Source organism: Lissotriton vulgaris, chromosome 4_1, assembly GCF_964263255.1.
Source record: "Lissotriton vulgaris chromosome 4_1, aLisVul1.2, whole genome shotgun sequence".
Classification (NCBI taxonomy): Eukaryota; Metazoa; Chordata; class Amphibia; order Caudata; family Salamandridae; genus Lissotriton; species Lissotriton vulgaris.
The window spans coordinates 261,445,074-261,517,162 of NC_141691.1; positions in this window are offsets into that span (position 1 = coordinate 261,445,074).

Consider the following 72,089-nt stretch of genomic DNA (forward strand, 5'->3'; position numbering starts at 1 on the left):
AGAGGAAAAACATTCCCAGGGATAGTACTATTGGTAAATCAGGCAATGTATCAAAATCAATGGGTGTATGTGTGGGAACAGTCATTCTCCACCCAATTGAAATGCCTCCCTGGAGTCACGCAAGGCCATGCAGGGCCTCATGGCGCAAAGGCAACTCACCTCAATGACAAATATGCAATACTTGGGTATGGGCAAAAGAATATCCTCTCCAATATTGTCCAAAATGTGATTGACATCTTTGTGTCACTGAATATGGGTATTTGTTTCATGCTTGGTCTGACGAAAAACTACAAAGTGATGGACTTCAGATCTTAGGGTGATGACCATGACATTTTTGCTCTGTCTCTGATTGCAAGGGCTAAACAATACCTCAGGCCAAGTGTGTTGAACAAGATGAAATGTGTGCCACACGCTCAGAGTGCCCCTGGCAACCGTGCCGCTTATCTGACACGCTGTAATGTCGTAGATGCACCGCCTTGAGGTACCGGAGCCTGAGGCTGCAGAAAAGAATCGCTTGGTGGGGGGCTATTCAGCGCAGACAATGGCTCGGCCATGCGCGGATGCGGGCATAGCTACCCTCGCGCACTTGAACGGAAGGAACCTCCCCGTAGAGTCTATTGTGGTTGCACAGTTCCAAGCACGCCGTGGCAGTGAGCAAACACACATCTTAACCATGTATATTTGAAAAGAAGAATAGGAACACGCTTACTCTGCCCTCATAATGAAATACCGTCGCCCAGCAGAATTTCTCATTTAATGATTCAGATGAGCTGAAGAAAATATATATGAGGCAAATCGGTTCAACACCCAGCAACTTCCATAACCTAAAGCGGAATGCGCAGGCTTGAAAGCTTGTCTGTGGTAATGTGCTGCTCAGCGACCTTTTGTAGTTTTTCCTCTGGTAAGCATGCTTTAAACGGAATAATCAGCCTTCGCATTATCATTTCTTCTGGCCTAAAGGCAGAATTCGCAGTCTGGGAAGGAAACGCTTCCTGCTAATTAGTTCAATTTGGTCAGAGTCCAATTGAAATTGCAATTTTCACCTTGTTCGAGAATCCTCTGTGCGATTATTGAGCCACTTCGGGGGGAGTAGGGGGGCTTATATAAACTTCAACAACTGCATCGCTTCCCCGGAGCTGCTGACACACATATGCCCACTCATTGATGATAATTAAACGTGGGAGCAAAAGGGAAACTGCTGACAAACGAACGTGGAAATAAATGCACCATCTTCTTTTGAAGAAAATAAACAATAAGATAGACATATGTAAAAGAAATACGATAGGTGGAGCTCGAATCCTCTTGATGTCACTGACATGATCCATTCTGAACCCTCTTGTTGTCACAACTGCATGTGCTTTGTCAACCCACATTTTAAATCACATCAGACATCGCCAGAGTTCCTGCCATGGACCTGACGTCAGCACTTCAGAACAGTACCAGTGACCTGTTCTGCGTGTCTTCACATGTGCACCCTACTCAAATTAAACTACTTACAGAAAACCACCTCACCTTCAAGTAGATTCAATGCTCTACTAGATAAGACATTAATCCTAAAGCGAGAGTTTGTCAGAGATTGCATTTAAGACCTACAGCTTTAGCTAACATAAGAATGTATCATGTAAACACAACGAGTTACATAACTATATTTCATCTCGACTAACACATTTGCCAAATTATAGTAAGAATTATTATTAAACACATTTAGTACATGAGTAATGTCAGACTTTACAATGCGATTCATCCACATTAGCGTTTACTGCTAGTTACATTTATTTCCTACGTTAACATACTACTTGTCAATAACTAAAATATGTCACATAAATATATTAACAAGGGGGCATATTATCAACAACTAGCCATATTTATCCCTCAATAGGCGTAGCCATTTTTTTTAACGGCTGCGCATCGCCGGATTTTATCGCAGAGATAACATGCTATTAGCAACGTTTATCTCCAAAGTGATAAAATATCCGGCGATAGCGGCAAAATGCGTGAATATCGCTGGTAATTCAGCGATATTCAGGCATTATCGCTAATAGGGACTTAACCTGAATATCCACATCCCATTGGATATACAGGCTAAGAATTGGTCTGAGCAGGCGTTAGGATTTGGCGATATTCGAGCTTAGCGCGAATATTTTAATCGCTACGCCTGTGTTGATAATAGGCGATAACGATGTTAGCGACGGTCCCCAGGGCCTCTACAAGGCTCCAAGAGGGTGGCCGCGTGGCCTCCCTCCAACATTTGCAAAAAGCCCCAGTGGTGTTGGTCCCCAAGGCTGAGGGGGCCTGAGAGCCCTCCGCCCATTTTGAAATAGCCCCGGGGAGTGGTGGTCCCCGGGGCTGGAGGGGCCTGAGAGCCCCCCCCACCCTATTTAAATAAGCCCTGGGGCATGGCGGTGCCCGGGGCTGGGGGGGACTCAGAACCCCGCCCATAATTTAGTAAAGCCCCAGGGGGTGGCGGTCCCTGGGGCTGGGGGGCCCCTCTGAGCATCCCTTTACAAAGAGTCAATTGCCCCTGGGATTTGGCCCCCCGGGGGCTAAAAAAAAATGTTTTTTTATCGGCAGGGTACGCGTACCATACGAGCATCACGCGACCCCCTAAGCAGGCCTAGGGGGTCAGGGTGTTTCTACCCAGCCCCTTTTTTGCGTTTTTCGTGTTTCTTTTTTGGATCTACCGAGGCACAAGATGGCTGCCAACACTGACTGGTTTGTAGTGTTGACAGCCAATTAGCATAACGCTTGTGCTCGGGAAGGTACGCCTACTGTACGCGTGCCTTACTTTGTCTATAGATATAACTATGATTTTACTTTTAATTTTCTCAGGAACTACCGAACGGATTTACACCATTTAACAAAAAGCAGAAGATCTGCGAACCAAACTCTACCTTTTTGCCAAATTTTGTGTAATTCCGTTCAGCAGTTCGGGCTGTAGCCGTGTCTAAACGTCCCTATGGAAAAATGCATAGGGAAACACATTTTGGGACCCCTAATTTTTCTCGGCCCCCACTTCACGAATCACCCCGAATCTTTCAGGGAAGGAGCGGAGCGGAAAGCACCATCTTCTTTAAGAATTTCGCAAAGATTCGTCAATCGGCGCCAAAGTTATTCCAAATAGAATGTTGCGGATGGAAACTAGGTCCTAACTATAACTATAACTACCTACAGGCGATCGCCAGTAGGTAATATATATATATATATATATATATATATATATATATGAATACAGATATATATTCACTGAAAAAAACAAGGGTTTCAGGGATGTTATAGTTAGCAATTAGCATTTAAAAAGCCATAGAAATTCACTAAAAAACCCATAGGTTTCAGGGATGTTATAGTTAGTTGGACATTTCACTCGTACAAAACCAGAGAAATTCGGCTGTTACAGTTAGTTGGGCTAACTATAACTCGTAGCCCCTCAATGCACTGCTTATGATGTCACATATTACATCATTTGTGACATGGTCAGTGACATCACTGATGACATTACTGATGACATCTCAAATGACCACTGATGACATCATCTAGTGACTGTGTGTTTCTGTAAAGTTTTAATTATATATATATATAGGCCAAGATGTATTAAAGAATGAGTAGGTGTATGAGTGTCTGTATGGATAATTTAGTAGGCGCGTGACTGACTGTATAAGTGAGTGATTAAACGTGTCTTACTGAATGCATGGGTTAGTGACTAACCTGTGAGAATATCTGTATCTGTCTATTAGTTGGTGTGTAAGCGGCTGCATTGGTTGGTGAGTAGCTACGTGAGTGTCTATATGGGTTATTGATTGGTTGTCTGAGTATCTCTATGGGTGCCTGAGTGTCTGTGTGGGTGGGTGGAGAATGTCTGACTCTGTACATAGATGTATGAGTGGGTGATTCACGTATGGGTTCAAGAGATCATCTGCTTAGGGCTTTATGGGTGGGTGACTATGTGTATGGGTGTATTGGTGTGTGAATGGATGTCTCAGTGGTACATGTGTGAGTAACTACATATGTGAAAGATAGTATATGTGAGTGTTTGAGTATATAAATCACTATTGGTGAAAGTGAGTGATTGTGAGAGTGGCTGTATGGATGAGTGTGTGCTTGTATCAGTGATTGTATACAAGAGTAAGTATGTGTTAGTATCTGTATGAATAAGTGAGGTGGTGTGTGTATAACTGTATAGGTGAGTAAAGGAGAGTGTGAATGATTCTTTGCATGATTAATTAGTTGTGTGAGTTACTCTGGATGAGTGGTGATGTAAGAGTGACTGTATGGGTGAATGGGTGAACGTGTGTGTAGACCTAAGAATCATCTGTGAGTGGGTATATAGTAACTGGTATTGGTGTCTCTATGGTTTCGAAAATGGTGTTCTGCATTTCAGAGTGGGTGTATCAAAGGTTATATTAGGATGTGAGGAGGTGCATCAGATTATCATGTGGATGATGTCATCAGTGATGTCATTTGAGATGTCATCAGTGATGACCTTAGTGATTTCACTGCCCATGTCATGAACGATGCATATATGTGACGTCATCAACAGTGCATGGCGGGGGCGCGAGTTATTATTAGCTCAACAAGCTATAACGGCTGAATTTCTCTGGTTTTGTCTGAGTGAAATGTCCAACTTACAATAATATCTCTGAAACCTATGTTTTTTTTTCAGTGAATTTCAAAGGCTGTTTTTAAATGATAATTTCTAACTATAACATCCCTGAAACTTATGTTTTTTTCCCGTGACTTTCAAGGTTTTTTTAAATGATAATTTCTAACTATGCCTATAGAGGTAGGACATGTGCAGAAAGAGAAAGAAAGGCACAGAAAGAAGCAAGAGAAAGGCAGAAAGAGGCAACAGAAGCCCAGAAGGAAAAGTGCAGCTAGAAGTAAGAGATACGCAGAAAGAGCCAACAGAGGTGCAGAAAGAGACCCTGTTTCAAAGTCATCCTGTGCCCCCAAATTTCTACTGACAAGTTTTAGTGGTAACTGACTCTGACTAACCAGTTCCGGAGCCATGTTTGTGGAAAAAGGTAGGGCTAGGACCTTTCTCAAGATTTGCCCGGCGCTAACCGCCCTTGTACCATTCAAGTTTACCAAGCAATGAGGCAGGCGCCGGAGACCAGAAGGCAGGAAACAGAAGTTTTATTCCGACGGAGCAGAACACATCAGATCAGACAACAAGGTATCGTCTCGAGGTGCTCTAACAGCCTCTCGGAGGCCTGGCCTCTTATACACTGGTTTATGGCATGTGACCTTTCTTTATTACAATCAGAACTTTGTAAAGCAAGGAAAAGACATCCCCGTAATCCTCGTGTCAATCCCACCCCCCATATACCTTCACAATAGAGGTCCTCAACCTGCTGATAAGAGGAGGGGGTCATCACGCAGCTGAGTGTTCCGTCGAGTCTTAGGATGTGTGCGCCTGATCATATCACAGGGGGTGGGGAGGCCTGGATCAATAGAGGGTCCTTTGAAGGAGAGCGACCTCATACAATAAGGGGCAGTAAATGATATCTCCCGGCTTAGGCAATGGCCTCGGACCTGTGTGGACAGTCGGACACGGGTGAGGGGCCATCAATGGAGTGGTATTCATGCTGCGTGGACAATCCAGTGCAGAGGGGAGGTTTATCAACAGAGGGGCATTCATGGGAGGAGAGGAGGTGTTGGTCAGGCGCTGGCGTGACTCCCAAGGACAGGGTCATGCAGAAGGGTCATGCTCATAAGGAGGAGGGAGGGGGAGCCAGGGTGCGCGGAGGATGCTTGCTGGGTCAGAGGGGCGCGCTGGCGATCGATCGTGGACAGGGAGACCATGATATCTAAAATGGCTGCCGTGCACGTAGTACATAGGTGACAAGCTGGCGCAGATAATGTTCAGATCGCAAACTAAAATTCCACAGTCCTCCCTTTTAACATGTCTCGCCAACTTGTCAGTTTGGATTTATTCCCATAAGGCCACGTATTTCTACTTCATAGAGGGGGCTCATGTGCTCATTTCGGAAGTCCAAAGTCTTTGGGCACATACAGTTAGAAACAAGGCCGCACAAAGGTGGCAGACATTGGATACCTAAGCAACACCCACATAATATCACAACAGGTATCAGCACGAAGGAGAACAACTTCCAACCCCAATTCTTCAAAGTGTCCCAAAACCAGTTCCCGAGCGACCATCCTTCTTGTTCTTGGTGAACCTCCGAAGAAAGTCTGTGGAGGTGTTCGATGGCTTTGTAGACTGAAGGCGAGTTGTCTGGCACGTAGGTGCAGCAGCTGGATCCGATGATGCGGCATGCTCCTCCTCGGTCGGCTAGGACCACGTCTAGGACAAGACGATTTTGGAGGGTCACAAGGCGGACCGCCTGAAGCTCCGCAGTGTTGTTGGCGAGGATGCCAGCCGTGATGTTGATCGTTGTTTCTACTGCCTGGGTCAGGTGTCGGATAGCACGGCTGTTTGCCATTGGGCCCCACAGAGGAACAAGTCCCTTTGCTGCATCCAGGAACTGTGCTCCGGTGGAGTCGGCTTGTCCGATGTCGTCTGCACGCCTCTGCCGGTGGTGGTTGGCAGGGGCTACATATGTGGGTGGAAGAACGAAGGCAATGTAACAGACGCCTTTCCAGCCTCTCGGGAGCCAGGTGTAAGCTTTGGTGCCACACACAAAGTACATGTTCGGAGAAGCAACAAAGGAAGGGGGGTCAACTGAGTCCAATGTTCTGGTGATTCGGCAGGAGCTGTGGCCCACCAGCTGCGTTCCCTGGCCTTCTAGGCACACAAGGCCAGTGACATTGATTACGGACAGAGCCACAGTCAGGGTGGCGGTAGTTTGTTTTTGCAGATGAGAGAAGGTGGTTCTGGCTGGATTGTGGAGCACCTGTACTTCGACTCGTTCTTTGGCTGGGATGTCTTTGAGGAAGGTGGCGCCTGCGAGCGCAGGACACAGAGCAGCAGGGGTCTTTCCGGTTCTATTCAGCCAGAACCCAGAGTAGAAGTGTGACACTGTCCGGCTGGAGGTGGCGTTGTCCTTGTGGCTCTCTTGCATGAGGATCAACCAGGCGAGGCAGGAGCCGTGAACTGAGAAAGGTGAAGGGATGAAGGGGATGGAGTGTCCTGTGGCATGCGGGAGCAACCCGCAGATCCAGCAGTTCGTAGCATTTGCAGCAAGGTTGTGTTGGTGCAAAAGTTGCACGAAGGAATTGTTCCAGAATTCCCTGCGCCTTTCTCGGAGCTGAGGCGACAGGGAGATTAGGTGATGCTCTTTCAGGGGTGTTGGCTGTGCAGTAGGTAGCAATGTCTCATGAGCCGGTGTGCTTTCCTCCAGAATCCAGAAGGAGGTCATGAGGAGGAGGCAGAAGAGGAAGACAATGAAGAGTGCGATTGTCTTTGATTTGTGCAGGTTGTCAGTCTTTGGATTTCTATACTGGGTATTTCCTGTTGCTTCCATCATCTTCTTATCTGGCGCTTCCATCATCTTCCTATCTGGCGCTTCCATCACCTTCAAGGGGCTCGGTAGTGGGCAGAACCACAGACTTCGTTTAGCTTCTCTCCCGGCAACCCTTGATTGTGTTTAGGTCACCGTTCTGAGATTTAACTTAGTCCGTGGCCTACTTAGCCGAAACTCCCTCCTTTCGACGCAGGAAATACCCTTCTCTGGATGGCACAGTGGGATCAGAGAATTTTGCAAGTTCGAGTGCCTCAGTATCGGGATAACAGTCCAATATCGGTCGGTCTTTGCTCAGGAGCTCTTCTTGGGTGCTGACGTTTTCTGTCGTGGCCAGGTTTTCAGAGACCTTCCGGCAATGATGCGCGTGCAGCCAGTGCTTCTTCCCCTCCACTCGGAGTGCCGTTCGGGTGGTGATCAGCACTTGCCAGGGGCCCGTCCACCGAGGTTCCAGACTCTTGGTTCGCTGGAAATTTCGTATCAATACGAAATCTCCCGGTTGGATGTCATGGCCGGGGCCCCTGGAAGCATCGGGGATGGCCTGCTGCACCTGTTGATGAATGACAGACAACGTTTTAGTTAACTTGCACAAATAATCAGACAGTAGGACGTCCGGGACGTCATGAATGGAGGTCGGTTTGGGAGCAGTCCAGAGATTCATCGGTCGCCCAAACACGACCTCGTAGGGGGTCAAATGGTGCTTGGTGGGAGTGGAGCGCATCGATAACAAAGCCAGTGGGAGGGCATCCGGCCAGTTAAGTCCAGTGGTGGCCACTATTTTTGCCAGTTTCAGCTTCAGTGTGGCATTATGGCGTTCCACTAGACCGGCGGATTGGGGGTGGAAGACCGCATGAAACCGTTGCTTCACCCCCAACCCCTTTAGGATTAGTTGGATAACCTCAGCTATGAAGTGGGGGCCATTGTCGCTCCATAAAATTCGACAAAGGCCATAGCGAGGGAAGAATTCCTTCAGTAGTACTTTGGCAGTAGTCATGGCAGTGTTGTCACGGGTTGGATAGGCCTCCACCCATTTGCTGAAGGCACATACGATGACTAGTACATACTTCAGGTTTTGACATCTTTCTAGTTGGATGTAGTCCATCTGAAGGACCTCAAAGGGATGATTGGGGGTCCCAAACCCTCCCCGGGGTACTACAGTTCCTTTCCCGGGGTTGTGTTGCAGACAGATAAGGCACTGCTGAACTAGGCGTCTGGCTGAGTCAGGGATTTTGTCGTTGTGCCAGACTTTGGAAATGAGTTCGATCATGGGTGCAGATCCTATGTGTGCGGGGGAGTGAGCCATTGTCAGTATGGGAATCAGATATGAGTCGGGCAGCAACCATTGGCTTGCATCCTTCGTTCGCCAACAGCCCTCCTCATCCTTCAAACCCACCCTTGCCCACTTAGTCAGCTCGTGAGGGGTGCTGGCCGACTGTATGTCTCTGATCATTATCCTTGTGTCACTCCATGTTTCTGCTTGTGACCTGGTCATGTATATGCGTGTCACCGTCCTATTCTCAGCTGTGGTTCGTGCAGTGATGTCGGCCAATGCATTCCCTTGTCCGACTAAGTCTGTCACCCTTTTGTGTGCTTGACATTTGATTACCGCTAATCGTTTGGGGAGGAGAACTGCTTCAATCAGAGCGGAGACTAGATCTCCGTGGAGGATCGGGGTGCCGTGGGACGTCAGGAATCCCCTCTCCCTCCACAGGAGCCCAAAATGGTGGACCACTCCGAAGGCATACTGGCTGTCCGTATATACATTCGTGGTGGTCCCTGCGGCTATGATGCATGCTCGGGTGAGGGCTATCAGCTCTGCTGCCTGGGCAGATCGTTGTGTGATGCAGGCCGTCTCAACTACTGTTCGGGCTGTCGTTACTGCATAGGCAGCTGAAGTGGTGCCATCTGGGAGTTTGATGCAAGAGCCGTCTACCCATAGCTCTCCATCGGGGTCAGGAAAAGCAGTGTCTCGGAGGTCAACCCTACTCCTAGTCTGTTCGTCCGTGAGGGTCACACAGTCGTGGATGGGAGGAACGTCAGGGTCATTCTCAGGCAGGGGAAGTAATGTGGCAGGATTCAAAGTCGTGCATCTCTTTAGTGTGATGTGGGGTGCAAGCAGAGTCAACTCGTACCCTGTCAGTCGTGCGCTAGTCAGGTGTTGGGTCTTTGTCTGATTCAAGAGGGTGTCGACTGCATGGGGTACTAGCACTGTGAGGGAGTTGGAAAGTACGATTCCCTCGCTCTGACGGATAGAGACAGCAGCGGCAGCTACTGCTCGAAGGCAGGCAGGCAAAGCTCTGGCTACAGGATCAAGAGTGGCGGAGAAGTAGGCACAAGGGCGCTGCTTAGGACCAATTGATTGCGTTAGGACAGACAATGCACACCCCTCCCTTTCATGAGTGAAGAGGGAGAAGGGTTTGGAGTAATCCGGCGTTCCGAGGACGGGTGCTGAGCAGAGTGCATCCCGTAATTCCTTAAAGGAGGCTTGACACTCAGTGGTCCAAGGAAGCGGGGAGGGGACATCTTTGGTCAGCAGGGCAAGTAATGGTTTCACAATGAGGCTGTAATTAGGCAACCACTGTCTGCAAAAAGAGGTTAGGCCCACCAAGGAGCGGACCTGCTTTTGTGTTTTTGGGATGGGGGTGTCTAGGATGGTTTGGATTCGGTCGGGTGTAAGTTTCCTCCCTTCTTTGGACAGAAGATGGCCTAGGTAAGTCACCTGTGGCTGACAGAACTGTAACTTCTTTTTGGAGACTTTATGGCCATTTTCTGCAAGAAAGTGTAGGAGTTGGACGGTGGCTGTCGTTGCAAGCGGGGTGGTGTCGGCCGCCAAAAGGATATCATCGACATATTGGATCAACACCACTCCCTCTGGTAGCTGGAAGGCATCCAGCTGTCTTTTGAGGGCCTGGCTGTAAATGCTGGGACTTTCAGTGTACCCCTGGGGAGCTCTACAAAATCGGTACGAGCGGGATTTTAAAGTGAAGCCGAAGAGATAACGGCTGTCTGGATGGATGGGGATAGAGAAAAACGCGTTTTTAAGGTCGATAACAGTGAAGGTGGTGGCAGTGGACGGGATGAGGGTCAAAATGGTGGTGATATCAGAGACTACAGGATATTGGGGTACAACCACTTTGTTAATCTCTCGTAAGTCGATGATGAAGCGGTACGCTTTCTCATCTCCTTCACCTTGCTTCTTAACAATAGGTAGGATTGGGCTGTTGCAGACGTTGCTAACCACCTCTTCAACCACTCCTGCATCTACCAGAGACTGAATGATCACTACCAGTGCCTTCTCACCCTCTGGCGATATCCGATATTGTGGGAGTTTCGGGAGCATAGCGTCCTGTCGTACAGTTATGTGAATAGGATCAATCATCATTCGCCCCACATCAGAGTCATTTTTGGCCCATAGGTACGGAGGCAGGGTGTCAAGCAAGGACATGTCAGCGTCAGTTATGGAGCACATGTGTCGTGGGGGACGGGACCTGGGCATGTCTGGGTTGTCGTACTGGATGACTCGTATTCCATCTGGGGAACACCTAATGGTAGCTCGAAAATGTTTCAGTAAGTCAATGCCCATAATGGCGTCAGGGGAGTTGGAGGAGAGCAGAAATGTCGCGTCAGTGGTGTTGTTTTCTAGGTCAAAGGTAATAGGTACGGACAGGGGGTTAGTGGAGGGCGTTCCATCGAAACCTATCGACGTTATGTGTGAGCCAGACAAGGGTGCCCTTGGAATCAGTCGTTTTGATAACACACTACGTGTCGCCCCAGTGTCTACCAAGAATGGAGACTCTGTACCCAGGACCTTAGCGGTGACATAAGGACCTTGCTGGTCAACACAGAGCTCGACTGGATCCCTCCCTTGCCCCTGGCAGTCCTATGCAAAGTCGGGGGCATTTTCACCTTCGGACAGCTGATATTGGTTCTGTCGGGGACGGTCAAATGTGTTCAGTCTCCCTGATCTGTCATTGTTGGTGTCGTTGGGGTGCCCTCGTCCCTGTACTCTATTCCTCGGACCACCTGCCACATCCCTGGAATCCCTATTTCTATTCATTTCTAGCAGAACCGGACACTGGAATTTTCCAATGGCCGAGCCCTTTGCAGAAGGCGCATTGGTCATTGCTAACGTCTCTACGTCCAGTGTGGGGTGCTGGGGTGTGATCTTTAGGAGGTAGATCTCTGGGGGTGGTTGATTGGTAGTTCCCCCTTTGGTGTTCCCGTCCTACCGCTATACCCTGTATCTGGGCTATCATTACCCTTTCCTTTAAATCTTTCTTCTTTTTCTCGGACGCCCTATCATTCTCGTTCTTTTGGTGCTCGTAATACTGAGCCATCTGAAGGATAGCTGCGGGTTTGGAGGCCCCCCAACTACTCTCACTCGTCTGCAGTTTTTGGGAGACTTCTTGTGTTAGTCCCTTTACATAATTTTGCACAAACAGGTGCTGTCCGGTTGCGGTGGTCATGTCTTGGCCACTGTAGTCGGAGAACACTGTCTCGAATCGGGAGAAGTATTCTGACACATCTTCCTGGGGTTTCTGTCGACAGGCCGTGACTATCGACCAGTCTACTTTTCTTTCCGGGACCAGTGTCTTTAATTTCTGGACTAGTTTGTCTGGGAGTTCCAGTATGTCCTTTACTGGTTTGCTCCCCGGCTCTCGCTGTCCATCTAGTTTACCGAGTTGGTCCCAGGTATGTCCAAACAGATCCGTGTGGTCAGCCTTCCGGATTTGCTTCCACACGTCAGCTGGCAGACATAACCCAAAGAACAAGTCAATGTCTGCTAAAGTCATTATTGTCGAACCCAAGGTTGTGCCTAATTCGGTATAAAATGCTGTCGGGTTCTTTCTTAAATCGGGCAGGGTTTGTTTGAAGGTTAGGATATCCTGCCGGTCCCATGGTTGGTAAACCCAATTGTACACAACCCTCCCCTTTGCATTTTCATTATTAATATCATCGCTCGTTCCCTGGCCCCGTGGCGGGATCCAGTAAGGAGCCGCTTCTCTGATAGGCATCATAGTATTGGCTACTTCTGTCGAGGTTGTTTCAGGGACTGTAACCTTGGCTTCTGGTTTCTGTTCCGTGAGGTGGCGGAAGACCTCAAGCATCTGCATGAAGAGCTCCGTCGCCTCACGTTCAGTCCCATCTCCAACATCAATTTTCCTATACAGTGTTGTTAGTTTAGCGGGACCCTTACTCTGGTACCTATCTTCATATGCGTTTAGGGTGTAGTAGCTGAATCGTAAGATGAAATGCCGTCTGTGGCTGTCGGCATGTGAATTATATACACTCATTGTATACTCTTCGCTCTCCCTTCGTTCTACTAATGTCTTTGCTATTTTGTCGATTCCATCCCGCTCATCTTTGCTCAACCTATTTAGTCTGGCCGGTGATTGTTTGCTAGCCTCGGGATCGTCTGACGAAGTTGTTAATGTGGCTGGTGCAGAGGCCGTGAGGGCTGGTGCACTAGCGCTAGGATCACTTTCACTCATACTTGGGGCTTGCAGGCTTTGTTGGCTGGGAGCATATGGAGGGGGCATGTAGATGATTGGGGGACCTAGCAGTAACTCATCGTTTGCCCGTTGTTTGGAGGGCAATTCAGGGTAGAGTGCAGAGGGGGTCCTAACAGGGCATTGGCCTGTTGACCCCGATTCTTGGTTTTGTGTAGCTTCTTTTCTTTCTTTTATTTCCTCTTCTAGTTGCTTTGCGGCCAGGTGGGCTGCCTTTCGTAATTCTTTCCCTATTTTTGCTTCTTCTCTTTTCTTTCGTTGTTCCGTTTCTTTGCGCCACATGCCGATACTGTCGATCATAGTGGGCGTGGTCTTATTCTTCTGGAGCGCTATTTCTAATGTTCTTATTTTATTTTCATTAAAGGAACCTATCAGTGGCCACTGACTTTCAGGGTCCTTTTTCGTATATTTATGCCATAGTTTAGTGTAAGCTATAGCGACTAGTCCATACTTAGTGAACATGTCCTTATTAGGGGTGCCCTCCAGTGGAGCTGGATGGTTCATCTCTAATAAGCGGTCCGGGCTAAACAGGCTACCAACCAGTGGGGAGAAGACAGGCATGACGGATTACAACGGGGACAAAAGTCTGCACTACCTATCTTATCACAGCGGGCAAAGACTAGACAGAATATTTCTATTCTCCGTTGTTTGCCGGCGGTGAATACCTCAAACGAACCAATACCGAACAATCGGCCAATCAAAACAATTCAGTGGGGAGAATAAGTGGGCACGAAAAGTTATCGTTACCTACTCTTTCTCTCCCTGCAAAGAGAGACCTTGTTCTTCCCTGTTTGCAGAAAAAGAATCTCCAGACAATAATCCACGAACGACAGTTCGGGAAACAGTGGGGGAGGAAGATAGGCACGACGGATTACAACGGGGACAAAAGTCCGCGTTACCTATCCTTCACTGTTTGCAAAGAGAGAGCCTGTTGTTTTTCTCCGTTTGCAGACAGCGAATCTCCAGAGGTTTCAACAAAGCGTAATACTAGTATTATCCAAACAAAACAATTTTCCTCAATTCGTCGTGTTTACACGACCTTACCCGGACCGCATGGACGGTTTCCTGTCCTCTGGATCCAGCGCCCGATCGTCCTCTCTCCTTCGTGATGTTCGTGGCACTCCTGATGGTTCCCAGTCAGGACCGTAGATCACTCGAGAGAGGTCTGTTCAGAACTAGTGAAGGTCGGATGATCGGCTGTCAGACGAGGGTCTATCGGACACGAGCTCTTCCCGATCGTTGCAGTCGTTCACTCTGTCGTCGGGACCTCTCCCACTGGATCCACGTGTCGCTGATGGGCCCCACGCTTTGGGACGCCAATTGTGGAAAAAGGTAGGGCTAGGACCTTTCTCAAGATTTGCCCGGCGCTAACCGCCCTTGTACCATTCAAGTTTACCAAGCAATGAGGCAGGCGCCGGAGACCAGAAGGCAGGAAACAGAAGTTTTATTCCGACGGAGCAGAACACATCAGATCAGACAACAAGGTATCGTCTCGAGGTGCTCTAACAGCCTCTCGGAGGCCTGGCCTCTTATACACTGGTTTATGGCATGTGACCTTTCTTTATTACAATCAGAACTTTGTAAAGCAAGGAAAAGACATCCCCGTAATCCTCGTGTCAATCCCACCCCATATACCTTCACAATAGAGGTCCTCAACCTGCTGATAAGAGGAGGGGGTCATCACGCAGCTGAGTGTTCCGTCGAGTCTTAGGATGTGTGCGCCTGATCATATCACAGGGGGTGGGGAGGCCTGGATCAATAGAGGGTCCTTTGAAGGAGAGCGACCTCATACAATAAGGGGCAGTAAATGATATCTCCCGGCTTAGGCAATGGCCTCGGACCTGTGTGGACAGTCGGACACGGGGTGAGGGGCCATCAATGGAGTGGTATTCATGCTGCGTGGACAATCCAGTGCAGAGGGGAGGTTTATCAACAGAGGGGCATTCATGGGAGGAGAGGAGGTGTTGGTCAGGCGCTGGCGTGACTCCCAAGGACAGGGTCATGCAGAAGGGTCATGCTCATAAGGAGGAGGGAGGGGGAGCCAGGGTGCGCGGAGGATGCTTGCTGGGTCAGAGGGGCGCGCTGGCGATCGATCGTGGACAGGGAGACCATGATATCTAAAATGGCTGCCGTGCACGTAGTACATAGGTGACAAGCTGGCGCAGATAATGTTCAGATCGCAAACTAAAATTCCACATGTTGGAAGACACATAGAATACACTGAAAACACTTACATACACTAGGGTACAATATGTTTTGGGGTATTCATGTGATTGGCATGACCTCATAAACACTACCAGAAGTCCACGGGTCTACAAGGTCCACGTAACCTTACAAATTATTTTTTTCTTTCTATTGTTTCGGAGTTGCAATAATCTCATATACAAAGGGTTGGAGAGGGAGAAAAATACTTTTGCTCTACAAGAACAAAGAAACATAGGAAAAATCTTAAAAGGAGGACGGATTCCCATCACTCACCAAGGTGAAATGCTTCATCATCTGGGATCTCCTCCTGGTTACACACTAAGGTAACCAAGGGCTACAACCTTCTGTCTGTCAGTAGGTGGCTCATAGAGGTTTTCAAATATACTATGATAGATGGAGCTCTACAGTATCTATCCAGAATGATGAACTAGAGTTTCATAGTGAAGGGTGTAGTGGAAAAAAAGAAGATAGTGAAATGTGAAATTTAAAATTGAATACCAAGAGACAAAATATTTTAATGGGTATCTCTTGCTATCCAAACTAAAAACAGTGCAAGAGCAGTTTTACAAAATAACTGCCGAAAAATCAGGTCTAAATGTTTCAGCCAACCGGACATTAAATAGTCCAAGGCCTTCCTCAGGACCACTGCATATACTTTTGCTACTGCATATGTGAAAAAAGAAAATTCAGTGTATCAAAAACAAATGATTACATTTTGAAAAAGGGTTGGAATGAATACAACCAAATAACCTGAATTCCAGGTGTAATAATCCTCCACAAATCACTGGATGCTGATGGCACCTGTAAAAAAAGTTGTCTATTAGAAACAGTGCTACTCAAAACATAAACAAACTTCAAGAACACATGTTTTCATCGTTCTTAATTTATAACATGTAATGCTCACCCATCATTCACAAGGACCGGACCTTACCTCAACTGGCAACAGCTCAGGAAAAGAGGCCACCTCTATGGGTAAAGAGGGAGAAAGACCTACAATCAAAGGCAGGCAGTGATCCTATTCTTTTGTGTGATCCTTCTAATCCTCCATTATCCACATACCCATGTCTGTGCATTGTCTGCTAAAAACTAAAAATGCCCAAGACATCTAAGTAATAAAAACCGTAATACAAAGAGAGAACATACGTGACAGGAATAGTTCTATGACATCAATCTGTTCATAGCGGCATCTATGGAATGGGTGCTGTCACATTTACTGTCAAAAGTGACATTTCAGTATCTTATGAAGAGTATTAGTGTCGATAGTATTGGTATAGCAAGGACTACTCATTAAACAGAGCCCAAATGTCTCCGTGTATAATAATGAGCTGGACAAGGCAGCAATCTACAACATGAGATAGTGAAAATTGTGTCTTAATTATTAAACAACGAGTTCATTTGTTAAACTACCGGCCAAGATGTTATATGCCAGAAAGAGGCAAAAGAAGTACATAAAGAAGCAACAGAGGTACAGATAGAGGCACGAGTGGTGCAGTAAGAGGGAAGAGCTGTGTATAAAGAGGGAAGAGAGTTGCACAAATAGGCAAGTGAGGTACAGAAAGAAGCAGGAGGTGGACAAAAAGAAGGAAGAGAAGTGCAGAAAGAGGCAAGAGAATTGCAAAAAGAGGCACATGAGGTGCAGAAAGAAGCAAGAGAAGTGCAGAAAGAGGAAAGTGAGGTGCAGAAAGAAGCAAGAGCAGTGCAGAAAGAACCAACAGAGGTGCTGAAAGAGGCAACAGAGGTGCAGAAAGAGGCACAAGGGGTGCAGAAAGAAGCAATAAGGGTGCAGAAAGAAGCAACGGAGGTACTGAAGGAGGCCCAAGGGGTTGCAGAAAGAAGGAAGAGAAGTACAGAAAGAGGTAACAGAGATGAGGTGTCAAAACCACGTTTGTAACACGAACATGTGATATGTTAAAATTGCAGGGCGAACATTAGCCACTCTCATGTATACTACGCTAAAAACATGCTTCTTCCAGGGCCGCATGATAACTAATTAGAACACGCGCGTCAATCACGCATAGTTATGCTCACACTATTTACGAAGTATCTCGAAAGCCTAGTGACTCTGAGTCTCCAAAATCTTAGCAGTCTATATGAGCAGGCAACGAACATGATTATTTCCAAACTAGTTTAGATTGTCGAGAAAACTACTCATACAGGCATAAACCTATATTGTGGGCAACCAACATCATATTATCTTGTTTATGTTGTCAACAAATCAACTCATATGGGTATTAACCAACAATCTTTGGCAAATATATTAGTTAAAGTGCACACGCACATGCTAGCGTTAAGAGGGACAGAAGGCTCCCATTCCTATTACGAATCCTTACCTGTAAGGTCCTAGTACATATTAGGGCAGGGGAATTAAAACTACCTCTAATTCAGAGGTGCATGAACTGGCAGGAAAGGTGCACAAACAGGGGTACAGAAAGAGGCAACTGAAGTGCAGAAAGAAGTAAGAGCAACACAGAAAGAACAAACAGAGGTGTAAATAGAGGTAAGAGGGTTGCAGAAAAAGATAGGAGGGGTGCATAAAGAGGCAAGAGAGTTACAGAAAGAGGCAGGAGGGGTACAGAAAAAAGGAAGTGTAGTGTAGAAAGAGGCAAGAGAATTGCTGAAAGAAGCAACTGAGGTGCAGGAAGAACCAAGAGAAGTGCAGAAAGAAGCAACAGAGGTGCTGAAGAGGCTAAAAGTGTCCAGAAAGAGTTAAAAGAAGTACAGAAAGAAGCAACAGAAGTACAGATAGAGGCACGAGTGGTGCAGAAAGAGGGAAGAGCGGTGTATAAAGAGGAAAGAGAGTTGCACAAATAGGCAAGTGAGGTGCAGAAAGAAACAGGAGGTGTACAAAAAGAAGGAAGAGAAGTGCAGAAAGAGGCAAGAGAATTGCAGAAAGAGGCACGTGAGGTGCAGAAAGAAGCAAGAGAAGTGCAGAAAGTGGAAAGTGAGGTGCAGAAAGAAGCAAGAGCAGTGCAGAAATAACCAACAGAGGTGCTGAAAGAGGCAACAGAGGTGCAGAAGGAGGTACGAGGGGTGCAGAAGAAGCTATAAGGGTGCAGAAAGAAGCAACAGAGGTACTGAAAGAGGCCCAAGGGGTGCAGAAAGAAGGAAGAGAAGTACAGAAAGAGGTAACAGAGATACTGAAAGAGGCAGAGTGGTGCAGAGAGAAGGAAGGGAGGTGTAGAAAGAGGCAAGAGAGTTGTTCAAATAGGGAAGAGGGGTGCAGAAAGAGGCAGGAGTGTGCAGAAAGAAGCAACAGATGTGCCAGAAGAGGCAAGAGAGGTACAGAAAGAAGCACCTGAAGTGCAGAAAGAGGCAAGAGAGGTACAGAAAAATGCATGAGAAGTACAGAAACAAGCAGGAGAAGTGCATAAAGAGGCAAGAAAATTGCTGAAAGAAGCAACAAAGGTTTAGAGAGAAGCAAGAGAAGTGCAGAAAGGGCCAAGTAAGGTGCAGAAGGAAGCAAGAGAAGTGCAGAAGAACCAACAGAGGTCAAAAAGAGGCAAGAGGGGTGCAGAAAGAGGTAGGAGAGGTGCACAAAGCAGCAAGAGATGAACTGAAAGAGGCAGGAGGGATGCAGTCTATGAACGTTGCCACTGTCTTGACACTGTAATCAACACAGACCTACCGAAGTATGGATAAACTGGAAATCATCATACGTACATCGATAAACCTACAATTATAATTGGCAAAAGGAATCCACAATAATACACACCCACTCTTAAATGGCCTGACAGGAATTAACACATTGAAAAACTTCTACCACAAGGGTTTGCCAGAAGAGTTGACTAACTCCAAATCCCTTGTCTACCATGGTAATCATGTAGCAAAATACCTATCTACAGTGTGATAATCTGCTACTAAAGACATGTTGGCTTTAACAGATGCTTTTCACTAGAAATAAGCCAGAAGTATTGCCTTTGTCATACTTTTTCATAATAAACAGATCTGACCGATCGTGTAAGACATAACCTTTCCACCTGTGAACCAATGAGGCCTACAGCCTTTATCATTGGTTTGTTACCATAACACACTCATGTCTACTGTACCGAGTGTATGCTTTCCCATATTTTTCCCATATAGCAATCAACAGGTATACATACAGTCAAAACTACAAATGTATACAAAATACAGTTGAAAAAGGAAAAAAAAATCTCTCCTAAAAAGGCCTAACAAGGATTATCATAGTTAAAAGCTTCTATCCTAAAAATCTATATCACATTATGCCTCACTACAAACTTTAATACAGAGTATTAACACGCTTTATTACCAACTGACAAACTATCCTTTTACAATAAATATGTACGGCCTACTGCTTTTATTGTAAGTATACCTACTAAACTGATCAGGCTTATATTATACCCTAGTGCAGTGACTTGCCACCGTACCCAACTCAGCCCCTCTGTATTGCGCATAAGCTGTCCAAGAAGGCAAAAAGTGTAAAACAGGCACTCTTTTTCAAAAGAAGCAAACAACTTCTGGCAAATTAAATGCTGTACTCGAGTCAACCAACATGTGGGCATTACATAAGCCCCTATAAGTACTGCTTCTAAAAGCTATTTTTCTGTTGGTCACTTAAGGTCAAGTGATAGCTGCGCTATCAGGCCAGAACTAAAGTTGGTGCTCTTTAGTTGCTATGGCTCTGCATGTATGTTAACTCGAAGTGGATGCTGGGGTAAAGTGCTGCTACCAACCTTTACAGTCGAAGACAACTGTAAACAGAATCCGTCAGAAATGCCATTCAAGCGTGTGACTGCAAGGAGGACCATGCGCACCTGATAACACGTGCAGCCGCTAGTTCAAGACTGCAGGCTGAACTCTCAAAGGACACTCATGAAGGTTGCTGTGGGTCAATGGAAGGTGCAGGAGTCGGCAAGTGCTTGTCAAAAGACTCTCATGACAACGCTGATGCATGTAGAGCAAGGATGGAGCTTCTAGCAAATTGTTTCTGTATTTGTTGGATAAATGGCAGCTACATCAAAAATGTAACTGAATATTTGATTAAATAAAGTCTACCTGTTGTCATTAGTCATAAAGGAGTAATTCGTCGGAGTATTTAATGGCCAATGCCAGGGTGGACCAAATGGCACAGAGGAATCTGATATGCCACATAAAATAGCATCAAATACTTAGCCCTGTACAATGTTGACACAGACTTTTTTCGACAGCGTAATCTGCACTCTAACTAGGCAAGCAATCAGTTCGCTCTCAATGCTTAGAAACATTTTGGTACTATATGGAAAGCATTTCCTCAGGTTAATTCTGACTGCTCACATCCTAAGGTACAGGTAGTCATGTGTTCCAAGGGACGGCATGGTGTGTCTCCCATCCACGGAATACCCTGCATTCTGAGTGATGGCCTGCTTCATGTTTTAAGGTACAACCACCCTCAAACTCTGAAGTATACTCAGAGTCATGTTACGCAGTACGGAACAGCCTGCCATGTGTTCCTATGCACGACCAGCCTCGTGTTCTGAGGTACGTCTACCCGGCCTGCCAATGTCTCCCAGGAATGACCAGCCTCATGTTTTGAGGTATGTCTATGGGACCTGTCATTGTCTCCCAGACACAGCCTCGTGTTTTGAGGTACGTCTACCCACCCTGCCAATGTCTCCTAGGCACGACCAGCCTCGTGTTCAGACTGAGGTATGTCTACCCGGCCTGCCAATGTCTCCAAGATACGACCTGATCTGCAGTCTTCTGGCCATGTGCTGTGAATAATCTTGCAATTCCTTATTCTATATCAGTAGAAGCACTCATTTACAAACTTAAGGCGAAAGTCCTGCTGTAATATCTTAATATTGTGGTTTATGTTTATTTTTTATGCTACTGCCATGGCTTATTTTAATCTGTCCTGACAGCCCGGATTAAAAAGCTGCAGTCCAGCGTGGACCTCCCCTCGTGCCTGTCGGCTTCGATTCCCTGAATGATCTATGATGTCGGGAGAAGCTTGGTTGTTGCCAGTTTGCAGCTGTAGTATCCGGTTCGGTATGTTCGCATGCCCTGCCGGAGGGTTTCTGGTGCCTGGAATGTTGTCAGTGTAGATTGTTCCTTCCCACCCGAGTCGACTAGAAATCAGTAAAGATCTGGAGGCAGAGCAGGCACAACAGTAGATAGCTCTTGATGGGTTAATATTACCCAACTAATTGAAACTATATGCATTACCAACAAGAGAATAACCCTCCTTATATTGTACCCGCATGCTTGGAGAAGACCGTTTCGACTCCTTTTCATATAAATGCTACAAGTCGACTTGACATTTCTGCTATCTCTAACTGCTACAATGACAGATTCAGCACCACTTTTCTTTACCTCCACCCGTTCCACATTGCCCCAGGACCTGGCCCACCCTGGAGCTTAACAATAATAAAGCGCGGGAGGCTGCGCTTCATTTCATTTTTTGTTTTATCGGCCGGATTTGCGCACCAGCGCGAATTCAGCCTATTTTCTTTTTTTAAATGCTGTTTTTGTCCCTGGGGGTCCTTGTGGACCCCCCAAAGAGGAATAGGGTGTTTCTGCCCTGCCTCCTTTTCTTTTTTTTTATCTACTTACTTGTGAATCTGTTACCGAGTCACAAGATAACTGCCAACACTTCCTGGTTTGGAGTGTTGGCAGCCAATCAGAAGTCAGTTTGTGCTCGGGAGAATTTGCGACTCCTCCTCGGTGCTCAGATATAATTTTTATTTATTTATTTCTCAGCAACTACTCAACATATTTACACCGTTTGAGCAAAAGGTTGCTTTCTGAAACAAGAGCTACCCTATTGCCAAATTTGGTGTAATTCCATTCAGCAGTTCAGGCTGTAGCCGTGTCTAAAGTTTCCTATGGAAATCTATATGGGGAAAATGTGTTTTGGGACCCCCCTTTTTTCTAGGCCCCCGCTTGATGAATCACCCCAAAACTTTACAAGACAGGAGCTGACCAGAGTGGGCCATTACTTTTGAAAATTTCATGAAGATTCATCTAACGGCGCCAAAGATATTGGCGCTAGCCAGTAGGTAATATATAGATGTATATACTATATGCTTTTGAATCCTTGGAGTAAACCACACCTTCCATTTATTATTTGGAAGCATGATGTTCCTTTTAGAATGGTAAGGGGTGGGAGCACACTGCTTCACCTCCCAGCACAGTTCACCACTTTGGATTATGGTAAATGCAGTTCATGCTTACATGAAATCTTACTGGAGTATTCCACCCAAAGTTGTTGCAGGTTAGTGCTGTAAATCTCTAAACACGTGTTTCTGGACATTATCCTTCATCAGTAGAGATAAAAACAAATTTAATCTGGGGTTGCTGAGCAGGCTGCCACAATCCTTTCAGGTCTCAGTAAGTACCTCTCACAGGTGCATAGGTGTATCTCCACAAGCTCGTCAGCTCAATGGCTCAAGGGAGCCTTTTCAAACAGGAAGGGGTGGGAGCACACTGCTTCACCTCCCAGCACAGTTCGCCCCTTAGCATTATGGTAAATGCTGTTCATGCTTACTTGAAATTTTACTGGACTATTCCACCCAAAATTGGTGCAGGTTAGTGTTGTAAATATCTAGAAACATGTTTCTAGATATCATCAGTCATCAGTAGAGATAAAAACAAATATAATCAGGGTTTACTGAGCAGGATGCCACAATCCTTGCAGATCTCAGTACCTCTCACAGGTGCATCTCCACAAGCTTGTCAGCTCAATGGCTCAAAGGAGCCTTTTAAAGGGAATTTTAAGAATTTTGGCAGCCTGTTCAGCAAACCCAGATGAATATTGTTTTTTAATCTGTACTGATGATGGATAAAATCAAGAAACCCATGTGTCTAGCGATGACAGCACTAATCTGCACCAACCCTTGTGTAACACTCCAGAAAAATAACAAGTAAGCATGCACTGCAAACTGCATTTACCAAAATGCTAATGGGCGAACTGTGCTGGCAGGTCAGCAGTGTGCTCCTACCCCTTCCTGTTTAAAAAGGCTCCCTTGAGCTACTGAGCTGACGAGCTAGTGGAGATGCAACTGTGCGCCTGTGAGAGGTACTGAGGCCTGTAAGAATTTTGGCAGCCTGCTCAGCATCCCCAGATGAAAATCGTTTTTTGATCTCTACTGATGACTGATAAAATCCAGAAACACATGTGTCTAGAGATGACAGCACTAATCTACAACAACCCTGGTGGAACACTCCAGCAAAATACCAAGTAAGCGTGCACTGCAAACTGCATTTACCATAATGCTTAGGGGGGAAATATGCTGGGAGGTCAGCAGTGTGCTCCCACCCCTTCCTCTTCCTTTTAGAATGTGCTGTGAACTTGTAACCTGCTGGTACCCCGGGGTTGCCATTATAAAAAAACGGGGTAACCCAAAACGGTTGTTGGACCTGGGTAGTCAGTATTATCAAAAAACAATGGCCCAACCCGTACTTATTGGTTGGATCAATCAATCATAAGCTCACAGTTTATCACTTCTGAAATTAAGCGAGGATTAAAGTTATTTACCTCCAAAATGATTAAATCATAAAATGTTCATTCCATTAGAAAAGCAACCACCTATCACAAATCATTTATTTACAAAAAGGAGTTTTAATAGAGTACTCCAAATACAGCGAAACATTTATTTATATACATTTGTACAATATTCACAGCGAACGGTAAAGGAAAGAGCTAGTGCTTCTATAAGGGTGCCAGAAAAAGGAGAAAGTGGTGGTTTAAAGAAAAGGGGTGTAAGCCTCAATGAAAAAGTGACATAAGGTTTAATTAACTTAAGGAAATTACCAGGACCACTATTCCCCTGAACATTATACATGCCAGTCAAGACTGTATGATTGTTTAAAAAATTGGATTGATACTAATAGTGGCCTGTCTATTTAATACGTTGGATAAATACCAGCCTTTTCCTTAAGTTAATTAAACCTTATGTCACTTTTTCATTGAGGCTTACACCCCTTTTCTTTAAACCACCACTTTCTCCTTTTTCTGGCACCCTTATAGAAGCACTAGCTCTTTCCTTTACCGTTCGCTGTGAATATTGTACAAATGTATATAAATAAATGTTTCGCTGTATTTGGAGTACTCTATTAAAACTCCTTTTTGTAAATAAATGATTTGTGATAGGTGGTTGCTTTTCTAATGGAATGAACATTTTATGATTTAATCATTTTGGAGGTAAATAACTTTAATCCTCGCTTAATTTCAGAAGTGATAAACTGTGAGCTTATGATTGATTGATCCAACCAATAAGTACGGGTTGGGCCATTGTTTTTTGATGGTACCCCGGGGTTGTTAGGTTCCCTGAGCTACAAGTGCATTGGGGGAGGGGTGTTAAAGAGATACTTTTCTAAAAGTTGAGGAATGATGACACAATTTAAGTAATGGCCAGCTTTCCGTCCATCACCACCCCCTTTTGTACAGCTTTCTCTCAAGACTATGTAATAAACAGTTTTGTAGTATTTCAAATCATTTCAAATGAAGCTAGATATAGGTTTGAACTCCCTTTTTTCTGCAATTCCTCCTCAATTATTGCAAATACATCGTAAACTCACATAGAAAGGAATCTCTTTTTGAAAAGGGTGAAGGGTTAACAGATACTAACCATTCACAAGTGGAGATAATGCAGTCTAAAATGAGAGACATGATTTCATTTGCTTACTTTCTCATGATCACAGAGTGCAAGGTTGAAGAGGTTGCCATTTGATGGTTGCTTTGTAGAAGAGTGGTGTACCTTTCTTGTGTTTAGTTTTTATAATTAATAACAGTGTCAAAACTATCCAGAAAGAGGTAAAACTACTATATTATTTAAAAACTGAATTCACTGGTAGGTTCATAACTTTTTAATCCTTTATAAAAATGACATTAGAAATGAAGATGTATATGGGAGTTTGATAAATTGTTGTAAACGAATCTAGGCCCCTAGTGTAATTTTCCCGATTCATGCCCTTATATAGGTATACTTTATCATATCCTTATATAGGCATAGAAATCACTACCCTATTTTGTCTAAGCGATACAGCCCAAATATGACATGGCTACTTCCACTAGGTTCCGAAAATTAACAACGATTTCTTGGAAAAACCTGCCTTCAGCAGCTAGGAACTTCCCCCTGATTGAATATTTAGTTCTCCAAGAACTCCTGGAGTTTTCCAAGAATTTAGCCTTTGAGTGACGATATTAAGTCCAAACGTGCGTCAAACTCGGCACCTTCAAAGTATAAATATGCCCAGATTTGCCCAGTCAAACACACAGTGGTTTGGAGCAGATCGACTATCTACTTGCCTGACGCCCTGCAGCAGCAAGTGCCGAAGGAAGTCAACTCTCCAGCTGACGCACTGAGAGAGACGCTGACTTTTCTCTTGCCGAGAAATCCAGCTCCAGTGTTTCCGGCTTACCCTTGCGGGTATCTGGGAAATCGAGTCCTGAGAGAGAGATACAAGACCTCCTTCATTCTAAAACCAAGTTATTGAGCTGATTAGACCTCTTAGAGAATTCTTGGAATAGATTCCTGGTGAGAACTACTAAACTTAGTCTACTCCTCACTTACTTCCTCCCTAGTACTAGACTTAGGATAGGTACACCGGGGTAGGCGTAGAAGCACCAGTTGAGTACTTTTAGTCACTATTTATTACTGTATGTATTTTATGCACTTTTATGGCTTAGAAACCATATCATGCTTTTACACTACTACTTTATTATACTGTTCGTATTATATGCATTGTACTTTATAACCAGTATTACGATTGTAGCAGTTCATTTCCAATGCTTGAAAAAGAAGACTGTTCAATAAATACTTTTATTGAAAATGCCCCTCTCTCTATTTTCTCTGTATCTCTGGTGAAGCAAAGCATGCACGATTGACTGAGCAAAATAGTTATCTATTGTTTCCGAGACTCTAGAGATTTGATTTCTTATTCTTGGGAAACAAAGTTGTCATGTTTATGCGGTTTTCAGAAACTAATCCCTTTTTGTGAATTCAAGAAAGTTTCTAGTAACCTCTGAGCTAGCTGGCACTCACTATTAAGTTTAATATATTCGGTAGAGACCTAGTTGACTTCAGTCCTACGTCTAAACTACAGTCCATATTATTCCAATGCGCAGAGCCTATTGGGAATATAGGAACTATACTACAAAATAAGAGTATCACATTGATGTTGTTAAAAAGTGGGGTCTCTAATTGGCAGAGATGGTTACCTTTGTCCGAATAGGGACCCTTACTTCTAGTCAGGGTAAAGGGGATACATACTTATGATAATCCCTGCTCTAACCCTGGGTAGCTAGGTTGGAGCAGACAGACTTATCCGAAAGGCAATCTGTAAAGTGGTTGTACTCAAAACACACCGTAATACAGTGGTAACACCACAAATGAACACCGCACCAGTTTAGAAAAATAAAGTTTCTTTATTTGAAACTCAAAAAGACCAAAACAACAAAAATCCAACATATATGTAAAAAGAATATGACTTTAAAAAGATTTCAAGTAACTGGGTCCATAGAAAACTATGAATGCATGATTTTTCACAAAGTACATGTAGATGCGTAAAAAGTCACAAGGCCAAACTGCAGCAGAGAAGGGAAGCCTTGGAAACAAAGAGATGCATCAGTTCTTGAGACCCTGGGGAGGAGATGCAACAGTTCTGCTGCATGCAGGAGTAGTGATGCGTCAAATCCATTGTGTAGGAGGAAGTGATGCGTCAACTCCAAGACGATTCCGGTCTGCAGGTGAGGCATCAGGAAAACTTGCCACAAAGCTGCAATGCGTGGAAATTCAGGATGCTTTGGCGTTGATCGGCACTGTGTTGGTTTCTTAAGCTGCGATGCCTTGATATGCCAGTTCTTGCAGCCCCAATAGGTGCTGCATCTGTTTCAGCACCAGCACTGTGATGCGTGGAGATTCTTCTCGTACGGCAATTCTGCGTCGGGAAAAACAGCCACAAGAAGAACAATGCGTCGATTTCTTCAGTTACTCTTTTCTTCTAGCTCCTGAAAAGCAGGAACAACCTCCAGAGGCCCAAAACTGGAACAGGCACCTCTTGGCAAGTAGTATAATTCTCAACAGCAGAGTTCACAGGAGCTGGGGTGAAGTCTTTGTATCCCTGAGACTTCAGAAAAGGAAGATAGCACACATAGAGCCTTGGAGATCTATTTCAAGCAGGTTCAAAGCAAAGTTCCAGTCTTTGTCCTTTCCTTGGAAGAACCAGCAACTGCAGGCTTACCACACATAGCACCCAGGAAAGGGGCAGTACTCCTCCTCATAGCTCTTCTCCTTGGCAAAGGATCCTTGTGAGTCCAGAAGTAATCTAAAGTTCTGGGGTTTAAGGTGTGATACTTATACACCAAAATGTATTTGTTCTCTTTGTGCAAGGGTCTCTGAGCCCAGTCTAAACCAGTTCTTTCATCACTGGTACAGCATGTCCACAGGGGGTGGGGACAGCATTGTGAAGGGAGACAGGCCCTATACAGGTGTAAGGAAATCTCCTCCCACTACTCTAAATTCAGCCAAGGAAAACGAAACCTAGGCTACACAATACTTCTTCCCGCTTACTCGACTTAGGTTAGGTACATTGCGGTAGGCGAATTCTAGAAGCACCAGTTGAGTACTTTTAGCTATTGTTATTTATGTATGTACTTTTATATGGCTTAGAAACCATACAGTGCTTTTACAGTACTATTTTATAATTCTATTCTCACTGTACGCATTATACTTTGCAGCCTGCATTATGATTGTAGCAGTTTACTTTACTTGCATGAGAAAGAAGACTGTTCAATAAATCCTTTTATTGAAAACGCCCATCTCTCTATTTCTCTGCACCTCTGTTGAAACGAAGAATGCACGATTGACTGTGAAAAATATTTATCTGTTGTTTCCACGACTCTGAAGATACGTTTATTCTTGGGGAAACAAAGTTGTCATGTTTATGGGGTTGTCAGAAACGAATCCCTTCTTGTGTATTCAAGAAAGTTTCTAGTGACCTCTGAGGTAGCTACGCACTCACTATTAAGTTTAATATATTCGATAGAGACCAAGTCGACCTCAATCCTACGTCTAATCTACAGGATATATTATTCCAATGCACAGAGCCTATTGGGAATATAGGAACTACACTACAAGATAGTGCCCCCAAATAAAGAGAGTTACCATAGTCCAGGCGCGAAACAGTAGGCACCTAGACAACGGATCTCTACCAGTAAGTCAGAAGCACACATAGAATTTATGAAGACGTTGAAAATAAAAGAAGCAAATATATACCTCTCTTTAAATTTTGAAAGAGAAAGAAAGGGCAGTGTAAACTATGCAAAACACACTGGCATGATGTAGTTACTGTTTACATTTTCCTTCATTGCAACTGTTGTCGTGGAATTAAATGCTATTGTTCCAGTCTGAACAGCCTTCTCAGTTCACATGAAATAGATGGATATGTGTCTTTACAGGTCAGTGTGTAAAATTCAGAGCCGATCATGCTGCTGCTGCTATGGATTCAAGGAAGTCTTGAGATTTCCAACAGGAGTTTAGACAACTTTCTCTTCCCCAGAAGTCTAACAGCCCTTCGGAAGTTGATCCAGAAACACCTTTGTACTGCCTACATGCACAGGCAGGTTACCATAAGGGAGTTGTGCCTAAATAACATATAGGTGGATTAAACACAGAGATTAGTTGTTGGTCATGGAGGCAGGCCTTCAGGTACTGTTTGTGAAATCCTATACCTATCGATCTGGTGCTAGGAGCTGTGATGTGAGGCTGATCAAATCAGGGAAGGCCCGATGCTAGCTGATACAGAAATTAGATTGCAGAATACTTCTGCTCTTCAGGACGGAGGGTCTAGGGGAGGCGCAAGAAGAAATCATTCTACCTATGTATAGAGATTCAAATTGGCAGACATGTAAATTGGGGCTTTCCTGTTCTCAGTAAAGATTCACAACTTCAGTTTTTAATCCAAAACTATGTCTGCAGTATAATAATATAGCCAGAGGTTGTATTTCACCTCACACAGGACGAAGCATGCAGTTCAACAATAAAGCTTCACACTAGAAAAAAGAGCTTTTTGTGTACTGACTGTAATGACAGTTATAGATACTGCGTTGGAGTGCGCACAACAATAAATAAGCATGACTTGAAGTCTCTGCAAAAGATCAAAGGGCATACATATTTGTTAATCAGGTCAAATGGTACAGTCTGCCACTAAACACATTGTTTATTGTATTCTCGATATAACTATATCCACCATACAATATTCATAGAAATTCATCATAAAAATAAAAATCAATTAAAAGCAAACACCAGATTCAGTGACTGATGACCAGATTTTTGGTTCATGCTAAAGTGTCACTGGAAGAAACGTGACGGAAACCCCTTTTAAGTAAATGTAAGTGAGCTTGCTAGAGTTATTCCCAAAAAGTCAGAGCGATTTAGCTGAAAGGGAAATTAGTGATGCTTCTATTGAAAGTGGTAGCTAAAAGGTAAGGCTGGATTCCTTTCCATGAGTCCAACCCCACAAATGCAAGGCAGTGGCTGCCCTCTGATTTCCCGGGGCAATAAGTCAGGGCCAAACAGTCACCTACAACACAGGTTCCTGTCCTCCACCCTGCCCAGCCACGGACTCGCTTTACATTGAATGCCTGCTTGCAATCCTCCGTGCTGCCTGTCTGCCCTGCCAGAAGTGTGTGTGGTCTGTTTTTTGCAGTTTTATGTTGCATGAACTCGAACCCAAGGTTTTGGAGTGCTTTACATGAGTGCACATTACAATACACAAAAACATACTATTTTTTTATTTTACCCACGGGAGATTAAGTGATCTGCCCAGAATTACAGGTTGTTGAGTGTGGTATTGGTTTATGTATCGTGCGTGCGTGTCTCGTGTGTGTGGCGCGTGTATGTGTGTGGCGCGTGTATGTGCGTGCAAGTGTAGAGTGCGTGGAAGGTTGCTAGTAGAATGCAGTGGGGGAGTCAGTTACTGGAGGGGAAGGCGGAGGACGTTCCTGTGTTCATGTTGCTGCGAAAATCAAGATGATGTTTTCCACGTAGTGGGTGACATATGCAGTATTCACGATGAAGTGGCTAAAGGGGCGAGTAGGGGTAAAAAGTTACCATCTTGCCTTGTTAATATTGATGGGTTAGAAGTAAAGGTCATGGTTGACTCTTGTGCCTGGTATACCATTATGGGTATGGACTTATTCAAATCTCTTTGGCCCAGCAGGCTATTATTAGGTCCTGATGTACATCCTGGGAGTTACACCGGACACAGAATACCTTTAGAAGGTTTTATAATAGCCCAAATAAGTTTTGGGTGCAACTCTTGTCAGGGCAAAATTTACGTGGCCAATAAAGGTGCGACTATTTTGGGGTGGCCACACATTTATGATTTAGGTATGAAAATTGACCCTAGACTGGAATGCCCGGTTTATTCTATTCAGGATGAGTGTGTTGAAAAGGATGCTTACTCAAATCTCCAAGAGAAATTTCCTGATGTATTCTCAAGTGGAATTGGTAAAATGGTTGGATTCAAGCACAGAATAATGTTAAGGGAAGGTGCATGCCCCATTCGGCAAAAACTTAGAATTGTCCCAATTAGTTATAGAGAAAAATTGGGTGAAATACTTAGAAAATTGTGTAGTGATGGTATTGTTGAACCAGTTGAAAGCTCTGATTGGGTTTCGCCAGTGGTCATTTCGCTTAAATCTAATGGCGATTTGCGCTTGTGTGTAGACCTAAGATGTTTAAATGAGGCTATCTGGGTTGACACATTTCCTCTTCAAAATTTGCAAGAGTTGACATCATCTGTTGGTGGTTCTTCTTGGTTTTCCAAGATAGACTTAACTAGTGCATACCATCAAATCGTGTTAGAGGACGATTCTAAACACTGCACTGCTTTTATCACCACAGAAGGAATGTTTAGGTATAAACGTATGCCTTTTGGTCTCGCCAGTGCATCTGCAGTGTTCCAAAGGGAAATGTGCAGGGTTTTACAGGGTATTGAAAACGCTAAAGTGTTTCAGGATGACATTTTAATATACGGGAAGAACAAAGAATGTCATGATAAAAGTTTGCTCGCAGTTCTGGAAGCATTAAAGAAAAGTGGACTAACTATTAAAAATGAGAAATGTGTATTTGGGAAATCTGAGGTAGAATACTTAGGTCACGTCATATCTAAGGATGGTATTCGACCCAATATTAGTCACGTGGATGCTATTTTAGCTGTTCCAGAACCTACAAGCAAAGAACAGTTAATGTCATTTCTTGGACTGACAGAATTTTATTCGCGTTTCATTGAGAACTATGCTTCGAAAGTTGAACCTTTAAGATCTTTACTAAAGAGAGGTGTAACGTTTGCATGGAGTGATCAACAGAGAACTTGTTTTGAGAAAGTGAAGAAGGAAATAGTTACTACGCCTTGTTTGAAACCCTTTTTACCAACGGCTGAATGTGTTCTATCTGTGGATGCGTCTGGGTATGGTATTGGCGCTGTGTTTTCCCAACGGGTCAAGTCTGAAAAGTGGGTAGGAGCGTATGCTTCACGTACCTTGACCAAAGCGGAGCGGAATTATTCCGTTATAGAAAAAGAACTGTTGGCTGCTTCATGGGCAGCTGAAAGATTTCGAATGTATATATGGGGAAGGAAGTTTAAAATCTGTACTGACCACAAACCATTAGTGAACATTTTGAGACCTGAGGGTGGAAAGAACTTAACTCCAAGATTGGCTCGTTTAGCTTCAAAGCTACAAATGTATAGTTTTGACATTGAATACATTCCCGGTAAAGACAATGTTGTTGCTGATGGCCTATCCAGATTACCCAATGCAGATTTATCTGATGCAAAGACCAACACTGACTGTGAAGTGGCATTTACTGCTAAGGATGTATTTCTTATAGATGCTCAGAATGTTGTTAGCAGTATTTCTGAGGCATCTTGGGTGAGTGAGATGGAGAAGGATGTGGTCCTAAAAGAAATTAAACGGTTCATAGTTGAAGGATGGCCAAGAGAGTCTTATTTACGTGGTGAATCTATTGCCTTTTCTAAGATTAAGGATGAGTTATGTATTGTTAATGATATCATCTTAAGAGGTGACAGGATTGTGCCTCCAGTTGGCTTAAGGAAAGACATTGCTGAGAAAAGCCATTTAGGACATGGTGGTATGTCCAGTTCTAAGAGGAGAGTTGAGGAGTGGTTCTGGTGGCCAGGTGTAGACTCCATGGTGGACTAATTAGTAAGGGATTGTAAAATTTGTAACAGCAGTGATAAAGTGGCTAAGCCATTAAGTGTGCCATTGACCATGGTGGAGCTACCTGAATACCCGTGGCAGAAAGTAGCTGTCGACTTCATGGGGCCATTTTCAGCTTTGTCTTCTATGGATTGCTATGCCATTGTATTAGTGGATTATTATTCGAAATGGCCCGAGGTAAGAATGGTGAATGGAATGACTACGGATGTAGTCATTGAGTTTTTAGAGGATGTATTTTCAAGAGAGGGTGTACCTGAAATATTAGTTTCGGATAATGGTCCCCAATTTGTTTCACAAAAAATGGAAGAGTTTTTATTGGTAATGGGCATTAAGCACATTAAGTCATCATTATACCACCCAGAAGGGAATGGCCAGGTTGAGCGCTTCAACAGGGTGGTCAAGGAAGTGATTGAATTGGCATTAAGTGCAGGGTTACCCTGGAGGAAGGCTTTGCAAGAGAGGTTGACTGCTTATCGTGTAACTCCCCATTCAGCTACGGGAAAGACACCTTTCAAAATTTTGAGAGGCAGGAAGCCATTTACGTGGTTGGTTCCCTGGTGGTTAAGGAAGAGAAATTATAAAATGCAATGTAACACTATGGACATTGATGAAGAAGTCAGATCTGAAGTCAGAAGGTATCAAGACCGCAATCAGCAGTATCACGGTAACAGACATAACTGGCCACTAGTTAAGATTGGTCAGATGGTTAGGGTGAAGAATCCTAGGAAGGTATTGAAAGGTGAAAGTGTATGGTCCAAACCTTTAAAGGTAATGAAGGTCTTTGGTAGTGCTGTTGAATTGGAAGATGGCAAAAGGTGGAATTTTCGCCAATTGAGCTTTTGTAATGAGAGGAGTGGTGTGGTAAGTGTACATTCTGATGGTGGGTCTTGTAGTGGTTACTTGTTAGGTGATGATTTTGGTCTGGTAAAAGATTTGGGGTTGACTGGCAATGCAGGTACGTGTGAGCCTAGTTGTGAAACTGGTAACGGTATTAGAGATGTTGATGACGTTGGTTCATCTGGTGCTAGAGATGTTATAGATGTTGATGATGTTGGATCATCTCGTTCAAATGTTGGTATTAGTGGTGAATGTCTTCGCCGTGGCGATAGAGTAAGGAAGATGCCAGCCCGTTTTTGGAATTTTAAATTAGGGTGATTCTTCCGATGGTTCTTAAGTTTTTTGAGGAGGAGGGTGTGTGGTATTGGTTTATGTATCGTGCGTGTGTGTCTCGTGTGTGTGGCGCGTGTATGTGTGTGGCGCGTGTATGTGCGTGCAAGTGTAGAGTGCGTGGAAGGTTGCTAGTAGAATGCAGTGGGGGAGTCAGTTACTGGAGGGGAAGGCGGAGGATGTTCCTGTGTTCATGTTGCTGTATTACTTGCTACTTATCTAAATAAAGAAGATTGAAGAAGCACCTCTGTCTGCGTGTACCTGCTTACAATATTGAGCAACCAGCTTAGAGACTTGTATACGGATACTCAGTCTTCTGCATGTGGTACTGAGTAACTCTTGGAGTGCCAAGAAAAGCTAACTAACGTTGTTCCACTATAATGCAGACATTCACGGTCTGACTGGCCCCAGCTCTCAACCTCTCTGACTGAGCTCTCACCTGCCTTCAATCTACAAAAGGATGTGTGAAGCCCAGTTAGTTTTTTTTTTTTCAGAGACTCTAGGAGTCTTGCTGCTATGGTCCCCTCGCCTGCCTTGACACGTTCATTACAAAAAACTCCCCCCACTGTTCCCACAGTGAGAACTCAGTTACCCCCACGACTATCGTCCTACACAATACTTGCGCCTACACCCTTACACTCTCCCTGAAACACGTATGGTGGAATCTCTATTCTGGACATGCCGGTGGAGAAATAAAATAGAAATAAAATACTGGGTTTCCAATTGACCGATTAGTTTGTGCTTTTCCCAAAAGGTTTTTCATTTACCGAAGCACCCATCCTCTTATTCATACAAAGGCATACATGATAAATAACTCAACTCTGTAACAGCAGCCGGCAAATACTGGAGTCTTGAGCCGTTCCAGTCCTGGGCAGCAGGTGTAATGCATCACAACGACATCACTACAGACTGCAGGATCCTTACAAAAAGAGAGGTAGCCTCTGACCCCCAGCTGTAACAAATCTGACCGATGTGTAAGCAGTATGCATGCTGCAAATGATTAAAATAGCAAACAGATTTAGATTTTGCTTTTATTTTAATAATGGGGCAAAAGTAAAGGGGGTGGAGCCCAAACACCTTTGAGGGAGGTAGACAGTAATGTCCTATCAAAAATAACCAAATAATATCCGGTTGGTGTCAATTTTTAAAAAAGCCTCTCAAGAAGAGGACAACTTAAATGACTGGACTCAGTGACTAGAGCTATTGGTGCATTTCATTTTTCTTAAAAGAAGAAAGAGTGGCCAAGTGGGCGGACATGAGGTCTCTCTTAGTTGGAAAGTAATGGTGCCATCCTCCTACTTCTCATACTGACTTCCAGCCATGGTGCATGGTAATCAGTTGTTCAGTGCTCACCATCAACTACTGCTAATAAAAAAAGTACAAGGTCTGTATTAGAAAAAGTAAAATACACTATTTTGGGGTGTCCAACATGAGTGACCACCATTTCTGATTGAGCATGATAAGACAGTAAAAGAAACTAAAGCCTTCTCATATCACAAACCTGCGGAGAATACCTTACTTGGGCATGCAATCTGCACAGAAGATTAGTGCTACTAGTACTAGCAGTAGTAAGGAGTCCTTACTAGTACTAATACTATTAGTAGCTTAGGACCAATGTGTTCTCTGAGTCTTAGCGTACAACTACTAGGCAATCCACATATAAGGGGAGTGGGAAAGCTGAGTGAAACCCAGAAGAAAGCAAGCTATAGACAGATTAATACAGAGTCAGAGCAGAGACACAGGCCAGTCAGATAAAGTTAGATTTGAAGTAAAAAATAACAGACACTAGAAACAATGTTATCACTAGTACTTAATAGTAGGTAATGGAGCAAAAACAATCATTTAGAAAAAGATAGATTGAAGAGGATTTTGGTAACATTACGATTGGGAAATGGAAATAATAGAGCGGTAAAAGTTAGGGAAATATGAATACATAACAACACCAGGAGGACTTACTGGGGCCAGCAGCAGAGACAACTGCACATGAGGCTGCTTCTTGCTGCTCCTGGGAGGCCCCTCCAGCTCCCGCACCCGCCGCACTGCCAGCAGACCCAGTCTTCTTCTTGCCCCTGGATGCTGATCTTGTAAGACTTATTAAAGGTCCAAAAAATGATTTGTGTTAAATAAATAAATATATTTACTCTAAAAATGGTTTTGGAGAGGAAATAGCAATTGCAATAACATTGACTTATCCTAAATCAGATCAACCTATTCGACTAGTAGTAGTCGACTAGTATGTATCGAAGTTGAGTACCATCCGATCGTTATTATTACACAGTTCTATTCTGACTCCTGAATCCTAAACATACGTAGCCAGCCTCTTCTAGACTTTGGAATGAATTGCAAAAAAAATATATTTGCTTCTACTAAGTTCTGATCTCATTCCCAATCATCGCTCAGTCTCAAATCAAACCCCCCTTTGATGGGCCAATTACTAAGTCTGCATTTGCATTCTTCTTAATGCATAGATGGATGCTTGCATATTGCATACACCAAATTGGTTGGTTGCTATTCTATACACTCACTATATGCACACACTACAAAAGGTTCTACTAGGACTGAAGTCATGTGAGAGGACATGTCATGCAGGCCACTAAAGTAACAAATAATACTAACTAACTACTACCTCTATCATAGTGGCAGGAGACAGGTCAACCTGACAGGACAAAGGAAAGGACTGGAGTCTTTTCTATATGCATTACCTAACTTAAATTCTCTAACTTCTCTCACATAACCACCCCAACAGAGCTCAAAGTTGCAAACAAGCATGATTAGTTATTAGCGCCGAGCATGAGCACCTGTCTTGAAATAGCTTTCAAATAATAAAAAGATTTTTAATCATAAGTTACCTGCATGTAAGCAACAGCAGCATGTTAGCTAAAAGCGAAAAAAAATAATATTCGCAGTAACAGAGAACAGAAGTACACAATAGTCATATAATTAGCTATTCACCAAGAACCGGGACCTCAACACCTAGCAGGTCCAGCAGGTCCTGCTCCCGTTCAAGGATGTCGGACCACTGATGCGTCAATTTGGTTACTGGTGTGCCGGGCCCCAGAGCATCTAAATACTGCCCGGTGCATCCTTTCCCACTGCCAGTGATGCTTCCAGAGCCCGTACCCAGACCCAGGGCTGCTGCCTGGTGCGAGGGTTAAGGGCTGGACAAAAGAAAATAGTGCGGCCACCTCGGCCTCACTGAATAAGGTTTGTGGCTACACCCCGTGTTGGTGCCGGTGGTCACACTCTCACTCCTCGGCCTCTTTCCCTGGCCCTTAGTTTCTATAAGGCTCTTTGCCATGGTTCTGGGTAGGTGGGGGGTGGAAAAGAAAAGTTAAGAAAGTAAGTAAAAGAAATTAAAAAAGAAAGTAATAGAAAAAGTGTGAAAAACGCAGTAAAAATACCCAAAAAAGTTGGAAAAAACTCAAAATATACAACCAGGAATAGAGAGGGATAGATGATAAATAAAAAAGATTTTTAAAAAGTTTCTAGAAACGAAGGATTGAAAAGATATAGGGAGGTAGAAAACCAGGTGCAGAAACATAGCAAAAAGTGAAAAATTAAGATGGCCGCGCCCATTGGCGACCACGTGGTGGAGTTTGCGCAATATTTCCCCCTGAGCACACAGTAAGCATCCCTGAACATGCAATACGCGTTCCCGAACAGGAAAAACACATTTTAAGAGGGCAGAACAAGCAACACCGCATGCTTGTGGGACTCTGCGGAATGGGCAGAGTTTTTTTGCGTATTCGCGCAATTCCGCATAGCGCAACTACGCGAATTCCGCCAAGGGTTAATTTTGAATTCAGAGAGCCTAAACTTTATTTCTCTATCTTATCCCAATAGGAAGTTATACTTGTAAGATGTTACAACACATTTCCCATTGTATCCTTTGGGGCAGTTAGCCTTTCAATACTGACAAATTAACCCCTTGCATGCTCATGACAGAATGGCTCATTATGGCATCCAGCCTTTGCATTCTAAAGACATTGTTGGTGATGCCATTGAGCTGTTTCAAATGAAGGAAGCAAAAGGAGCTTCATTAAGTGTGTGGTTAAAAAGTTTAGAACCTCAGTGTTTCTCACATCTTTTTCCTACTGGAGTAGGTGACAGGTATGATGAGGGGCCAGTGCAAATACCTGCAGCTGAGTATAGATGTAGTAGAATTTATTCAGAAGATGATAGATTTTGTCAGTGTATTAAATATATATTTCAACTATTATTTGAGAGTGACTTGTCTGGCCTCTCATATGCCGTGATTCATATTCTAAAAATAGGAGTTAATTTGCATAATATACCAGCAAGAGAACATTTGGAAAAAGTTCAAGGAAAAGATGAACACTTGGAATACAATTTAATAAAACTAATGGCATGTCAGCGTGGGACTAATTAATATTGGTATCAGTGTCTTTGGTGAACTCAAGTGCATGTTGAGGAACCCTGGAGCAGCTACTTTGGTTTCTGAAGCTGTGTTGTGCTGAATATACATGGGATGACCAGGTAGAAGTCTTAGATGAGGAACATTTTAGTATAAAAGACATTAATCTGAAGACAAGAGAACTGTGCTCACTAGACCCTGCAAATCACAGCTTTCAAGCAAGTATGGCTTTCATCTTGAACAAAACAAAACCTCCTCTTGCTGAAGTGATTGATTTCTTTTGGCATAAAGTGTACCAAGCCAGAGGTGCTCCCCATATTGCACATGCTGTTGTGGGTAAAAGATGTCCCAAAGTGATTAGTCTGTGTTGTCTTTTATTGAGCAGTATGTAATTTGCTCCATCCCAAGGGAGAGTAGTGACAACATATTAAGAAAACAAGTTCTACGATTCCAAAATCATAAATGCGGAAAAAAATTGTCTGCAAAAATAAAGAGCAAGAGGGAAACTTTATACAAGATGTTGTTATGGATTCCCACAACCTGTCATCTCATGAGGAAGAGTCAACAGCTTTTTGCCTGCAGTCTGACATGCACATACAAGAAATCCACAACTGATGCATACAACCTAAGAAAAACAGAGGCCTCCAACTACATTAACGACTACAAATGCATAATTCTGAAGATGTGAAATGCAAACATGGATGTGCACTTTGTTGTAGACTGCTCAATTGCTGTTGCTCTGTACATTACATCTTAAATAACAATGTCATAGATAAATGAGATGAAGGAGATGTGGGACGAGATTTCAGCAGAAAAGAGTCTTGCAAAGAAATTATACAGTTTTAGTTTGAAAATACAATCTTATAGAGAGATTGACTCCTATGAGTGTCTAGACCGGTTAAGTTCAGCTTGTTTGTTTTCTAAATCTAGAGGAGTTCTATGGGTGAGTTATAGGCTTGCTAATACTCCTGAAAGAATACTGAAGTTTTTCCTGAAATGTAATATCTTGCAGAATTTGAGCTACACGGTACAGATATTCTAAAGAGTAACATGCTAGATGCATACTATCAGAGAATACATTGTTTGTCACCTGGAAGGGATGTGTCTTTATGAAATGCTTCAACATTATACTTTCAGAAGTAATGCCAGTGAAAACATAGATGAAGGTAAATTTGCTGTGGCTGGATGTGAAGGATGTTTGGTGAGATATAACAAAGGAAATTAAATCAACCATTGAAAGCTAAGTTGACAAAATCTAAACAAAAGAGAGTTTAACTATTTAGCCTTGTTACATTTGTTTAAGCCATTGTAAACTGAAAGTGAGCTACTTAGAGAATTTGACTGTTATGAAGACTCTTCAACGCTATGAAAGACAGCATTGAGTGTGCTGTGTTTCCAGTATATCTTCAAATGTTGAGAGATGAATTAGAAAATTGCCTTGTTTATATCTGATTGATTTTGATGCGAAAAAAGTAAGGGCTGATGTGAGCTGTGTAACGGAGTATAATCGGTTAAGAGCTCAATATGCGCCTCATTTAGGCCAGTATCTTGTGGTTAAAAAAGCAATATTATGTCCAAAGGGGAAAATATCTAAACAGTCTATCAGAGTGGAACAGTAAGATGAACGAAAAGAAAATCAACAAGGAGGAAAAGGAAAACTAGAGCACAATGCTCAGCAGGATGTGCAAGAATTTCTAATGTTAATGCTAAGAATATTAGAAGTATAAGATGTGCATATCAATGAATTATTTTGTTTAACTTATAAATGGATCCATAACTGCACTGACATCAATTCGAAATGATTCCTCTACTTGATATTACCAGATTGTGAAGCTGTGCCATTTGACGATTTAACTACAAACGTCCATCAAGGTTTCTCCTGTCCAAACTGCAGATCAGAACTTAGGTCAACATTGTTTCTACAGAGGCATGGAAAATATATCATAGTCATGCAACAATGATGCAAAGTGAATGGTACTAAATTAGTAACTGAAATTACAAACTTTAAAGCAGCACAAATTTCCATCTCAAAAAGAGCTTTCACAACTAAAGCAACCATATTTCATGAAGGAGTTAATATAACCTCTGGACATTATACAATATATTTAAGATGTCAAACGTGATGGAAAGAGTGCAATGACATACAAGTGACATTCAAATCAAGACTACCTAAAAATTTACCCAACTCATATCTGCTATTTCTTGAACCAAAGTTCTAAGGAGAATCTAGGATAGGAACACGTGGTATTGTGTTGACACAAATGTAGATTATGCATTTTTGAGACATAATTCAGCCTATATGGGGCATTTTCTACAGCAATCTGTTAGAAATGAAGGACTCTTTATAACTGCGGGAAAGGAATTTATAAATACTTGAGGACTACATTGTGTTACTACAGATAAAAAGTAAATGGAAGTACTAAAATACCAGTAACCCAATGAATCACAGAGAGTGCAGTCGGGCCCATGAATGCATTTAAATACGCGTCAGCGTGTACCGCGTGTACCTGCAGCCGCTGGATGCTGGCAGGGCACATACCAAACGTATCCGGCCAGTTATCCGAAAGTGTGAAAAGACTGCCACCGACAACAGAGAGTAAAAGTGTTGTCAGTTAATTGCTAAAAGTGCCGGATCTAAATCCCCAAAATTTCACAACATCATGTGAAGGTCAAATATTTTAACCACAATGCTACACTCGGACTGGTTGGGAGAATCAATTAATAGCGGTAAAGAGTGTTTATAATGAGGCTGGTAGGGGACCACCCGATTTAGTGGCTACTACGAAATATTGACAGTGTAGATTACAGTCAGGACTAATCTGAAGGGCAGGAGATGCAAGATCTAATGTCTATTGACAATTCAAAGGTGCTTAATGAACATACTCAGAGTAAATGAATTATGTGCACTTCTAATAGACGGTGTGTAGGTGTTTAATACCATGGTAAATTCATGGTGAAGGTACTGTGAACTAATTGAAAAAACCTCATTAAATGGAGAAATTCCATCAGCAATTCTCGTGCCAGGAATTGGCAGATGGTAATTCAACAAGTGGTGTAAATAATACAATAATTAGTCAGAATATATACAACATTATTATGCAATAAACATACAAAATGCAATTTGGGAGATGTTCATCATTTCATCTGTTGAGGTACCTGTAGAAGGGGTGAGAGTACATAAGCATAACAGATGTTGTCCTTCCTATATAATAACTGTAGGTGATGGCTGTGCACTGCAAAATGTATATGTAAATTAAAGGCGAATGTCGTGCTCCTTGGGGTTACTCCCCGCTCAGGAGTATATTACAATGAATTTGGACAGCACTGACAAGGAATGTGCAAGTGTCTCCTAGGGCACTGGTGAATAGGTGCTGAAAAAACCAGCTGCAGTTGTTCAATAAAGTTTTTCAATAATGTTTTTTGTGCTTCTTATCTTCAAAAGTATTTTATTCATACTCATGTAAATTGTTCAATGTAATTACATGATCGCATTCATTCTTTTCCTTCATGGACCATGTATATCATACTCTCTTCTTTTTCATATGTCAAAAAACATTCCTTCCAATGCATTTCGGCCATGTGGCCTTCATCAGGGAAGTCTGTGAAACAGAGAATGTATCTGTCACTCCTTTATACAGTATACAAGAATATATACTCAATGAAACTCCGCAAATACCGTCATGACACAATCGACTACAAACTTGGTGAAGTTTATAATTGGGCCGAGATATATGCTAGAAAAAGACAAAGCCACCCATACACACAACAAACTGACACATCCTCTTCAGATACAGATGCCACATCAGACACATCTAGAAGAACACCTATGGTACCAAATCCTCCCGCAAGTACAAACAAGGCTGCCCAGCCTTTTTAAGAAGTAGGTCCCAACGCAGGGGACAACCCAGGAGGTCAAGAAGAAAGTTTAGTGCAAGAGAAGGAGAAAGACCCTCCACAGACTCGGAATGTAACTACCAAGAAGGACAAGAAAAAGAACCGCAGTTAGACAATTTGCTTATTAACATCTCAAATGTTAACCTCACTAGATCACAAACTCTTCAAAAAGGGACATCATTTGTACCTACAGCACACACTAATCATTTGGAAGTAAACATCAGTTTTTTCAAGCTCATGAGAAAGTTAAAACTTCGCCATTTCTTCACCAACATAATAGTGGAACACCAAGATCAGAAGGAAGACCCCCTCAAAGGTCTTACTACTATAAGTACTTATATGGCTCCCATCAGTCATAAGACTTTAGACTTGTTTGAACAATTAGTGAAACAGGATTTAAACAAAATTAACTACCGAAAACAATCAAAAACTAAAAACCTCACACAAAAAGAACATGCTATCCTCAAAGCTATAGCTGACAATCCCACGATCATTTATAAAAGAGCGGACAAAGGTGGAGCCCTAGTTATTATGAACAGAGATTACTATAACTCGCAAGCCTTAATACACCTACAGGATGAAAACACATACATGGAACTCAATCCCAATCCAACCAAAGAAATCCAAGCGGTACTCCAAACCATCATACAAGAGGCCATGTCAAGAGGATGAGTGAATGACAAAATGAAGAAGTATCTCATGACTGACCACCCTAAAGCACCCAAATTCTACCTCACTCCAAAAATCCATGAAGATCCAATTAAGCCTCTCTGCCCCCCTATAGTCTCCACTCGCGGGAGTATTCATGAACCTGTGGGAAAATTGATTGATAAATATCTTCAACCCTTCGTCACCACGATCAGCTCTTTCGTTAGGGACACCACAGATTTCTTGACAAAATTGGATAATCTAAACCTTGAAGCCGATGAGGAGATCATCATGTGCACCATAGATGTTCAAGCCCTCTATACCTCTATACCCCATCTCATGGGGATAGAAGCAGTGGAAGAATCATTGCTTCAGATCGAATATGAAGAACCGATGAAAGTGTTCCTGTTGGAGCTACTAAACTTATTTTAAGTGGGGGGATCATTGGTATCTCCAAAAATCAGGTACATCTATGGGGAATCCAGCAGCACCTTCGTATGCTAATATCTTCATGCACCAATACAAGAACACACACATTCTACAAAAAGTTCAATGGAAACAAGGCTTACGTCTATACCTCAGATATATCGACGATATATTTATATTGTGGAATGGTACGAGGGAAAATTTGATTCTCAACATCCAACAACTAAATGAGATAGACCGACGAATACAATTCACTTATGAAACTCATGACAGCCAAATCAATTATCTGGATGTAACGATCAAGAAAACAGACAACAAAATAGAAACCATGCTGGACACAAAGAAAACCGACCGCAACAACCTATTAGCATATCAGAGTTTCCACCCATCTCCACTCAAACAACATTTACCATACTCCCAACTTTTACGAGTAAAAAGAATTGTCTCAGACCCGAAGGAATCAATGACACAATCACAAATCATGTTACAACGATTCAGAAAAAGAGGATATCCAGAGACGGTGTTGAAATCAGCACTAGAAAGAGCCCAACTCAGCATCTAAAATTAGAAAGGAAGCCAAAATAACCTGTGTGAGTAAATTTTCTACGGTGAGCCCATTGTTCAAAAAAACCATCAAGAAACACTGGCGATTATTACAGACTGAACCAGATTTCAATAATATCTTTGCCGAAGAACCACTATTCGCATTTACCAGAGCAAGAAACTTAGGAGAAATCATTAAATGCCCCACTATGACAGAGTCCAATGCCAAATTCAAAGGCACAATCCGTTGCTGAAACTGCAGTAACTGCAACAACATAATGGAAGGCAATACTATCACGCATCCTATGAGAGGAAACAAAATTAAGTTACATGTTAATGCTACTTGTGACACGAAAAACATTATATACATGATGAAGTGTCCTTGCGGAAAAGTCTATGTTGACTCACTGAGCATAAAAGCAACATCAGAACCAAAGTCCTAAAATCAGCAGTGGCCACTCACTTTATTGAATATAATCACCAAGTGAACCAAATCAAGGCTTGCATACTGGAAGTGGTTGAGAGAAATGAAGATGGAAACAATAAAAAAGCTCTTTTAAAACGTGAAAATCATTGGATATACCATTTACAGACTTTGAGCCCGAACGGTATTAATGAACGGACAGAATTCAGTTGTTATTTATGAACAACATGATACAGTGTTTTACATTTCGTTTTGTGCTGTGCCAAATAACCGATGTTAACATTATTGTTTTTTTAAAACATCACAGTCCAAGGTTTTTTACCCAATTTGATTGCATTTTCTCCAAATTTGATTGTATTTTTATGAATGATCAGGGTTACCCTCGATCACGTTAAGATGCTCTTGGATAGATACAATGTTGCATACCATAGACGCTTTATTGAATCAGCGCGTTAGAACATTCTAAGCTTTAGCGTACGGTTACTTTAAAGAACACGCGCGTAACAGACGTTTAAACACACCCCCTACGCGTCACACGCGAACTTCCCCGAACCGATGGTGGAACATAACACAGCGCCATAAGACGCCACGAGAGATTCTTTACCGGTAAGAATTCCACACCGCAGCCAATGCGGAGCGCAGTAATTTAGGCATACAAGCGCGTAAATATCCCCATGATGTTTTGAATCAAACATTTGGACAAGAACTACAATAGTGATACCGATAGCAAATTACTCTCCCGATATTCTGACTGTTTAGTCATTAAGCATCACTGTCTTGACAGGTTTTTTGGCTCTATTTCGGAGTGATGAAGACTTTAAGCTTGCTCACACCTATAGTCTGTATTCTTACCTTGTGTTGGCCCTTTTAAACCCTTTTTCCAGGCCTAGAAGAGGATAGCTGCTTTATATGATGATAGATCCCTTATTCTTGACTCTAATCCATCTATTGCCTATTGGCTTTGACATAATTATGTGTCCTTTCATTATCCTACCTATAGTAGAGGGTGGATCCTGTGGTCCTGACTTTATATTACACATTGGTATGGTTTGTGTAGGTCCTCTGACAGAGCTAAGGGTTATTTCATCCTTCTCAGGCCTACAAGGCCCAGAACTAGAGAGATTCCATTTTGCTTTCTATCCCTGCAGAGATGAGATGCTTGAAGGGGAAAGGTAATATTTTGGTTTTGAGCTGTTGTTCGCCCTAAGCGAACCGGAGAGAACCGGCCAGAGCTGAATCTAATCAAGAAGTGTCCCTGGGCTCAGGTCTCTAGACTAAACAAGCAGCTGATCACTGTGGGAGTGTCTAGAGCAAGGAGCCCTGTGCATAGACCTGGTGGGAGGAGGCTACTGGCTGGAGCTTTCCACTAGAGGAGAGGATTCCATATCAGCGAAGTGCAGAAGAGGAGGAGTGGTCAGTTTGGTTCTTGAAGAGTGGAGAGTAGGATGTTTGCTGGAGCTGCAGAATACCGTTCAGTTCTATTGGTTTTCTGGAATGGAGAAATAAGGCAGATGATTGCTGAAGCTGGAGAGAGCAGTCATATGAACAAAGCTGGAACTATCAGCTGGGGCTGCCAGTTTATCAGAATGCATTAAAGCAGATGGAGGAGTTGAGGCTGTCAGCTGAAGCAGTTGAGCCAGAGGCGTGAAGCTGTGGTGACGGAGGGAGAGACAGAGAGCCCTGATCCTACCAGAGAGAGAAATATTCCTTCTAATAGGTGAGGTAGTTTAAATTAGTTTGCTTTACACTTACACCTTAATCTTGTCTTTATTCCCTAGGCTATTGTATTTCTAATCCTTTTCTTTCAGCGGTGTGTTACAGTTCCTGTTTTTTACAGAGACCCCGCAGATAACCTTGTCCTTATACTGTATGTGTAATCCCTTTCCTTTCAGCGGTGTGTTACAGTTCCTGTTAGTTACAGAGACCCCGCAGATAACCTTGTTCTTATACTGTATGTCTAATCTCTTTCCTTTCAGTGGTGTGTTACAGTTCCTGTTAGTTACAGAGACCCCGCAGATTTGTGTATGTGTATTCTATTGTTATTGTAATAAAGATACCCCAGTTCTTAGTGAACCAGTGTGCATGTGTTATTCTTATGATAAAGCTAGCCTTTCTTCTAACCAGATGCTTAAGCAACTGATGGATCAAAAGGAAATAGGAGCGTTTAAATCAGGGAATAACTCTTGCATACAGTGTGTGTCTCTTCTTCTTAAATCACAGGTAACCTTTCCTTCTAGTCAGGTGTTACAGCCAGAACAGATGCTGCCCCTGATCCGGTAAGTAGCCACTGAATATTTAGGGAGAGAGAGGAGCCCTTGGGCTAGAGAAACATTATTGACACTAAGTGATTCGGCCATCCCATAATATTATTGTAGTAGCGAACCCTTAGTGAATAGTGAGAGAGACTTCCCAACATAGAGAGAGAGAGAGCTGAATGTATTCATAGGAAAGAGATCATTGTTGTGTAGCGGCGTTAGTGAGAGCACTGATTGTGGTCAGTGTGTATACCCGCAAGATTGTGGCTTGAGAGAGCACCGGGGGGATACAGTGTGTAATGAGATCGCCTCTAGGGAAAGTGGCGTTAGTGAGAGCATCAGGTGGAAGCCTGATGTGTAGGTCCGCCGGATTGTGGACCGGATAAAAAGAGAGCACTGGGGCTGCAGCTCAGTGTGTATGGCACGCCGGATTGCGTGTCGAGTGAGCACTGATGGTGATCAGTGAGTAATGGTAAATAATCAGAACTGCCCCAGGGTAGATTAGTCTGGACCCATGTGGTCGCGAGACTATGAGGTATGAGTGTGGTGTAGGGCATGGACGTCCTTAGTAATCAGTGAGTATTCCTAGTAATCCCTATAGATTTAGTGGTATTTCTGATGATATGAGCTTGTATATTGCGAGTTCCCCATCCTCAGGTAGGTACCCAGGTGCCTGGATAGATGGGTCCTGAGGAGGGAAGTGGTTACGTTTTGGCCAGGTTGGTATTGCTCAGTGAGCTGGTTCTATCTGGTCTGAGAATCTGGTCATAACAATCACAAAGCGAGATACGCTTCAGCGTACCATTAGCTTTCAATCTCACCAATGTGATACACCGCATGGAGGGTGGTTATACGAACAAGTTCCCTGATTAGTACATACATTTAAACCTGACATCTTTTTGTTTGTTCATACATTTAAACCTGGCAGCTTTTCGTTTGTTTATTCATGGTATTTTTTTGCTAACTAAGATAGAAGCTGATATATTCTTGTATATTGTATAAAGGAGTGACAGATACATTCTCTGTTTCACAGACTTCCCTTCTTATATGATGTCATGCCTATACTGTGGTAAGTTTAACTAAGACATGCTAGCTGGGCATAACTGGCATCATGCTCATTCAGTCCATCTTGGATTGAATCACAGCGTGTCATCCATTTACTCTCCCTTAGAATCATTATAGATCCTAAATTACCACCTCGTGGGCCCAAGGCTACTTTTTCAAGAACAACCCACTGTAAGGCCTCAGGTGCATGGTTTGCTGTTTTAAAATGATCAACCAGGGGTGCTTCCTGGACGTCACATCTTATTCTACTGCAATGTTGTAGGATCCACACCTTAATCTTTTGCTGGGTTTGTCCCACATAAATGAGCCCACAGGGACATACAATACAATAGATCATGCTACTGGTGTTGCAGTTTGTGAATGATTTAAGATCTATGTTGTGCTGTCTGTATGTGAACCGCTTGGTTTGTATGGTCATTTTACATGCCTTGCACTGTCCGCACCGAAAGTGTCCTATCATCACGGGCAGGTTCCACATAGTGTGTATTGTGGATGATTCAGGAGTGTTCAAGCAGGAGCTAGCCACATGATCACGTATACTTTTTGCCTTTTTGAAAGAATGCATTGGGGAAGACTGTTGGTCAATGTCATCTGCAATTAAAGGCCAATGTTGCGAATTGCATTACTCTGTGTGCAGTACGTAGTTACACAGATCAACCTCTGTAGATTCTCATCTTTCTTATCTTGCACCGTGAGTAGGAATTCACGAGGGCTGTACCACACCTTTTTCTGTGCCTTTTTGATAAGTCGACGTGGATAGCCCCTCGCTACTAGTCTGCCACTCAAATCTTCAGATTCTTGAGGAAAATCATCTTCGTTACTACAATTTTGGCATATTTGCAGGAATTGACCTACAGGTTGGTTTGGATCCCTTAGGCCCCGTGTGTCGTGGCTGGTGTATCGTGATAGAGAATTACGTTCCGCTGGTTTACGATATAGGGTTGTTGATAATTTATTGTCTTCTTGAAAGATGGTGATGTCTGGGAAATCCACCTGTAGGTTATCAGACTGCGCTGTGAATTGAATGTCTTGGCCCCGCAAATTAAGCCAACTATGGAAAGAATCCAACTCATCTTTGGGACCTGTCCACATGATCAGCACATCATCAATGTAGCGTCGTCACCACGTGACCTGATGGTAGTAGGGGTTATTTCTGTTCAGGACATGCTTCTGTTCGAAGTCATCCATAAAGATGATTGCCAGGTCCGTCGCGAAGGCTGCCCCCATCGCGACGCCCTTTGGCTGTAAATAGAAACACCCTTGGAAGATGACGAAGTTTTCATCATGGCAATGGTTAAAAGTGCAATGATAAATTCTGTCGGCACTGCCGTTGGTGCGGGTTGTCTGTCCAATGCCTGTTGTGTGACATCAAGGGCCTCAGTCTGCGGGATGCTCGTGTACAGGGACACAATGTCACATGTGACTAGCAATTGCTTCTCCTTGTCTAACTGGTGTCCATCCACCACATTGGTGGTCTAAAGAGTGTCTTGCAAATATGTCTCCGTTGAATCTGCATTAGGGTTGAGGAACACATCGATATATTTACAGAGGGGCTCTAAAATCAAGTTGCATCCAGAAACAATAGTAGGGCCTGGTGGTTCCTGCATGCTCTTATGTATTTTTGATGATGTATATAGGGTATGTAGTCATGGATCATTGTGATGCAGGTAACGAAATTTGTGTTCACTTGAAAAGCCTTTCTCTTTTCCTTCCTGCGTCGGGTTTAGAATTTCTAGCGGCAGGTCCTTTGTGGGGTCAGTGCGTAGTTTTCGGTAGCTTACCCCATCGTCGAGTTGCTTGAAGATCTCTAGTATGTACTTCTCAGTATCCTGTACCACAATGGCTCCCTCTTTGTCGGCCGGTTTTATAACAATATCTTTGTTATTTCTGAGAGCATTGAGGGCTTCCTTTTCTTCCCTTGTTGTGTTTAGCCTGGTATGTTTGTGTACTTCCAAGGTCTTGCAGACATCCTTAAGTACCATGTGCTCATAAGCTAAGATTTGATTATTCATGGTACATGACAATGGCACAAAGGTTGATGGAACTCTGAGTCCAGTGTTGGATGTGATTGAGGATGGTGAAGTGTTCCTGAAGAAATATCTAAGTCTGATCTTACGGAAGAACTTCATCAATTCTGACTTGATGGAAAAAAGGCTGGGATGGGCAGTTGGAACGAAGGATAAACCCTGGCTAAAGATGTTGACCTCATCGTCCTTCAAGGTATACGAGGAGATGTTAACCACAGGCTTGGATCGTCTTTCCACCATCTGTATACTTTCCTGCGCATTGCTATCTCTACGTGGCTCTCTTGTGGGAAGTGGACTTGCTTCTGGGTCTTCCCTCGTCCCCTCTGCCAATTGGGGTTGGGTGGGTGTTGTCCCCGTGTTGTGCCTCTTTGCCAGTTGCCCCCTCTGCCTCTTGGTGGTCACCATTTGCCTTCCCCTAAAAAAGGAAATGAGTTTTGCGGTTGATTCCAATCACCTTGGTATCCGTAGCTTGTACTCGGACCTCCTTGGTTGTTGTCACTATCTGTGCTATATGAAGAGTCTGAGAATATTGTAAAGTTCCTACGGCCCCGGTATCCTCCTCTCCCTCTGCCAGTAAATCGTCCCTGACTATCCTGTTTATAATATTCTTTGTTTAGGTAAGGGTAGGTATTTTTCTTTTCGTAGTACCTTATGTCGTTAGAGAGTTTCTGTAATTTCTTCTGTTGAGTGTTGGTTTCAAATTCCTTAAGGGTTTTAGAAAGGTGCTCTAATGCTTCCTTAGGATTAGTTAATGCAGTGTCTCCAGCAATTTCAGACCTCAAGGCTGCAATCTCACGTTGAAGTACCTGTACATGGAGAAGTGTGGCTCAATGGTTAGAGCGGCAGACCCTGATGCAGAGGTCTAGCCCGGGACCAGGGTTCAATTCCCCACCTCGGCGGGTCTTGGGCTCAAATAATTCCACGGATCTGATAATTCTCGCCTCGGTGCCTATTCTAATCATGGAGTCCCACTCTGCAACTCTGGGCAATAGCTTGCTTAATCTCCACAACGGCCCCCACAACGCTAAAGATGCCTGGCCTTCACCCTGGGGGTGCCCAGCAGTGGACCCCTCACAGGGAAAGCCAGGACAGGTTCCACAGCGGTATTCGTACAAGCGCTTTGAGACCCTTGCGGGTGAGTAGTGCGCTATACAAGTATAAATTTACATTTACATTTTACTTGTTCTGCTGCTGTTTCTACCTCCAGCACCATCCAGTGCCGGGAGCAGTTGTTAGCAACAAAACTAAAGCCCTCTTTGAACTTAGGCACGTCGATGAATATGGCAGGTTCGTTCTTCACTTGAAGCCCCACCAAAATGATTTTGGATAATTAGTACTTTGTCAATAAATGGCCTTCTACAGGGGCGGGCAGCGCTGCGCTGCGCAGCCCACCCTCCTCTTCCAAGGGAGGAGAGAAAAATAAAACGCTCCCACGATAAGTAAAGCGCTCTCAAGGTGCCCGTACAGCAACAAGGTCCTGTAGGAAAAGGAGTAAATCCAGCAAAAAGTTCCAGTAGCGTTAATGGCAATGCAGGACCCAGGGAGTCAAGCCCTCCTGACAGCCCGAGCAGCAGCACGCCCGGTCAGGGACAAATACAGCACACTGCACAGAACTGAACCTTTACATGGGTTCATTGCCCCTATATTTATACAGCATTTCCTTTGTCTCAGCTGTAAGGCAAGGGGAGAACCAGGTACAACTGGTTCAGGGGAGCTTCTGAGCACTTTGTTTTGCTCAGCTCCTCTCTCCTATTCACAGGGCAGGCCAGGGACATCAGAGGCACCACTGGCGGCGGAGCCAGCATTGTGGAAGGAAGGCACAGCCCTATTCAGGTCCCAGGTGTAACTCCTCCCTACCATCTACATGCAGATCTCCCTATTCACCACAGGACAGACCCATCCTGGCTCCTGGAGCCAGCCACAATCACAAGCCAGACATGCCATTCACATCAGGCAGGCAGACACACTGCACACATAAATGCCAACTTCTAAAAGTGGCACTTCTCCACTAGTCACAGTAAATCTGCGCACACCATTGTGCAGCATTTATTCTCACGAGCTTGCACATACTAAACTTGCCCCTGCACACCTCTCATACCAGGAACTACCAGGGACACACATATCCCCCATGCATTCCTAAGGGAGGGAAGGCCTGTCTCACCAGACATACACAGAAAGAGTACGCACTTGACACAGGACCTCAGTGCTAAAGTGCGCAGAGGCATAAAATCACCAACACTAGGTTACAGAAAAAGGCTAGGAGAACGCAAAAAGTTTCGGGGTGAACCTGCCAAAAGGGCCGAGTCCAACAACGAGGTTAACAAAATAGTAGTTCTACAGTTCCCAGTGGTTCCTGATATCACTACGCTTTTGAAGATGATCCCTTCTACTGATCAATTCTTTTCTGTAATTGACTTGAAAATGCTTTCTTTAGTATTCCTATCCATCCAGATAGCAGATATTTGTTTGGGTTCACAACGGCGGGTAGGAGTTTTAGATTCTTTCGCGCTCCTCATGGCTATACAGAGAGTCCTAGAATTTATAGTCAAGCATTAAAAGGTAAGTCGCTTCCTTATTGCTTCCCTTAAGTAATGTATTGGTGCAGTTTGAGGATGATCTACTTCTAGCTGATGATACGCAACAAGGGTGTAAAGATAGCACAGTCAAATTGTTGTTGCATTTTGCCCATCATGGGCATAAGGTTTCCCTTTCTAAATGTTAGTTTATTTGCCGGTATTTTGCCTATTTAGGTCACCTACTGTCGAAGGAGTGTAGGAGGTTGATCCCAGAGCGCATGAGTAGCATTGCTAAAATGCTCATTCCACTAACTCAAAAAGGTTTGCGCTCTTTTATAGGTATCAATTTCTACTGTCGTCAGTGGAAACCTAACTACTCACTGCTAATGAAACCTTTGCTTGAATTAACAACAAAAGAAGTGCATGAAACTTTGCCTTGGATTCTGAATGTCAGCGGGCTTTTGAGCAATTGAAAACTATGCTTTGTTCGGCTCCAGTGTTTGGCACAACTAACTATAAAAAACCGTTTGTGCTCTATATCTATGAGATGGCAGGTTGTGCACTCTCTGTTTTAACACAAAAGTTTTGGGATAAGCAGAGGCTTTGTGCTTATTTGTGCTTTGCTTGATTATGTCGCAAGGGCCCTCCCGAGTTGTCTGATAACGGTCGCAGATGTGGCCACTTCAATCAGACAATCGGATGGACTCGTACTTGATCCTGACCTCACAGTTATGGTACCTCATACTGTGGATACACTTTTGAATAGGACAAAGGCACAGCACCTCACCGGTGCACGTCTTACTGGCTATGAATTCACATTGTTTGCTAAGCATAATACAATTCACTGATTTGCAACTCTGAATCCAGCCGCGTTACTACTCCTCCCTACTGAGAATGATGCGGTCGACAAACATGATTGCATATTACGGAAGGAATAAGAGTCGAAGGGACGGCAAGACCTGACTGATGATACCTTATCCGACCCCCAAGTAGAACTATATGTTGATGGCTCTTGTTTTAAATTACCAGATGACACCACAACTGCAGCTTATGTTATCACCACGTTGCGCACAGTGGTATAGACATCACAGGTCCCTTATGAGTAGGCTCAAGCTGCTGAGCTTGTTGCCCTTATTCGAGCTTGCAAATTGAATGAAGGGCTGCTTGTCAACATCTATACTGACTGCCAGTATGCCTTCGGTGTTGGGCATAATTTTGGGTGACTCTGGGCTGAGAGAGGGTTCCTTACTTCTCATGGCACCAAGATTCAGCATGGGCACCTCATATTGATGCTTTTGTCTGCTTTAACCCTCCCCTGGAAATTGGCCATAATTAAGTGTAGTACCCACAGGAAGGTTTCTGATGATGTGGGTAGAGGGCATGCTTTTGCAGATCAGACATGCAAGAAAACAGCCCAAACAAAGTTGAAACGTATGTTCATAGCAGGGCCAGCTAGGTGGGTCCCTGAAGTTGTCATATTTGAGAATGCCCTTGCAAGTGTAACGGAGATACAAAGTGAAGCTACGATAAAAGAATTAGCGTAATGGCGGGAAAGTACAGTATAACTGAATGGATGTTAGATTGATAAATCAGGGAAGCAGAGATGGATGTTGGCAGATGCATATGTTCTTCCTATTGTTACTATGGCACATGGTCCAGCACATATTAGTTCAAAAGGCATTTGTAAGATGTTAGCCCCTATATGGCAGAATGACAATATTTCCAGGATGGCTGCTCATTTAGTAAACTACTGCATGGTCTGCATGATGCATAATCCAGGGAAGGGTACCCCGACACCACCTGGTAATTTTTGCACCACCCACTTTTGCTTTTGAAATCCTTCAAATGGACTATATTGAACTAGAGATGCAAACATCTTAAATACGTTTTGGTGTTCGTATGTGCATTCAGTAACTGGGTTAAGGATTACCCACTAAAGATAATACAGCCATCACAACCTCAAAGGTACTCCTGAAGGAGTTCTCTCCTCATTTTAGCTTGCCCCGAAATATCTGGAGTGACAAAGGAAGTCATTGTAATGGGAAGGTGATGAAACTGATTTGTGAAGGTCTCCATGTAAAACAGAAATGTCATGCTGACAATCATCCACAGTCAGTGGTCCGGTTGAGAAGTACAATGGTACTCTTAAAACTGAAACTAGCAAACATTAAGGAGACAACAGGGTTAAAGTGGCCAGATGCTTTACAGTTAGCTCTTTTGTCAACAAGAACAACTGCTCATTCTAAGGCAGGATTTTCTCCTTATGAGGTTGCGTTTGGGTGCCCGGCAAATGCCTGGGGCATCCTGTGTCCTTGTAAGTACTTAGATATTGAGTACCCTGTGTTGCTTGATTACCTCGGCCAGTTAACAGAAAGTTTGCGTTCTATTCACCAACACGTGCAGCAATACCTAACTTCCACACCAGAGGGACACGGTCACCCACAACATTCAGCCTGGTGATTACATTTTGCAATGTAATTTTCAAAGAAAGAAAGTTTGGAGTCACAGTGGAAAGGTCCTGAACAGGTTCTGTTGTTGAGACGAACAGCTGTGAAGGTTGCTAGCCGTAAGAACTGGGTCCACTGCAAAGATACTTAGTACTAAGTTACCATACCAACTGAACTAACAGAAATTAGTGGAGAGTTTCTTATTTACTTTATCCTAGTTTTTTGAACATTAGTTAGGGAAGGCTGAAGTATATCATGAAAGTATACCATCTGGATCGATGTGGGATACATTAAAAGAGCTGAGGACAGAGCAGCTCCACGGCCAGTGCCAACTTAGTGATGGACAATAGGGCCCTGTACCAGTGAGGCTCTGAAGGACACTAGGAAAGTGTAGACTTTTTTGCATTTTTGCCCCCTTTTATTTTACATTATGCATCCCTTTGGTAGAAACAGCAATTGCCAGCTGTTGATGCCAAACACCACCCACGACCAATTCACCTGACTACACTGTAGACATTCCTTCAACATCTACAGCACTCTTTCTACCTCCGTGCCCATGCCAGATGCCCGCACCAACAAAGCCCTGAGATGCATGCTCCTCAGCATGCGCTCCCTGCACAGACACGCCATAGAGATCTTGGACCACCTCGACACCCTCTAGCCAGACATCACCTTCTTTACGGAAACCAGGACAAACGCCGCCTCTGCCCCCAACATTGCCACTGCGATCACCGAAGGCTACAAGATCCAGAGGAAAGACCGCCCCCACCTCCCAGTAGGATGACTCGCCTTTGCACACAAGACCTCCCTCTGACTCTCCACCTCCAACCGACCAACCTCCTCTCCCACACTGAGCACCTCCACTTCCAGATCCAGACCAGCCCTAGAACGCGGAATACTCACCTAAAGACCCCCTGGGCCCACGCTCCTTACACCACTGCCATTGCTGACTTCATCTCACCCCACGCCATCGCCTTCACAAACTACATACTCATTGGAGACATGAACTTCCACCTCGACAACCGCAGCGACCCAGACTCTACTACTCTCCTGACAACCTTGCTAAACTCAGACTGAAGCAGCCCGTCACCACCGACACCCACAAGGCGAGACACATCCCCGACCCCATCTTCGCAGCAGGGACTAACATCCACTACAGCCACACCTCACAGCCCCTCTGGACAGACCCCCACTGCGTACACTTCTCATTCAGCACCACCACCGCACACAAGCCCGTCCCACTCTCACCAACTGGAGCAAGGTCACAGAAGAGGGCCTCAACTCTACCCTCGCCCATGATCACACCCGCCATGACCGACGTCAACTCTACAGCCACAGAACTACATGGTTGGATCTCCAGCTGCGCAGACAAACTCACTCCCCTCCACTGCCCAGACAGACAGCAACCTCTGAAGGCCGGTTGGTTCACCACCGACCTCCAAGAAGCCAGACGCTCCTGCAGACAGCCAAGAAATGATGGAGAAGCAGCAAAACAACCAAAGATCAGTCCGCCTACAAGCACACTATGACAGAATACCACCAGCTCATAAGAACCACCAAGAGGACCATCATCAGGAACAAATTCCAGAACAATGCCAGCAACTCAAAGGAACTCTTCAACATCATCCAGCAGTTCACCAAACCCCCCAGCAAAGCCACAGACATCACAAAATCCCAGGACCTCTGCAACAAACTCGGCTCCTACTTCCACCTAAAGATCAAGCTCCACTATGACAACTTCAGCAAACAGACTTCAGAAACCACCCCCTCCAGCTACGACAGCCAACCCACTATCACCACCTGGACACCTGCCACCACTGAAGACACTACCACCCACCCAGGAGTCCCCACGGGTGCCTGCCTGCCTCACATCATCCACTGAGCTGCCACCGCCATCACACCGTACTACACCACACCATGAACGCCACCTTCCGGCATCTTCCCTGATGACTGGAAGTGGGCTGAGGTCAAGCCCCTCCTTAAGAAACTCTCAGCTGATCTGACAGACCTGAAAACCTACTGGCCATTCTCTCTCCTTCCTTTCGCAGCCGAAGTCACTGAGAAATTCCTCAACGCACAACTGACCAGCTTCATCGAGGAACACTATAATCGACTACTCCCAGTCCTGATTCTGCAGAAACCACAGCACCAAGACCACCCTCCTTGCCGCCCCCAAATACATCCGCATGCTACTTGACCAGGGACACACCGCATCCCTCATCCTGCAAGACCTCTACACTGCCTTTGACACGTCTCTCATTTCACTCTTGCAACCAGACTCCACAACGCAGGCGTACGAGGACTCGCCCTCGACTGGATTTGCTCCTTTCTCACCTGCAGAACCCAATAGATCAGACTCCAACCCTTCCTCTTCAAACCCAGAGAGATTAACTGCAGAGTACCCCAGGGATCATCGCTCAGCCCCATGCTATTCAACATCTACATGGCCCCTCTCTCTGCCATCGTCAAAAAGCATGGGCTCAGCACAGTAACCTACGCCAACGACACCCAGCTCATACCCTCCATCATAAAAAACCCCGAAGACACCATACACAGTTTCCAAGAAGGAATAAAAGATGACACAGCCTGGATGAGAAACAGCTGCCTAAAACTGAATTCAGAGGAGACAGAGGTCCTAGTCCTTGGACCTTCCCCGACCATGTGAGACAGTACCCGGTGGCCCTCGGAAACCCACCTATCCTGACGGACCACGCCCGGAACCTCAACATCCTACTCGATTCCACCCTCACCATGACCCACCAGATCAACACCAATTCCTCCACCTGTTTCAACTCCCTCCTCATCCTCCACAAGGCCTTCAAGTGGATCCCACCCAAAGGCTGAAAAACCGACACCCACACACTCCCATCACCAGCAGACTGGACTATGGTAACGCCCTCTATGCTGGAATCAATAAATCCCTGCTACGGAATCTCCAGACCATCCAGAACACTGCAGCCAGACTCGTCCTCAGCTCCCCACGACAGCAGCACATGACCCACCACCTGCGAGACCTCCACTGGCTCCCCGTCGAGAAGAGAGTAACCTTCAAGCTACTCACCTACGCCTAAAACTCCCTCCACAACACTGTACCCAAATACCTCACCAAAAGAATTTCTTTTCACACACCCAAAAGAAACCTCTACTCTGCCAACCTCACTCTAGAAACAACCCTGTGCATCCAGAGTGGGGGGAAGAGCCTGACTTTTCAGCTGACCCAGAGCTTCACCTCCCCCTTAGCACCTTTAGACCCTCACGGGTGAATAGCGTGCTTTACAAACCCCTAATTGATTGATTTATTGATTGATTGATTGATTGATTGATTGATTTGGTAGAAAGGTTGCTGAGGAAGAGCAGCCAATGGTTCTTGTTATCCAGCATGATATGGTGTGGACACAGAAACAGAAAATAACACGTGTTGCTCTAATGGTTTTGTTTGCTAATAATATTGTGTAGAGTATCATTGGTGTTGGAAAATGATCAAAGTGTACCTTTGCCCAGTAAGGGTAAGGTTATCCCCTGGAAAAGAAATAAAAGAACAGCCTGAGTAATATATTTCTAGACACACATAAGAGATTCTTTGGAAAAGGGACAGCTTGTTATCCCACTGAATCTGTCACTAGTTTATGGACTGCATATCCATTGTCATTTGTCAACAATACATATACTCATCAACCGCAATTTAAAGAATTGAAGGGATTTTTTGGTATCAGCTATCCAGGACCTTTTTTTTATACTATAGAAAGCCACTGGGATGGGTTATCAAAGTTGTGATAACAATACATATTGCGACAATTTTAAATGGAAGAACAGAATGTTACTTTGGTGGGCTGGCATTACAGGGAATTAATGGTCACCACAGAGGCTAGTTATTATCCTGATTGCTGCCCTATCGTGAATAACACTGACACTTCTTTGTATATCAACTGTTCTGGAATAGTGTTGTACAAAAATACAATCCCTTTAGTGAATGACAAAGATCTGAGTACTTTTGGAATGAACACTAGATATGCTGCAGTAGATTTAAAATGGCTGATTCATGCACACCGGGGTTTTACTTCTTGACTAACTGTACATATTCCGACTTCCATAATGGTAAAGACGATGTAGCTCTTTGGATGGTGTTGCCCTTAGGTGTGCCTTATAAATATGCTAAGCCTAATGTACACTGGGTTAAACAGACTTTAACCGAAAAATTCTGTGAGGGAGTGACCGATATAGAGGGCAAGAACTATAGAAATGGGATCACTTTTGGATACATCCTCTCATCCATGTTAACTTTGGGTGGTATCTCTGTGGCTCGGGGTGAAAAAGCAAGAGAATATTTTGGGTGCAAGCTGCAAATTTTATCTAATACTACCTTGGCAGCTTTAAACAACATCACCACTCAGCTGGAGAGTAAGCAGATTTAGTCATAACAGACCAGATACGCAGTTGGTTTTATTTTAGCTAAGGTGTGGTGTATGTGTGGTAGGGGGAGACCAGTGTGAAGTCGGGATCAAGAATATGGAAATAATATAATCAAACACATCTTAGACATCCTCAAGAATGTCAAGGGAATGGAAAGCGGAAACTGGACTTGGTCTTTTTTTGTAGTTGGGGTTGGATTCTTGAATAGGTGCCTTACCTGATTGTGAGATTGGTGCTTTGGTGTGCCCTTATTCATTGCCTTCCTTTTTTTGTCCCTATTGCACCACTATCCTCACCTCTAAAAGGAAAATATTGATTCATGATACCAATTCTGCAATTATTGTACAAGACATTGAGGATGTCATCAATAGAGACAAGGGCATTTTCGTGAATTCTTACCTCTTCATAGTTTCCTTCCCTGATGTTGACACAATGGAGTGCTCATAAGGATTTATTGTTGTGAATTTGTACTATTGTTTATGGTTTCCTATTGTTCTGTTGTTGTAGGAAATCTTTTAGCTCATGCTAAAAGGAGGGTCTGTTAAAATATAAATGTTCATGTTTGCGCATTGTCCTATGTAAGTACGCATTCGCTGTACCATTTTCTTTACAGGTGCCATTATAGGCTGTTCGAAGCTGATCTATTACAATTCTGAGAAATGCTCCACTGTAAGTTGTGTTTCTACCATGTTAGACTTGTTCCCGTAATGAGTACACTGTTTCTATTAGCGCATAACTTTCTCACTAGATAGAGGCCCTTTCCCCCACTAGTCTGGTAATGGGCCAGAATGGAACAGCCTTGGAATTGAGATACTTTGTGAGGGATAGAAGCGTTGAAAATGTTTTTTTTTGTATTTCACTGTTTTTATCCACCTGCCTGGAAAATTCCAGTGTGGGCGTGTTTTAGTCCAGTTAGGAAATGTACAGAATGTATCTTTATACTTGTTGACTTTAGTCCCCTCTGCAGCACTCCTAGCTACTGGGCATACCGGGCTCCGCTCTGAGTGTATACGAATAAACAGTTATTGGTTTGTATTCGCTACTGTCTGACCAACACTGAATTTGGTATGGAAGGTTGAGAGGTGGTCATTAGTGGCAACTTCCTTATCTGTGCTTGCACAAGAGGTTCCTTTTGAGCTTTTGTTGGTATCAGCCACTGGCTGACAGACAAACTTGGGAGGGTGAGTGTGTGTTGACCATTGGCAGACATATGCACCAAAGGGGGATTTTAAATTACAAATAATTTGAGAGTAAACAGTATATTTTAATCTATCTGCTCCAATTATGAAGTTATCACCCATTAAATGTTATATGATCACCTAGGGGATCATTATGATAGCGGTGAATTCACCACCAGCAGCCTGCCCTGGCGAGTTCACAGCTATCAAGCAGCCAAATACAGCCTGCCAGATAATGATGGCAGGCTGTGTGCTGGCGGACAAAAAACCTGTCCACCACGGGTCCGACACAGGCAATAGTTATGATTGCCTGTCGGACCCAGCCGGCATACCTAGAATGGTGGCGGTGCCTTGAAGGCACCGTCTGCCACATTAGGATGCTGCTTCAAGCCAGCCTTTCAATTGCGCTTCAACCGCCATTCAAAGGTTGGGGAGATGTACTTTGGGGGCCCGTTGTCAGCCCCCATTGTGCAGCGCATGGGAATTGTGCACTTGGGGGGCACTATAGTTTCCTGCACCAGGTGACAGGCACCACGTTGTGCCTGCCACGTAGTGCAGGGAAATGCACAACATGCGATTTTGCCATTGCGGGGAATGATGCAGCCAGTAGCACCCACCGCAATGGTAAACATGCATGATTACAATTACATGTGCAAGACCGCTGCCATATGGGCGGGCGGTCCCGATTCCCGGTATGATGTTGGACGGACTTCAGTCCGTTCTCCATCATAACCAACACCCTAGTGTTAGTCAATGGGAGAGATAGGCCATACAACAGTGAAAGATATCTTCTTTCACTGTCAGGACATGCAAACATTAAGTGTGCAAGTCCTACTTTTAAATACAGTGCACCCTCCCCAATAAGCCTTTAGGGCCCATCTTCAGGGGTGACTTAGATGAATTAAAAAGTAAGGTTTGGGCCAAGCAAAAGTTTTATTTTGCAGTTCAAAATGGCAGTTAAAAGCTACACTATAGGCTGCAGTGGTAAACCTGAAGATGGACTTTGCCCTCTCTGCACCATCACCTTTTTGCCTTCTCCTCTAGTGTTCTGCTGATTTATTTTTTTTTTGGTCTTAGGCTACCCAGTGTTAAATTGCTTGTTCGCTCTTTTTTTAACATGGTAAAAATGGCTCACACCCAATTAATGTATTAATAAACCACTATTTATTAATAAACCACTAGCAAAGTGTATAACCAGGGATAGTAAATTAAATGCTACTAGTGGGACTTCTCCCTTGTTGTGCCACCCACTTAAGTAACCTTTGTAAACCTGTGTCAGGTCGCCCATTGTAGCCTGTTTTCAGTTTTAAACTGCCAATGTGACTTGACAAAATAAACCCTTTGCCAAGCCTAAAAACTACTTTTTAAACACATAATTCACCCATTAGGTTGGCCCTAAAAGGCCCACAGCTCAAGGTGCAGTGTATGTGAAAAGATCCACACGTACTTTTAAGTTTTGCAAGTCCTGTTAGTAAAAATCTCACAAATTGATTGTTTACTACTATGAGGCCTACACCTTCCATTGGATAATGTTAGGCTACCATCCCATTAAATAATTGATACTTTTTGCCTCCACTCACACGCAAATAACTATTGTGACTGCAGACATCCTGCAAGCAAGACAGGGAGATGGAAAATACCAATACACGACTCTGGGGAAAAGTTTCTTCCACTTCAAAGCTGATATCAGGATTAAAATTGGAAACTTCAATGTAGGAAACTCGGTTATTAGTAGGTGGGTATATTCTTCATCAGCTAGTAATAATGCCACAATCACTAATAGGCCTTGTCAAGTCTCAATACATCAATTATTGGTCAACCCTTGGTAGATTGACAAATGAGCAGTTGGGCTTAACTTAGGAGACACACATTTAATAGCACTAAAACAGCAAATAAGTAAAAGACACAGTGCAATAAAAAACCACCACCAAATTATTATCTTAGAGCATCATTTTATCTTCTAAACAACACCAAAACAACAGAAAGGCAATATGGGGAACCAGTGATATGAGTTTTTAAAGATTAAGGGCCTTATTTGATTACTTTGGCATATGTCAGTGCCACAAGACTTCCTGCTGTGCATTGGCATAACAAAATCCCCAGAGCTCTGCGATGTAGAGGGATCTGCAGTTCCAGTGGCACCTCTGGCAGGTACCCTGACCTGAGAGCTTCGGACTGGGCCCGGAGTGTGGGGGCCCCCGTCAAGTTTTGGTACACCACTGATGCTGCCCTGCCATGTGGCAAAAGAAAAGGGGAGGGATGCACAGTATCTATGAGGTACGCTCACTCTTTCACTGCGCTGGCACAGAAATGGATGTCTAGTGCCAATGCAGGAACTTTTGCACCATGGGTGTAAGGGTGCCTGTGTTGAAATAAGGATTTTTTTATGCAGGAAGGGACACCTTCCTTCACAAAAATAACTGTTACGCCACCCCAGGGGAGGCGTGGCTTTTGGCAAATTCCCAGGTTTACAGCATGTTGTAAATCTGGGATTGTGTCAAATGCCACCAGTGTTATCTGGGAACACCTGCCATAATACCCTGGCATGCCTCCCTATTGCTGTGTGAGGCAAGGCAGCGACTTGCGCTTTGTTGCCTCACAAAATATCTATGAGGCCATGAAAAGCAATACAGGGTGGCTTTACGTGGTCTAGTATATATGGCTCTGAAGTGTGCACCATCTGAGTCTCATTAAAACTAGTGTTTTAGCAGAGGACAGGGCTTGTAAATGAGCCCCTAAATTAATTAGTGTGCATTCTACCTTCGTATTTAGGGCCTGACTTAGCTTTCAGCAGACAGGTTACTCTGTGGCAACGGTGATGGATATCCCGCCCATCAAAATATAAATCGCATATTGTCTTATGAGATTTATATTTTTCAGCGAGTGGGATATCCATCAACGTTGTGATGAAATAACCAGTCTCCCAAAATCTAAATCAGGCTCTTAGTCTTTTTATTGGAACTTTTCTCTCATTGACGCGCTTGTGTCAGTGTCAGTGGGTCCTCAGACTTCTCGGATCCGAAGTTCGATACAGCGCAATGCCTCAGTGACCTTCTGGAAGTCTTTGTCCTCAACATTGACACCAAGGAGCTCCAAAGCTTTTAGTGGGTGAAACTAGTGCTGTCTGGCCGATTCATGAGTCGATGATGGTGGCTTGACTATCGATGTTGAGCCGTCCTCCTCCAGTAGCTTTTCTGCAAAACTTTGCTTTAAGTTTCAAAACGTTTAAATCTTGAAGTTTCTTTGTTACTTTGGGAAAATAAGTGTGCACTCGTTCAGTCCAAGCGTTCAGAGACTCAAATGCATCTTGGGTTCTAGAACTCAATTTCTCACAATGCACCTGTACATTCCAGGGAAAACCCTGTTGCCACTGGTCAGCTAGGGGGGGTCCTTACTTTGGCTGGGTAGATGGCTTTTTCCAGCTCCGTTGCACCTGATGCTGATAAGGGAGTCCACTCCTTTTCCTTTGAGTCAGACACAGTCCTTTCTTTGTGGAGCTTTTAGAGTTCAGCAGGTGCAGTTTTTTTGAGTGCAAGTCTTCTGTGGTGCAGTCCAAGGGTCCAGCAGGACAGTCCTTCTACTTCTGCTGTTGGAGGCAGTGTTCTCAGGAGCTCCAGCAGTTCTGCCATCTTTATCCTACATTCTGGGCTGGCAAGAAGGGGGGACACACTATTTGATAGGCTTAAAGTTACACCCCTCTAATGTAATTAAGAGGGCTCAAATATAGCTGGGGATCAAGGAGGTAGAGGCTGACCTGGGTCCTGTGACATCTGGTTGCCTGCCTTTGAAGTCCAGCTTATCTCCCTTGCCTCCTTACTCTCCCTGGCATCTCCAGGAAGCAAATCTCCTCTGACCAAATGGCTATATTGTTTTAGTCCCAGGTTGCTTCTTAACTACTCAAAGAGCAGCTTGGCTCAGGCTGTCACAAATAATGATCAACCATCAGAGGCTGCTAAAGGGCGGCCTTAGGTAACTTCAGAATAGTAAGTTCTCAAATTACTTTCCTGTAATAGTTACATTAGATCCAACTTTGGCATGTTGTTGGATTTAATATGACCAATAATTATATAGTTTAAATGATATTGTTAGCTATCGCCAATCAATAGTTAGAAGTTATTCAATTTAATGACGCCTATGGGGTTAGCCACACTGCAATAGAATAAAACAGCTTTGGCTGTTTTGTCTTATCAGGGCATATAAACGTGTTTATGTTATCCCTAATTTTTATAACTAAGCACCATACCCTTGGTGCAACTAGGGCCGAACATAGGGGTGACAAATGTAAGAAACAAGCATATGTAATGCAATAGGTCTTGCATTTATTCCATGGGTCTTGCAAGGTGATGGATAGTCCACCGGAACACAATTCAAACACAGATACCATTTCACATTAGAAGTTACTGCGCAGTATAAGCAATCAGAATTCTTGCTTGATAGTTGGCCGATTTGGGCTCCAGACAGGTTTTGTATAAGTCACTGTCTCCTCAGTTTGTTCTAAAATTCAAAATTCTAAATCGTACAGATGTCCCAACAGTGATGTGATAAAATCGCGAAGCAGCACTTAAAATTTGCCCAGTTGACTGGTTGTCTTCTGCGCAAGCAGAAGAAATCTATCACCAAACGGGTTATCCCTGCCCTGAGAATATATGACATTAAAATAAATGCTGCCATACTTTATGGGGCTGAGCTATGGGGGTATATGGACCTTTCCAGTCTTTATAAAATCCAGTGTAAATTTTTACGAAATTTGGTAGGGCTACCGCAACTCTTCCCCATTGATACCTCTTTGTCACGATATGGGCTGCCAACCAATCATAGATCTGGCGAGATTCCGAGTAGTGGCTACTTGGAGGCGTTTATGGACTTGCCCGGATCTCGAACTATTTGCTAAAGAGTTAGCTGAGGTGAGGTCCATGGGGGGCTCAGAACGAATCCCTTGACTTTGTTCGGTGAAAAAGAGCCTACACGACATGGGTCTACAACATCTGTGGGTCTCCCCAGGGACCAACACTTTTCCATCAAAAAAAGAATTCAAAGAACTTTTTTGGGCTTCAACCCGCCATTCTTTGGTAACTGCTTCCAGCTCTGGTAACCTCACGGGGCGATTCTTAAGTTTTAAGACGGACCCATCCCGTGAGGCTTACTGGGATATCATCACCAGGCCACTGGACAAGAAACTCTATCATCAGTTCCGTGTGGGTGCCCTACCTTTGAATTCATTTACATCATCCTGGGGTAAAACCGCTTCCAGTTTTTGCAGCTGGTGCCCAGATCAAAAAGAAACAGAAGGTCATTTATTGTTTGCCTGTCCGCATTATTCCGAGCCTCGTTCCACATGACTAAAACCCCTGTTCAAATCTCTTCCATGCAGAAGGTCTTCCGAGGCAATTTGGATGTTGAAAACTAACACCTCGGAAATTTTCGTGATATCTCTGGCCAAATTTTTAGGGTGGGCATGGGCAATTAGGGCTAGAAGGAATCCATCTTAACTGTACCATGTTCTTTGCTTTTTTAGTCATGGGTTTATATATGTCTTGTATAATTAACTTAATTTAATAATCTGTTTTAGCTTGAAAAGTGTTTTTTACGTTTTTTTTTAAGTTTCTTTGTCAAAGTTTTGTAATGTTTCCTACTCCTGTCTTTTATGATTTTATTATCAAAATAAAGACATTAAAACCTGAAAAAAACCTGAACCTGATGTGATAATCCACCCCGGTTTGGATAACACGAACGTGTGAATTGTGTTCTGGTGGACTATCCATCGCCTTGCAAGGCACGTGGAATAAAGGCTTCCACGTCAGCCCTGATGAAGCCCTTTGGGGTGAAACGCGTTGGCTGTGAGGATCAAGACTAAAAGAAGAATTTTTCATGAAGACAAGTCTCTCTATCAATCTGTGTGATCAGTGTGCATATTATAAGCTATTGACTTTGTGCCTCTTTGAGCGAGTGTTGTGTATAGTTTAATTTAGGACCTAGGGCAGTGGACCTACAAAGGAGGGCACAAGCTAGACTATTTAACGAATATACATTCAGTGATAGACGAGTAAGTGCGGCTGTAATTGTTTTCCACCACTGCCTGTGCTGTTCTTTATTTTAGGTCCTGCATTTACACGAGTTTAAGCTATTGACATTGTAAATGACAATGCCTTTTATTTATGTTTTTAAAACGAAAATAAAAATTAAAGGCATTGTCATTTGCAATGTCAATAACTCAAACTCGCGTGAATGGGAGACCTATTGCATTGTAAATGCTTCTTTAGGAGAGGTACTACAATGCTCCTCGGCCAAGATTTTGGTATTTTTAATTTAAGGGGGGCAGCCAAGCAGCAAGGCTTTGTGTTTTTCCATTTCTTGCTCCGGGATAAAGTCTGATGAGGTCCACAAAAATAAATTTTCGTGGCCCCACGTGTAACCTCTATCTTAAATTAAGCACTGATCAAGCTCAAACCCAAACACATGGATGGAAAATATAAAACAATGAACTAACTGTTCTTACTTTGTGGTTTTCAAAGGATTGGACGTGTTTTGACTTTTTGCAAAATGATGTAATCTTTTTTCATTCTGTATGCAGTGCTATCAAGTACTGTATTTGACTGCATTTGTTTACATTGCATAGCAAATACGGGTCCCACTCATTAACAATATGCATGTGATTGGATATGAGGAATTCCACCTACTGTAAGGCTCTGCGAGGCAAACACCATCACACACATTGGCCTTTTCATAAAATGCCCTCATGCCCTGCATTGTGTGAAGACTGCATAATTCTGACAGGACCACTAAGAAAAACATCATTGCAATAAGAAACCTAGGGCCTCAATTATGAGGTCACGCGTCATTTTTACGCCGCCGGTGCGTCTCTTTTTGTGATGCACCAGCAGCATAAAAAATGTGCCTTTTTGCACCATATTTACAAAGTGACGCATCTAGGTAGATGCGTCACTTTGTAAACCCCTGCGCCACATTATACCTGCGCCAGGTATAATGTATGCAAGGGGGGCATATTGACGCAAGAAAGGGTCGTAGAAGTGACGCAGTGAAATCTATGAGTTTATCCTGCGTCACTTCTAGGACGCCGTTGCGTCAAAATCTTGCGCCTGCCTCACAGCAGGCGTAAGACTGACGCAGGCCCTTTCACATGGGGCTTGCGCCATGTGAAAGGACACATTGCTGGAGTTGCGTCACTTTTGTGACACACTCAAGCAATGCGTCACTTTTGCGTCGCAAGGAGGGCGCAATGAAAAGTGACGCATCACTGTTTACACGCAGCGATGCGTCACTTTTCATAAATGAGGCCCCTAAACTCCAGTCCTAAATTATGAAAAGTTATTTCCTCCTGCGCTCGGCCAATCACAAATCTGACAATTATAGATAATATTTCCTTGGCCCCCGTTCTTCTTTCTCCAAAAGGAGATTTCATGGGGAACCTTGCTATTTATAAAGGCAAACCTAAAAAGAGTGAAAAGAAATGGAAAAGATAAATTGCAAGTAAAAAAACGATGTAGACCAACCCACCAGATACAATGAAAAATGTAGCTTTTTCTCTCGCCATCAGTCAATGGAAAACCGAAGTGTAAACCGTTAAGCATTCAAGAGGAATATGGACATTAATAATGTATCGATGATACTTGCTATGAGAACACTCTAAAAAGCTAATACTCTTTTCGACTTTAAACAGGTATTACTGGGAAAGCAACTCAGCATTATCGACCTCTCAATGATAAATGGGTGAGCTGGCTCTCTGAGTTTCGACTCGCACTCTGCTGCATCTCTCCACTCACTGAGCGACGACAAGGACACTCCAATGCCCCTGGCATTCCGTGCCCGCCTTACCACAGGGTCCTTTTTTGTACAGAATAACAGATCGTCCTCGCCTCGCTTTACCATCAGACTGTGGCATACCCAACGGTTTCCATTTTCATGTACACTATCGGACCGCCTCAGGCTTTCTTGGAGAGGGAAATCTGATGCAAGCACTGCCAACCCGCAGTGGGGGAAACACACCCAGTCGAAATTTCAACGACGCTGCAGAAATAACCACACAGACACTGGGAGAAGGCTTGCAGGGACACTTCGTCACCAGTACCAAAGCATTGAATACACAGACATTTGGGCAATGAATGCATCAAGGGCGAAGGAAACACGTCACTGGCCCCTGCATCTCGAGCTTTGGTCACACTAACTGTGTTAGTGGTTAGCAAGAGAGTAGCCTCTAGCCGGAAAATTAAAGTGCCTCCCACTTTGAACCAAACCACTAATGATACCGAGTAAGCAAAGAAGGTAAGCCGAGCCCTTCCTATGATAGTTTCCTTCACCCTTCACATGTGTCCATCCACCCCGCTACCCTTTCATCCATCCATCGTCCTTTCACCGTTCCATTCATAGTTTCATTATTTTAACCAGCTACTAAAATTACATCTATCCATCTGTTCACATATTGATCAATCATGTCACCCATCCATCCACCTTTTCACCTTTCCGTCCATCCATCCATCGACCATTCACTTCACATGTAGATCTGGCATCCTTTCACTCAGCCAGCAATTCATACTTTCACTCTTCTGTCCATCTTTCTATTCACTTCTCTAATCCTCCATCAATAAGAAATAAATAACAAGAGTTAAAATGTAGAATGACAAATAACCATAGAATACAATCAAGACACCCCTGAAGTGCAAGACTCCATTTCAGAGAAGGCAACTGGTTGGAATAAATCATGTCACAGTAAGAATAAATGCGATCCACGAAAACAAAGCAATTGAATGCCACAGGATTCAGTCTTCAACCGAGCCCCAAATCTAATCCACAAAGGTATTTCTGAGTGGAGGCAGCTGAGCAGCAGCCCTCCGATGAAAAATGTGTGGGGCAGGAAGCTGACACCAAACTTATTAAGGTGTCCCTCGAACTTTGCAACAAAACAACACGGAAAAATATATTTAACAAAAGGACAACCCCGAGTATCATACTAATGGATCAAAGGCAGTGAATCTGCATACTGTAACACGTCCAATATCATGGAATGAAATGACATAACTCATTCCGGGAATGAAATGGAATCAGCTCTTGTTTTCATCCCAACACAGATGCCTACAGGACCTTGCACGCACACGTCACCCCATGCCCCGGTTTCTCGAAGGCTGCGTGCTGCGCAATGTTTCCCTCAGCAGACATAGATTAGAGCCCCCTGTCACTGGGTGAGGAAGGAGGGGCAAGGAACCGTTTATTTCTGGCACGCCTGTGTTGTTTCCTGACATTCAGTATTTTAGGAATGCATCGTACAGATCCTCTACAATCATGGAGCTCTCCTCGGTGCTCCCTATGAGTCTCTGCTTGCTGTTCTCCGGGAGTGGGCAGCTATAGAGAACACAAGCTGTGAGCGTGCACATCCCGAAACCGGAAGTTCAGGAGCGTCACGCCTGTCGTGGGGCGGGACTTCCGTCTTCTGAGGAAAGCCTGCGCCCACGGAGTGGCTGGCCCAGAGGAGCAGTGGTGATGCGGGGCTCCCATGCCTGAAGGAGAGCCCTGCGGAGGCTGCAGAAGTCAGGAGTGGCAGCTGAGGCCACCGTTGCTGTGTGTGGGGCTTAGTTGTACTGGGGGCAGGGACTGGGGCTGTGGCGGCAGGCGGGGGGTTTGGTGTGTGTGTGTGTGTGTGCGCGTGCGTGTTTCTCTGTGTGTGTGCGCTCATGTGTGTGTGTGCATACGTGTGTGTGTGGCCTAGTGAAAGCAGTGGGGAGGGTGTGGCTGTGTGTGTGCGCCTGTTACTGCATGCAAGAAGTGTATGAGGCTTGCAAGGGAGACAGCGAGCGTTCACCGATCCGATCTGCAGCCAGTGCGTGTCCATCTCCTGTCCCCCTTGCAAGTCCTTGAAAGCAGAGTTGGTGACTATAGGTCTTGCAACGACAGCGCTTCATGCTGCGTCGCAGGTGCGAGACCTAAAAAGGTAGTTTTGGACATTAAAAGTACTATTAATTGCAAAGTCAAATTTGGACATAGCTTTATTTCCAAACCAGGCCTGGCTTTAAAATGGATTGCTGACATAATATTGACGCATACAATGTTGAAACAAAAAAATATGGGAAATTAAATATTGATCACAAAAATATTGAAGTCCTATACTTAACTATTAAAAGCGCAAATATCCAGAGCAAAAGTATATTTGTCAAAAATATATCAACTATATTGAAAACAAAATAAGAGGCTACAAAAATATTGTTACCTTTAAAATAATACATACTGAGGATACTTTGAGACAATGCTATCACAATTGAAAGACCTTAACCAAAGAGTTTTGGTCATGAAAAAAGAGATGAAGCAGTTGGCTACTAAACTCAAAGAAGCTGAGGGTAGATCCCATCATCATTACGTTCCCTTGGTGGGGCTGCCAGAAAGAGTGGGGAGTTTGTCATTGGAACTCTAAGTGGTGGACTGGCTGGCAGGCATAATGTTATGAGGTGCGCCCTTGAAATCTTTCTCCATGGAGCAAACTCATAGGATCTTGGCGAGTCCCCCTAGCCAGAGTCAAATCGACATCCAGTTTTCGTACATCTGATGAACTTCTGGGAAAGTGACGTGATTTTTCAGCCAGCGAGTAAGCATTCATCTTGGTTGATTGATGGGCAGGAGGTTTATCTATACCTGGTCTATACTACTCTGGTTTAACAGTAAAGGGGGGCGTATGTTCTGGTAAAAAAGGTACCACATCAGATGAGCTTGAAATGTGCGCTCCTTTATCCAACTAAACTGACTGTGGAATGTGAAGGGAAAGCACACGTTATGGCTACACCACAAGAGGCCTGGGATTGTCGTGAGCCACAAAGACTGCGACATGACTGATCAAAGTCGGTGATGGCTAGTAAAAATATGTACAACAGGAAGAAGACCAAGGGCTCATTGACCCCGAGACAAATGAAAGCTGCACAGGTCAGAATATTGCTGCAGATTAAATAAAACAGGGGTATCTTGAGCAATAATAAGCGGATGTAACTCACACCAGAGTGGGGGGTAGTAGCGGATCGTAACACACACAGATGGAACATGGCTCCAAGGAAAAATTGCTGCCAGTCATGACACTTATGACAGTGGATCAAATGGGCCAGGGGGAGCCTTACACATAAATAAGCCTAACACTAGTGATTTAGACCCAAGATGGAAGCTGTGGCAGATGTGGGGCTCCATTGAGTATTCCAGATTTGGGAACCTGGGTCACTTGGTGAACAGTCTGATGACAGTGACTGTTGGTCACGCCACGGAGACAGACACACTGTTGGTTTGTTGTTAGGTTTGGGGACTATACATAACATATGTTTTGTGGGTGGTTAGTTTTATAATCATAACACAGTACACTGGGATGGGGGTTGTTATGGGGTACTATTATTGTTCTTTCGCATGTTTTAACGCCATTGTATAAAGATGTGTCCTGATCACTCGCTTACTGGGCCCAGCAGGGAAGTGAGAATGGGAGGCAGGCACCTATGATGGTACAGACCAACCATTTGTCATTGGTGACCTTGAATGTTCATGGTTTGGGCAGCAAGGTGAAGAGAGGGCTGGCCCAAAAAGCTATTTCTAGGTACCAACCAGACATTATATATCTGCAGGAGACCTGTCTTGTAAACACACAACATCGAAGTATGTTATGTTATGTTATGTTATGTTATGTTATGTTATGTTATGTTATGTTATGTTATGTTATGTTATGTTATGTTATGTTATGCTATGCTATGTTATAAAGAGCTCATATACCCTGGGGTGTCTTTTCACTGCCTTGAAAAGAGGTTGTCTTTGATTTAGCTTAGAATGCAGAGAAAGAAAGAGAACCAAAGACTGTGTATCTTAACTGAAAAGTATGGGAAGGGGCAAGTACAAACTGATTAGTCATGCACAGTATACATCTGGATCAAGGGGGAATTTCATTCTCATATGCAAATTACTCTGATTCCATACACTCTATACATGGGTCAATACAAAATGCCACTATTTATAGAGTTAAGATGAATATGACAGATTACCTATGCTATTAATACATTTTTACGCATCTCCCAGGCTTCAGAGAGTCCCTCTTCAACAAGTGAGGGTCATCTTAGTAACGGTACCACAGGGCCGGATTGGGAAAGCAACTGGCCCTGGCAATTAGGTCGGACCGGTCCTAGTGGGGGGGGGGGTTGTGTGTGTGCTGGTGAGAAGCTGCTGCTTTTGGTGCAGGGGCCCGATATTGCAGCACTGCTGCAAAACTGGCCCTCCGGCCCACCGGGGACATGACTGGTGCCTGCAACGGCCAGTCCGGCCCTGGTGCCACCTGCATATATGATAGTGGGAGGGGATTTCAACTTGGTATTAGACACACACCTAGACAGGACCAGCACATAAAAGGAATGGAGGTTGACGAGAGGCACAATCAAG